This window comes from Mesocricetus auratus, unplaced genomic scaffold (assembly GCF_017639785.1).
Source record: "Mesocricetus auratus isolate SY011 unplaced genomic scaffold, BCM_Maur_2.0 Super-Scaffold_100010, whole genome shotgun sequence".
NCBI classification, from domain to species: Eukaryota; Metazoa; Chordata; class Mammalia; order Rodentia; family Cricetidae; genus Mesocricetus; species Mesocricetus auratus.
This window is the reverse complement of record NW_024429194.1, coordinates 33,658,337-33,721,319: the sequence shown is the minus strand read 5'-3', so window position 1 is coordinate 33,721,319 and position 62,983 is coordinate 33,658,337. Positions and strand designations below refer to the sequence as shown.

The window sequence follows — 62,983 nt, the reverse complement described above, 5'->3', positions numbered from 1 at the left end:
GCAGGATAAACTTAGTTGATGGGGGGTTTATCTATAGCCTCATGCTAAGTTGAGCATTTATCATCTGCCTGTCATTTGAACGCGCACCCCTAAACACTGGAGCGCAGCTCTGCATCTTTGGCTATTTATATGTGTTGGGTCTCCTGTTCTATGGAGCTCTCCCTCCATCTTTTTCTTCCCGGTGGCAATGGACTTGGTCTGTAACACTTCGCTACTTTTGAAACAATGTTTTTAAAAAGAAATAACTTCCATGACTAGAAAGCTTTTCTACATCTGATCACCCCAAATCCCTGAAGCCTAGCTGCCTCCCAGCCTTGTTCTGTCACATGCTCACTGACCCCTACCTGTCCCCACCTCCATACTCCTAGCAGGACCTTTAGAGCGGCTGTTCCCTCTGCTGAAAATGCCTTTCCCTCCGGTGTCCCCTGATTATCTTCTTAGATCTTAGTTAGAGTGTCCCTCTTTAGAGAAACCACTTCATTTTCTGAGTGGCTCAGTGATCCCAAGAACCTTCCTAGGTCCTTCCATCCTCCCAGGTGCTGTCAAGGCTGTAGTTTCCTTTCCTTCCTTCCCTTCCCTTTCCTTTCCTTTCCTTCCCTTCCCTTTCCTTTCCTTTCCTTCCCTTTCCTTTCCTTCCCTTCCTTTCCTTGACATACAGTAACTAGTGAGATCCATTAGACTAAGCCACGTGATTAATCAGAACCATTGACTCCCACTATCTAGTTGGTTGTCCAGCACATAATAGGTGGTCCTGCTGCCAGGGTGAGAGGTCCAGCAGTCTGAAATACAACCAGGACAGAAGCTGCCTCTGAAGACCTGGACTCTGGAGCTGACTAGGCTGCCACCCCCACCCCCACTCAAAACCACAGGAGTTGGACTGTGGGATGAAACTCACAGATAACATACGTTCCTGGAATGACTGAGGCCCTGAGTTCGAGAATCAGATCCACTGTCATAAAAACAAAGACAAAACAACCAGGGGAAAACCATGCAGGAGACAGCCTGGGGCAAGGCGACTACAGAGATTCTCGGGGCTAACTCCTCCTGTTGGTCTGCTGGGGTTGAAGATTCCTCCAGGCAGGTTATTTCTCTCTCTGATTGGATGTGACTTGTGAGAAAGGCTAGAGATGGGAAGAGGTGAGGCAGGTGGGCTCTAAGGTGGAGATAAGGGCTCAGATGGAATCTCCTCGGGAGCTGGGCCTGTGAGGCAGGTACGAGGCAAAGGTTGGACACACTCTTGGTATATACTACACAGGCCATGGAATTTGAAGGAGCTGACTGGGATATCCAGAGGAGAGGAAAGGATTCTCTCCCTTCTCTTTCTTTTTCCCTCACTCTGTTCTTCTGGGTTCCAGAGACCCAGGGCTTGTAGGAATCCTCAAGTCCCTTCCTGAAAAGGAGAATTGGAGCCCACTGCTAGAGACTAGAGAAAGAGGGAAGGAGAGAGGAAAGAATGGAGGTTATTGGGAGGGGAAGGTTCACAGGCCTAAATTCCTGGGCTCCTGCAGCTTCAGTCATCGTGAGGAAAGAAAGGGGGAAACACAACAAAATGATTTAGAGACCGAATTCTGTCCATGGGGGAGACATGAAGACACAAAAAGGCAGAGGAGACAGAATCCAGTGGAGACAGAGGGCTCTGCTTTTGCCTGCAGCGGTGATGTTATCTGTCTCCAGCTGCCTCTCTCTCCCTCCACAGTCCCCACCTCTGCCCCTCCTTCCTCCTCAACCCCACAGCCAGACACCCAAGTCTCCCCTTCAGGGTCTTTGCACCAGAGCCTGGAAGTGGAATTTGCAGGTTCACAGGTGAAGTGATGGAGGAAGAGGCTCGACCCCAGACTGTCATCTCTAAGCCCAAGCTGCCCATTGCTAGCTACTGCTGGTTTGGTCTCATGCAATGTTTTTTATACAGGCATATATGCAGAGGCTGTGTGTCTGTGTGTGTGTGTGTGTGTGTGTGTGTGTGTGTGTGTGTGTGTGTGTGATTGTCAGTGAGGCTGGCATGAATCTCGGCCCTAGCCAGCCCATCAACTCTCTCTATCTGTACCTGCCAATAAAAATTACCTAGCAGTGTGGAAGGGAGGGAGGTACAGGTGTGGTTTCTGTGGGATTGCCCATTTGCCTGTGTCCATCTGGTGTATGTGTGAGTGTGCATGTGTGCACACACATCTTTAGCTGTTTGTGTGTCTCAGTCCCCATCACTGCTTGTTGGAGAAATCTACTAAGGTAAGAGTGGTGGCTTGAACCCTCCAAAACCTCCAATCTCAGGTCTCTGAAGGTTTGAGGGGACACAAAGAAAAAAGTCATTCATCTGACTCTATCCAGATTCCAGTCAAAGGACAAAGGGGGGGCAGGGTGATCCCCAGAGCCCTAGTTCCCAGATGACAAATACAAACACCTTGGGACCAAAGCTCTGGAATAGGAGCTCCAGAAGGTCTGTCTTGTCACAGTCTCTGCTCTGATGCTTCTGCATGTAATACTTGCCAGCTGACTCTGGAGTGGGCTGGGTGGGCTGGGGAGGATGGATGCAGGCTTGGAGAGTCCAGGATGGCTAAAGATTCTGCATGATCTGGCTGGAACATATTGCAGGAGGGGTGGGGCCAACTGTGTGTGTTTGGAGGAAAGGTGGGGGGTGGGGGCAGAAAGGCCGCCTGCGGGGGAGCAGGCTTCTTGGCAAAAGCCCCAGTTTCCTGAGCTGATCCCTGCTCCTTGCCACTGCTCCCAATTCTGTTGTTTCAATAACATCATTTTCATCCACCCCACAGAGAGGCAGTGTCTTAGGAGGGGGAGGCAAGGAGCAGGGCTAGGGCAGGGTGGGGGATAGCTGAGAAAGCCTGGGGTCTGGAATCAGCAAAGACTAGATTTGGGGCGCTCCCTACTCAGGGCGATCCCAGAGCCCAGGTCCCCTGATGACAAAGACAAATACATTAAAATTCTTGCCTCGGAGAAGAATGCAGGACAGGGAGAGCATTTCATAATCTGCAATAACAGTAGCAGGGTGGGGAGAAGGGGGCCAGTCATTGGTCACCTGCAGCCTCCAGGGACCCCCAAAACCTCCTAGCTGCCAGCTTGGCACCAACTAGCTTCAGTATTCACCCAGCTGGTATATCTTTGAGTGTGTTACGTTCAGGCGTGATACTGCTTAATACAAACGGTGGTATACAAAACTGCTGGAGCAGCGAGTGCCCTAGAAAGGGAGGAACAGCAGTTGGTCCATTATCTGGCCGAGCGCGGCCTCCTTCCCCTACTTCTTTCCTTCCCAGGCCTCGGGCTGGCTCCCTTGCTGGGGTAGAGTGCAAATCTCAGTACCCAGGACAAGGACTACGCAAGTGCACCTTTGACACCAGGGCCCTGCCTTGGGGCTCCCCGAAAATTCAAGGCCTTCTTTTTTTGTATCTAGGCTCGGGTCTCTTTTTCCTCTTTCTTCTCTTCTCTCATCTGTCATTCACCTTCCTTCTTCAGATGTGCGTCCCCTCCTGAGGCAGGCATCTGCGATCTTCTTGACCTAGTCTCATCTCCGCCCATTTGCCCCACTCTCTGGAAGACGCGGGACCTTGCCTCCTCTTTGCTCGCCAATGGTGTTTGTCTAACTTGGCAATGTTCTCAGTTTCCACTTCTAAATTCCTCCCCACCCCAAACGACAAGGAACTTTCCCCTCTGGTGTGAAATTTCTGCCACGTGGGCTTAAAGTCCCCTGTTTAAGGTTGATAGGCCCTCTAGATAGTGGTGGCAGAGAAACTGGCTCCTGCTTCGGAATGTCCGCACCACCTGTCCCTCGGCACTCCTGGGGCACGTCGGGGGGCCTCTGCCCCAGGCCAGAGGAGCAGAGGCTGCCGCCCCGCTGCCAGCCGCTAGGCTTGATGAATGGAGCTGTCCCTCCTCCCCACGAGGCCTTTGATCTCCCCCGCGTGGGGAGGGGGTCAGGGGCATCAAAGACATTTTTGTGGCATTAGAGAATCAGATAAACCATCTCACCTGCAGCTGGCTCTCCCACCCCTTCTGCCCTGGCCAAGCTGGGGGAGAAACTCGAGGCAGGGACCCGCGGACAAGCGAGACCCCGCTGTAGCAAGCGCTGACCCCTCTTCTCTTGGAAGTCGGCAAGCTCGGCCCTCCACTTCACTTGAGGAGCCAATGCTGGAGCGCAGGCCCTGGAGAGGCTCCACATGCAGGGTTCTCTCCCCCACACACTGTCCGCCCCCTAATACCGACTGGACACCCTGGCTGGGGAGCTAGAACCCAGGCCTCGGGCTGGCTTCCTTGCTGGGATAGAGGCTGAAGAAGGGGCAAAGGACGCGGAGTTGGCCATCCAAAAAAAAAAAAAAAAAAAAGTAACGCCTCCAAAGTGCGTTGGACATTCCTCTACCGAGCATCCCGCGCCCCCGGACCGACTTCCTCCCTGACCCCCATCTGTATCTCCCAGCGTACTGCTCCCTCCCCCCAAACTCTCTCATTCCTGGGAAGTTTTCTCTCTTTACAGTCAACAAACCTGTCAAACTTCTCCCAGCCAGTCCCCCTTCCCCAGTTCCTCTTCTTCCTCCCCCTCCCCCGCCCTTACCCTTCTCTACTAGTCTTCCCGCCACTCTGTGCCGCGGGCCCGGGGATGGCAGGGGGTAAACCCCGCAGAGGAGTGGAGAGGGGCAGGCGGGCGGGTCCCGCACCCAGGAGCGCGCGCGGGCCCCGCCCCAGTACCCGGCTCCCGCCCTCCGCTGCGCTCTGCGCCCGCCGCCCCGGGGCGCACCGCTCCCTCCCAGGAGTCCCGCCGCCTGCCTGTCGCAACTGCCACCCCCGTGGCCCCCTGTCCCCCTCCCCGCCCACGCTCCGGCCCCGCTCCCCTCCCACCCCCGCCCCCGGCTCTGATTTCTTCTCTCCAGCGAGCTCCGCAGGAGACACAGGCGCTGGCTGCTCGGTCCGCTCTCCGCCTCCGCCGCGCCCTCCTCGCCCGGGATGGGCCCCCCCGCCGCCACCGCCGCCACCGCCGCCGGCGGAGTACTAGTCTCTCCGCCGCCGCCTGGGTCGCCGCGCTTGTCCTGAAGTCCGGCGGCCGCGCACCCCGGCTCACCCCGCAGCCTCACTCCCCGGCCAGAGCCAGACTGCGGTAGAGCGCTCACGATGCTGCCGCCGGTGCCCTCCCGCCTCGGGCTGCTGCTGCTGCTGCTCCTGTGCCCCGCGCACGTCGGTGGACTGTGGTGGTGAGTGCCGAGTGGGACTGTCCCCCACGCAACTCCCAACGCCAAAGGGTGGGGACCCCGACTCAGCCTTGGGACTCAGCACCGCGATTCTGCTGCCTTCAGGCTCTTCCCGCTCCGGGATCCCAGCCCCTGGGCTGTTGCACTGGGACCCCTCGCAGACAGCCCCTCTCTGTCCCTGCCCAAGCCCTTCTGAAGTGCCACTTTGACGCTCCCTACCCCTGGATAGTCCATTGTGTTTCTTCCCCCTGTGTTCTCCCCCACCTCGCCAGAGAAATGTGTCCAATTCATATCACGAGGAACTGGCAGGTAGGTAGGGAAAAGCTGCTGGACGTCATGAGATCCACAGTGAGAGATTGGGTAAGAACGGGAGAAAGAGCGAGGAGGGCTCTGGAGCTGGATTTGGGGAAAAGACTGGAACAAGGTGGGAAGCTGCCTCTTTCCCGCCCCTCTTACCTACGGCCTCGCCATTGGGGGCGATTTCAGCGTGGGCGGTGAAGAGGAAAAGGGAATGTAAATGGGGAAACTGAGTCAGGACTCTGCCTTTCTTCACCGCTTTCTCTCCCTAGCAAGTAAGAAAGACAGGAAGGAGATCCTGAGGGCCGGCCCTTCCAGACGTGGGAAGTAACGATTTTTTAAAAAGTGTAGCGGAGATGTGGGAACCGGAGAGCGTCCTAGTGAAGCGAGTAAGAGCCAGGCCAGTCAAGGGATGGGAGAAATTCTCAGACTCTGGGGTTGGATTAGCCAGAACAGACACCTAGACTTCGAAGGTTTCCAGAGCTTTGAGCCTTGAGGGATAGGATAGGGGAGGAGAAGCGGGGGCCCGGCCGGGATCAGCTCAGATCCAAATCCTCACGACTTTTTTTCCTCTTAGTTTTTAGAGCCACAAACACCCGCCCGGAATAGCTCAGTGTTCAGAGAGGAGGGATTTGGGCAAGAGTGCTGATAGATTAGCCAACCCTAAGAAAGCAAGGACTTTTATATTTGCATAGCGCCGCATGATTGGCTGAACTCCTACCCTCTCAGCCCTCTCCCACCCGCCTTCGCTTTGGACCTAGGGGTGGGGCAGGCCCATCCCTCTCTCCGGCTGAGATTGAGTAGTATGCCCACACAGGAAGCTGCTGGCCGCTATCCTTCCGCGATGCGGGAGGGACATCCTCGCCGGTGTCAGTGAGAGGGCAAATACAAGACCCAGGTTCGGGTTCAATAGGGTTCAGGAACACGCATCTTTAGTTTGCAGTGCGGTACTCAGCAGTTTTGACAGAAGGGTCTTAAGCAAATCACTTTCTCACCCTACCCTACAAACTATTTTTAAAGAGCAGTCTCCCTACCTGGCAGGCTTGCCGGCAGGACTGGGTGGGAAGATCTATGGAATGACTTCACATTAGGAATCCTCTTCCCAATCCAGCTTATCACCTATCCACTCCCCGGCGAGGCAGGGGGTGATGAAAAGCAGGGTTCATTTAAATTCAGAATATAGCATCAAAAGTAATACTTGGCAAAGAGCTCCCTCCCTCCGCCCTCTTACACACCTTTCCTAATTTTACTCTTTCTCAAGATGTAGGACAGGGTTGACCCTACCATCTCTTTCTTCCTTCCCCATTGTTCTAACAATCAAAATACCACTTCCTCCACGAAGCTGTCATTCTGTCTGACCAGTCCTTCCCCCCCCCGCTGCTATCCATGCTCTGAGCATTGGGCAGCTATGCTGCAGCTACTGCATTTTGCTGACAATTGTCTTTTCTGGGGTCTTTTTGCCCTGTTCCTTTGTCTCCAGAGGTCTAGAAGTCCAGGACACTGTAGGTGCTGGACACAGGTTTATGGAGTGTTGCTTCCTGGGCTTAAATCTGTGAAGATTCCTTTGCTCAGGAAGGACGGCTGGGTGGATGCCAAGCCAACGAGAGAGGGGCCTGGGCCCTCTGGAGACTGACCCTGAAGCTGGGAAGCAGGGAGGGGGGAGGAGGGGAGGAGGGCAGGTGTGTGGGAGAACACAGGGGCCTTCATGGCCACAGCTGCAGTGAAGAGTGAGAGCCAGGGTGATAAGGTGATCAGCGAATGCTTCTCTCAGATGTGTCTCAGACAGGACCTGTTCCTCCCACCTGTCTTGGTCCCTTCTCTGTCTATTTCTGACACTTAATTTCTTTGGTCTGAGCCCAGGTTGACTTCCATGGTCTTTGACTCCTGCTCATGCTCCTGTCCTGTCCTATCCTTCCCAGGTCAGGCTTGGGCCTGCGGGTAGATCTTGCTGGGTTCTTCGGGACTGGTGTCTAGGACCAGATTTGCTGCCCCTTCCTTCTCAGAGGACGATGGCCAGGCCAGAAACTCCATGGGTGGCCAGAAAAGCAGTGTGACCTACAGCAGCCATTTTCACAATCTAGCCATGGTCAGGATAGGGGCTGGGAAGATTACAGGGTCTCTGAGTGACTTGACTGTCTAAGTCACTAAAAGAGGATCCTGGAGGAGAGTGGACACAGGCCTTGGACTAGTCAGCTCAGGGGCCAGGCCTTCTGGTTCCTGAGACTTTTTTCTCCACCTTTCTTTCCCCTCCACCTCCTCCCAAGGCAATGTGAGATTTCTATTTTTAATTTTTTTGTTTAGTTTTGAGACAGGGTCTTGCTATGTAGCAGTGCATGCCTTCTAAGCGCCGCCGCCGGCAGCCTCTGTGTATCTCTCCAGTGTAACCATATCTTTGTGAATCATGGAATCCCAGATTCCAGGACACTGGCCAGGCCCTCTTGAGGTCATCTTGTCCATCCCCTGCCTCCAGGCCATCCAACCTATGCTCTGTCCTCCCTCCAAGAACTCAGTCCTGAGAGTAAGGGCAGGAGAGAAGTTCCTGGGTCACCTGGTCCCCCTCCTCCCTGCTCCCTGCTCCCCTCTCTACACTGTCTGATCCATCTTTATTTGTACCTTCAATCAGTGGATACAGAAAATAGCACACTCTCACAGAAGAGCCAAATCGATCTCCCTTCTCTCTTCCTCTCTCCTCTCACTGTTCTGTATGTTCTGTGAAAGAAACTAATTCTCCCCTGTGCCACCAGGAGGAAGCCGCCCAATCTACCCCCAGCCATCTCGCTTTGCTTCCCTCTTTATGGAAAAGGAACCCAGAGCTAAAGGTCAAGGACAGTCTCACTGCTGACCCCACAGGGAAGCAGGGAAAGGACCAGACCTCTTCTTGGCACTCAGCTTTCCTAGCTGCCCTCTGCCATACTTTTTATGTGTCCATGCTGGTCCTGGTCATTAGGCCATCCTGTCTTTATCTGGGGCCCCTGACCCTTGTTGGTCAATGCTGATGCTGGCTGGCTCTCATCACTTTCCATAGTAGGGATGGCTTGGGGGTGGGGTAGCCACCCAGTCCCCTTTCCAGGCCTCAGCCTTGGCAGCTTCCCTTCTGGGGAGACAATGAGGCTGTGAGCAGGAAAGGGCAGGGGCAAAGGGAGGCTGGCTTGATCCCGGCCAGAGCATGCCCTGGGCCCACCAGAGTCCTGGCACTGTGACATTTCCGGGGGTGGGGGTGGAGGGGTAGGCTCCCTCCTGCCCCATTCGAATCCCAAGCCAGGAGTTGGTGACTGGAGGTCAGTGGGAGGCCCCATCACCAGGGCCCTACAAGGGGGATTCCAGATTTTGTGCTTTGATGGGGAAGTGCAGCTGTGGAGAGAACCCGGCAGGGCAGCAGCCAGCCCTTGCCAGCCAGCAGGAGGCCTCAGGGAACCAGATGCTAGCGCCCTGCAGACTGATGAGAGCGCCCCCTAGCCTGGTATTTCTTCCCTGACCAGCTGGGAGTGTGTGAAGGGAAATGTGGCCAGGAGGAGGCTTCTTTGGCTGGTTCTACCAGCCCGAGCCCTCTGTGTAATCTAGAATTTGATCTAGAAAGGACTGAGAGGTAGCCTCGTCTATTATGGTCAGTGGTGACAGTAGAACGTCCCGTCCCGGGACAGGAGAGGACTTGCCCAGTGCTAAGCCTGTAGTTGAGAGTGGGATTGTGAGTTCTGTCTCTTTTTCAGTGCCCTCTCCTCTGTGTACAGTGGGGTGGGAATCAGGGTGAGGGACAAGGCCTTCACAGGCCCCAGTGCTCCCCATGCCACCCTCAGATGGGTGCTCCCCATTCTACATGCAAGAGCAGGGTGACAACTGTCCACCAGGCATCCAGTGGAGGGGATTGCCTCTGGAGCTTTGGCAAACAGGATGCCCTTTTGCACAGTAAAGTCTGTCTGGGAAGGGAAAGCCCCTGCCTCTCCAGAGAGAGAGAGAGAGAGAGAGAGAGAGAGAGAGAGAGAGAGAGAGAGAGGGGTGTGAGGAAGGACACGGGAACCAAATTGTGTCTGTGTGGGGAAGGGTGAGTGGGGGCCACAGGTGGGCAGTGGAGAGGCAGGGGTTAATGGAGCTGGGGCATCACTGACTTTGATGTGGTGGTTGGGATGGGGGTAGGGGCTGGGGGAGGGGAACAGTAATTACCGAGTTAGGAGTTAGACAGAGCAGGACAGGACAGGCTGGCGGGCACAGGCCCGGCAGCCTCAGCAGCCGTCAGGCAACATTTTTCTGCCCCCTTTCCACCCCCCACCTCCCCCACCTCCACACACCCCCACCCACAGCCCCAGGGCTCAGAGCTCCCTCTGCTGGCTCCTAGGAGGTGGGGTCAGATGAAGGATCGTGGGGGTAAGGAGTTGGAGGAGGGGTAGAGAGACTGAGAACGCATGCTTGCTGTGAGACTTTCTTAGCAGGTTAGGCACTCACTCACGTGGTCTGTGTGGTCCAGTTGGCCTCAGTGACCCAGCTGGGCGAGGAGATGGGTCCTACAGGGTGCTCTTGTCCCTGGTCAGCTGAATGGAGAAGGAGACCTTGATCGACACTGGACAGGAAAGACAGAATGTTACAGAAAGAACATTCTTGGGACTCCACAAATACCACCTACATCCATCCCTACCAGTAAGCCTGCATTGAGCAGGCTTGAGAACACAAGCACTTGTCAGGATCCACACTCTGTACAGGACATTACACATGGGGGGAGGGATTATGATTTCCATTTTCCAGTCGAGGAACTGGTGTTTAACTTTTGTCATCCATCCAACAAATATTAAGTGTGTTTCGCATGCCAGGGACTCACTCCACATCACACAACCAAATGACAGAGCCTAGATCCAGCCCAAGCCTGGGTCCCCAAAGTCCTGTGTGGGCACCAGGCCCACCTGTGAGATTCCTGTCCTTAAAGAGACTTCTACCTAACTGAGGAGACGAGACAGTGGCCTTGCTGGCAGAACACACTCAAATGAGTGACAACCAGAAGGACACAGCTGGGGCCCGTGCTCCTGAGGGAGAATGGAAGGAGACTGGAGGGAGGTTGGTTAAGAGCATCCTGATGGCATACAACTGCAGAGGAAGTGGCCTTGTGTCCAGAAATGTGGCTGGGATGGAGCCAGAGCCATGACAACTGGGGGGGGGGCCTGTGGACTGTGTGAGAGGCCTCCTGGGGTCTTCCTATGATGCAAGCAGCTCCTTCCCTCCATCCAGTCCTGCTTTAGGTATTGTCATTTTTTTTTTTATTTTAACAGTACTGGAGGTTGAGCCCACAGCCTCCATGCTAGGAAAGGATTCTACAGCTGAACATTTGTTTGGTGGGGTGACTTTTAATTTAGAATTAGGGTCTTACTAAGTTTCCCAGAAAGTACTTGGGCTTACAGTCCTCCTACCTCAGCTTCCTGAGGAGCTGCCAGGCTGACTTCTAACTCACACAGACCTACCACCTGCCTCTGCTGCCCAAGCATTGGGATTAAAGTGTATGCCACCATGCCTGGCTCTGTTTTGATTTTTAAATCGCCTAACCTGTCCTGAAATGAGGAGTCCCTCCAGTAAGTGGCCAGTGACCAACAACTCTCTGTTCACCTTGCTCACCTGTGTGACCCTGACATGGCTGAGGTGAATGAGCTAGTCTCCAACATTTTCTTCTAGTCTCTGAACCCAGAGGTAGAAGAGTATGCTGAACCAGAATGTTGGGTCTCTGGGGCACAGGCCTATAGATATTGCTAGTGGTAACTGTCTGGCCTCTGATGCTATTTCAATGGGGCACTGATCCATCAACTGCAGTCCTGGAGAGAGAATTCTCATTGCAGGCCGGGACAGTTAGAGTGGCCTGGTAGGCTTGTCCCTTCTTGTCTGTATCCTGAGTTCCTTTAGGGCTAGCCATGCTCTCCGTGCCCAGAAGTGGCAATAAGATTATACCCCAGAGCCTACGTAGTATATCTATTTCTTACCACCATTCGTTCATTTCAGAACTTAAAATATGCAAATTACTCTGAAAGTGTATCTTCTCTGGGCTGACCCCAGGTTAACACTGACCCAGACTCCCCCAAAGCACAGCTCATTATGCAAAGAAACAAAAGGGCAGGAAGCAAAGTAAATGAGAGGGAATGAGAGAGGACGGCTGGGAGTTGTTTTAGATGTGGAATCAAATATTACCACCGAGACTGGGGCACTTTTTGCATCAACTCATCATTTTTCCTGAAGCCCATAGAGGAAACTGACCGGTCTGGAATGGCTCAGCCCACCCAGAACTGACAAAAACCAGGGTCAGAGGTAGGGCTGGGAAGTTTGTTCAATCCCCTCTGTCGTGTGTCTTTTCTGGAGTTTCATTTCCTATGCCTTTAGGATGGGAGCGAGGACAGGAGGGCAGGGAACAAGCTGGTCCCTTGGGATTCTAGTGTTATCACTGCCCATCCCTCCTCCTGACCAGCTGGTAAACAAGACTAGTTCCCAGGAAGCCAGCCAACCCCACAACCCTGTAAAGGGCCGGCCCCACCTCCTGGGGGCCCTACCCTTCATATCCCCACGATTCTTTCCCTATCTCTACCCCTGGGAAGCCAGACAAGGCCAAGAGGGTTTTGCAGTTCTCTTTTGCACGCCCCAAACTCTTTCCAGCTTTGCTAAGGCAGGAGGAGGGAGAGGGGAGGGATGGGGCAGATCGACCTTGGGAAGATAAGTCCATTCAACCTTGGGAAAATAGGGAGTGTGCAGAGGGCAGGGGTGGGGCGTGGCTGGGGAACTTAGCAGCCCGGGGCATGGAGCTGGGGAAGGCCAGTTTTCAGAGCCTTACACAGTCAGGAGGGGTTAGATGTGCAGGTGGTAGAGGGGAACTGGACAGCTGCAGGGAGGCCTGCTTTGGTCCTCCCATCTCAGGGGGGAAAGAAATGTTTGAGGATATGACACTAGGAGTCATGAAATGATACCACATCAATGGGACCTGGCCTCAAGGGACGGGGGGGTGGGGGAGTGGCTTATGGCTGCTTGCTCATTCAGGAACATATGTTAAGTTTCCCTTGTCATTATATACCTATATCTATTCGTCTATAATGTGGGATTCATGACATGCCAATTTCAGAATAAACATTGCAGGGATATAAATCAGGTACCCAGAAAGCTTCCAGGGAAGATAAAGAAAAAGGAAGAAAGAAAAAAGAGTGTCCCAACAGTGAGGGAGCTCATAACCTTATCTACCTACCCTGAGCAACCATGCTGGAAGCCACTCCTCTCCAAACCCTTTCTTAATGAGGTGAGTGAGTGGACAGATTTATTAGCGAAGATACACACAGAGAGATAAGACTGAGTTATTTTTGTAGTGCAATTTTCAGTCTAGACTTTAGTAAAGAAGGGCCACAGACACGCGATGGACAAAGTAGCAGTGGGACAAGACCAGTCTCAGTTGGGGTAGGATAGACAGGTAGGTGGATGAGCAGAGAGAGGCTGATCAGTTCTCCAAGGTCACTGGCCATTGACAGCCAGTTTGGGCTGTCCTAACCCTGGCTCACTGCTCATTACTCCCATTGGTTCCTTCTCTGGGGCTGAGAGAGAGGGTTAGGTTAGGGTTGGTGATGGCCAGCCCCAAGCTCGATGCAAGAGAACCTTTTGGCATGTTTCTGCCAAGAAGAGAGAAGAGATTCTTGATGCCTGAACTAAGAGAGAGAGAGAGAGAGAGAGAGAGAGAGAGACAGAGACAGAGACAGAGACAGAGACAGAGACAGAGACAGAGACAGAGAGACAGAGAGAGACAGAGAGAAATATCCCTAAAAGACTTTTCCCATCTTTCTACAAACATCTCTCTGAGCACTCATCTTCAATGTTGAGAGTTTTACCTTAAGACCTAAATTCCTCTTGCTGCTATTTAAGACCATTACATCTCAGGACATGCCTGGGCAGCCTGTACTTGTGGAGTAAATGGGGACAGTGGGGCGGATATGCACGGAAGCAAAGCTGAAAAGTAGGCCACCCTGACCTTTCACACTCTTTTGCCAACATTTCCCTGTACATTTCATACCCCACTGACTCCGATGTGCAAGCCCCGCCCCCATCTCGCTCTCTCTGCCCTCTGCAGAAGGCTTTTGAATGGTCTCAAATTAACCTCCTTAGCTCTGCCCACATATCCCTTCAAGCCTGAGCTCTCAGCTATGTTCATGTAGGAGCCATCTGATTCAAGGGGTTCCCCCCAGGTGTGAATTCCTGGCTGACAACCTATGGAAAGCAAGTGGCAGCTCTCTCCTCGGGTGGAATGAAGGTGGGCAGGGTAAAGAGGCTACTGACAATGTGCAGAACTTTCCATCAGGTCTTTACCCCCCAAACCAAACATCATCCCCCGCCACACACACACACCCCCAGTTGGTTATATCACTCTAGCACGCAGGGCTTGGCTTGGTGCCACCTCTCTCTGGGAAAGCCAACTACCCTGGAGCAAGAGGAGGGCAGCATCACCTATTCACCAACGATGCTGAGCAGCTACGTTCCCAGCTCCTTCTTCCATCTGTCTGGCTTGGGGAAACAGGGGTGGAGGGTGGGGGGTGGGGGATGGGGTGAGGGGAGCAAGATAGGAGGGTCGCTTCAGCCATCTAAGCTAAATTTTCTCACTTTACAGAAAAGGTTGAACTAATGGGCTGTGGCTTTTTTCAGAGGCTCTGTTCATAGACATTCTAATACCTCATGGTTGTTTTGTCTTTCAGGTGGTCCCTGCTTTATACTGGGGCTGTCCAGGTTGCCGGCCTGCTAAGGCTACATCCTTGATACTGTCTATTTTTCTTTCTTTTTTTCTGAGACAGTGTTTCTCTGTGTGACTGCTCTGGTTGTCCTGGAACTTGCTCTGTAGACCCTGCTGGCCTCTAACTCACAGGGATCCGCCTGCCTCTGCCTCTCAAGTGCTGGGATTAAAGGCGTGCACCTCCTTCCCTCCCCCACTTGTCTACTTTTCTGCTAATTTCTTCCTTGTTTCCTTTTTGATCTTGGCCACCAGTGGTGACAGCTGCCCTCACCTTGATCGAAGTTCCTTTAAGGGTTTGTTAATGAAGATGCCCACAGAAGGATAAAACTGAACTTTTGTTGTGATGCAATTGTCAGCCTAGACTTTAGTAGAGAGGGGAATGGAAAGGGAACCAGAGGGACGATACAAATCCCAGCTGAGGGCAGGACAGAGAGACTCTGTAGGCCCTGGCTATAGGCTGAGCCGTGTCAGTTCCCTCTTCATCCCCACCCCATCCCAGGCCTTCTGTGTTTTGGGAGGTACACTCCTGACCTGCTGTTCTGTTCCCCAGGGCTGTGGGTAGCCCTCTGGTCATGGATCCCACCAGCATCTGCAGGAAGGCCAGGCGGCTGGCGGGACGGCAGGCTGAGCTGTGCCAGGCAGAGCCGGAAGTGGTGGCAGAGCTCGCCCGGGGCGCAAGGCTGGGGGTCCGAGAATGTCAGTTCCAGTTCCGTTTCCGACGCTGGAACTGCTCCAGTCACAGCAAGGCCTTTGGGCGCGTCTTGCAGCAGGGTTAGTGTGGGAGAGGCCTGAAGGGAGGTGCTTTCTCCTGGGGGGGGGGGAGAGAAGCAGGTTTGGGGGGGCTGCTTGTATCCTATCTCCTGATTTAACCCTAGGCACTCTGCCCACCTTGGCCCAGGACAGGCTGCGGGAAGGGGAGTCCCTATTCCCATCCATGACACTGGGCACTCACTGGCCTGGGCTCTGTCCTTCCTCCGCAGATATTCGAGAGACAGCCTTCGTGTTTGCTATTACCGCAGCCGGCGCCAGCCACGCTGTCACGCAGGCCTGTTCCATGGGAGAACTCCTGCAGTGTGGTTGCCAGGCACCTCGCGGGCGAGCACCGCCAAGGCCCCCTGGCCTCCTGGGCACTCCTGGACCTCCAGGGCCGACAGGTTCCCCAGAGGCCAGCGCAGCCTGGGAGTGGGGAGGCTGTGGAGACGATGTGGACTTCGGGGATGAGAAATCAAGACTCTTCATGGATGCCCAGCACAAGCGAGGACGGGGAGACATCCGCGCACTGGTGCAACTCCACAACAATGAGGCAGGCAGGCTGGTGCGTATGGGCGTGGAAGTGTGGGTGTGCACGGAGTGCCAGTGGGTGTGGCGGAGTGTGGGTGGCAGCATATTTGTGGTAGCATGGGCACAGGTAAAGGTGTGAATGTGTAGGAGGGTATCGATGGGACAAGACTGGGGCAACTTGGGAAGATTGGGACTCGGGCCGGGACATAGCAGGTGGGATGTCAGTCTAGAGGGCTGGGGCTCAGAGGGAGGGCGTGGAGCTCAGAGGAACGGTGAGCACAGTGAGGAGAGAGCACTTGTGGAATAGTACTGAGGGCCAGCACTATCTGAGGGTGGGGTGGGCATCCTTCAGATACACGACATCAGCAGGGTACTGAGGCAGAGGGGAGGGATGGAGTGAAGAATAGAATCCATGGGAAAATCTGGGGTCTGGTGGTAGAGGTAGCAGAGAAAGTGGGAGTTAGAACAGACTAGAAGAATTGTCTTGGAAAGGACTGAAGGATCACGAGTCCGGTGATGGCGGTAGAGGCCAGGACAGCCTAGACCCAACTTCAAACAAGCAAGCAAGGGGCAAGAGTTCGATCCTGCTCTCCTTGGTGGAGCCTCCTACATCCTATGTCTCAGTTCCAGACCAGTTGAGGAACACCCCCACACACACACATACACACACACGTTCTGTGTCCTTTAAGGTTCAGCTCAAGGCTGAGGGGGCCCAGGAGAGGAATGTCCGGACAGGCCCACATACCTGTTGTGAGGATTGGGGAGGGGTGACAGAGACAGACGCCCAGGCGGCTGGCTGTGTCTGTTCAGCTCTGCCTGGGGCCGCGAGGGGCAGGAATGAGGAGGCCAGGTCGGCAGGAGGGCTGCGACAGCTGCCGCTTCTCCCCACTCCAGGGAGAATGGCGAATCTCACCACTGCGTCCATTCCATTCTCTCCCACTCCCTGGCTACCGGACCCTGGAATCTCCGCTCTATCTGCTCTTCCCACTTCCCACGCTCCTACTACTTCATCTTTGTCATTCTCTCTGAGCGGTCATTTTCCTGATTTTCTCCTTCTAACGTTGTGCCTCCCTGCCTGCTTCCTTCCTTCCTTCCTTCCTTCCTTCCTTCCTTCCTTCCTTCCTTCCTTCCTTCCTTCCTTCCTCGCCCCCACCCCATTCCTTCCCTCTGTTTCCTTTACCCTCTCTGCCCCGCCCATCACCCCGCCCTTCTGTTCCCGCAGGCAGTGCGGAGTCACACGCGCACTGAATGTAAATGCCACGGGCTTTCGGGTTCCTGTGCGCTGCGCACCTGCTGGCAGAAGCTGCCTCCATTCCGCGAGGTGGGCGCACGGCTGCTGGAACGCTTCCACGGCGCCTCGCGTGTCATGGGCACCAACGACGGCAAAGCCCTGCTGCCTGCAGTCCGCACGCTCAAGCCTCCCGGCCGAGCCGACCTCCTCTACGCGGCCGACTCGCCCGACTTCTGCGCCCCCAACCGGCGCACCGGCTCGCCGGGCACGCGCGGCCGTGCCTGCAACAGCAGTGCCCCGGACCTCAGCGGCTGCGACCTGTTGTGTTGCGGTCGCGGACACCGCCAGGAGAGCGTACAGCTCGAGGAGAACTGCCTGTGCCGCTTCCACTGGTGCTGCGTAGTGCAGTGCCACCGCTGCCGCGTGCGCAAGGAGCTCAGCCTGTGCCTCTGACCTGCCGCCTGCCTCGGAACTGCACGCCTCCGCCTCTTGGCAATCTGCAGGACCACTAGATTCCAGCAGGGGGCACTTTCTGTGCCCAGCTGCTCCCTAGGAAAAATGCATATCTAGGTCTTGGGAAACAATGGGGGCTGGGAGCTTGAGTTTTACACTTGACCCCGAATGCCTGAGGACCCTGTTCCTCCAGCATTCCCCAGAAGGGCCTTCTGCTAGTTTCTGCAGGAGACTATGCAGGCTCTCCCTCCCCCATTGGCCTCCCAGATGGAAATAAAAAAACAAAAAACAAACAAACAAACAAAAAAGCCAGACTCTGGACTCTGGAGATTGTACTCCTTAGAATTACTGGGGTGGATGGGCGAGTTTAGCATCAACAAAGACAATAAACCCATAGAACAGGACCCATAGGGAGATAGTCCTAGAGGGCCAGGGTATGGGAGGGAGGTGATCCTGACAGAACTAGCATTTTGGCCTGAATCTGTAATCCCACCCATCACCAAGGCAGGGGAGGCTGAGGGAGAGCCTTGGAAACCCTGTACCTCTCCTTCAGCACCCTTTTGTTCATTTTTATTCACATCAGGCACCAGAATCTTGAGAACAAATGATTCCATTTTAAAGGGACATAAAGGGTCCAGAAACTTCTCATGGTGTGCTCAGTTGTCAGAGATTTGTGTTAATTTTTAGGTCATTTTATCTGTTTCTGTGACTCCTGAGGAAATCAAGGGTAGACTTTTAGGATCATGATATTAAAGCTCTTTATAAACTGTAAAAAACAAACTACTTTTGAGGAACACCTGCTTTTGTTACCATCAAAACTAGCCATCCCATCAGCTCTAAAAAGACCGTTCCAGGCTGGGAGATCACTCAGTCAGGAAAAGTGCTTGCTTTACAGGCACAAGGGCTGACCCTGAGTTCCATCACATTAAAAAAGCCCAATATGGCCTGGCGATGGTGGTGCATGCCTTTAGTCTTAGCTCTCCAGAGGCAGAGGCAGGGGGATCTCTAGGTTCTAGACCAGCCAGGCCTACAGAGTGAGTTTGAGGACAACCACAGCTACCCAGAGAAACCCTGTCTCAAAAAAAAAAAATCAGGGGCTGGAGAGATGGCTCAGAGGTTAAGAGCACCGTTTGCTCCTCCAGAGGACCTGAGTTCAATTCCCAGTAACCACATGGTGGCTCATAACCATCTGTAATAGGATCTGGTACCTTCCAGAACATGCAGAACAGTGTATGCATGATAAATAAATAAATATTTTTAAAAAACAAAACAAAATGCTCAACATGGCAGTGCACTTTTAATCCCAGCACTGGGAAGAGGAAGAGAGGAAGATCACCAGGGCCAGGTAGCTAGCCAGCCTGCCCTACTTGGTGATTTATCAAGTGACAGTCTGGCTCACAAAAAGAGGGGGGCTTCCAGATGACTCAGTAGATAAGTGTGTATGCTCTCCTAATGACCTGAATTTGATTCCCAGAACAACACAATAGGAAAACAGTCCCCCTTCTATGCATATGTAAATGTAATAATTTCAAAAAACAACACCCAAGTTTGTCTTCTGGTGCAGACACACACACACACACACACACACACACACACACACACACGTCTTATTTGGCACCATCCACATGATTTTTTTAAAAGCTGCTACCCCCTCAGAAAGCTGATTGTGAGGGGTTAAAGGACACACGAACAGTTCTGGGCTCTCTAGAGTTGAGGGTTATACCCTCATCTTCAACCCAAGAGAACAGGGTGCACTACTCAACTGTGGAATATTCCCCAGCGAGCATGCTGCAACTGGGTGACTCCTCCCCCTCCAGCTAAGTAGGAAAAGGCATAAATTTCTGGTTCAGACGATTGGGTTTGAAGCTGGTGTAGCGCAGGCCAATGTGGCCTGTTTCTCTCTTTACCCGTGTGATCTCACTCTATTTCAGTTATCCATTGATAAGCAACAACAGCCTCAAAGTAACTATTCAGTATTCTGTTTGGACAGCTATGTGTCAGAACTCAGCTCATGGATTTGGTTCTGAGGGCAGACTGTATGCGGAGTGCCTGGGATCCTTCTGGGGGAAGGTGTACTGGCTACAGAGTTCTTGAGGCTTTGTTTACACTCCAGAGGACTCAGTGGTTCTCCAGTGATGTCTTCTCTATGTGGCTGGCTTGGGCTTTCGTCCAGCAGATTGGCCTGAAGGTAGAGAAGACTTCAAGAAAAGAGAGCTTGCCAAGCCTCCAGGCAGGTTTTGTCTTCTGAGAGTCTAGCCATGGAAGTTACATAGTATCACTTTTGCTCTCTCTTAGCGTAACAGATTACAGAGGGGAAATAGACTGCCTAGCAGTAGGAGGAAAAACAAAGAATTTGCAGCCATCTTGACCCATCCCATGCCCTCAAAGAAATGTTGGGAAGATTTCTTTTTCTAGAGATATGAAAAACACTTAGCATGGCATTTGGCAAATTATGTCAAATTTATGTTTCATAAGGGGCAGTTATTGTGAGAGGAAGCATAATGAGCTGTTACCTTGCAGGTATTAGGCTGACTGCAAATGACGAATTTAGTCTGAATTCAGCCACAGCTGAGTTGAATGCAAGGCCTTAAGAGATACCATTGCAGCCCGGCGTTGGTGGCGCACGCCTTTAATCCCAGCACTTGGGAGGCAGAGGCAGGCAGATCTCTGTGAGTTCAAGGCCAGCCTGGTCTACAAGAGCTAGTTCCAGGACAGCCTCCAAAGCCACAGAGAAACCCTGTCTCGAAAAACCAAAAAAAAAAAAAAGAGAGAGAGATACCATTGCAGGTCTCTCTGTCTCTCCTCCACCCCCCTCCCCGTGTCCCTCTTACTCCTCAGTCCCTGTCCCCTGTCTGTTGTTTCAGCTCACCATGTCTGTCTAACATCCTTATTCCCTTCCCCTTGTCCATTTTCTCTGTATGACAGCTTTGGGCCTACATGCTTAGGAGTGATGGCTTTTCTTTTAAAGGGGTGGGGAGATCCTGGGGCTGGAGAGCTTGCTCAGTGTTTAAGAGCACTTGTTGCTCTTCCAGAGGACCCAGGTTCAGTTCCCAGCATCCACATGGTAGCTCACTACTATCCTTAACTCCAGCTCCAAAGGACGGGTTACCATCCTTGGCTCTGTAGGCACCAGACATCACATGGTAGCCAAACATACGGCAAAGCATGAATACACATAAAAGTAAATCTATGTTTTAAAAGCCTCTCCAATTGTAGTCCCTAGGAAGACACTGACTAGTTCAGCCTGAACCAGCACCACTCCCCAGGGAAACACACTACTATTGACAGATTGGCAGACTCCGAAGACCGCAGGGAAAGGGGGAACAAAGTTCTTCAAATGAAGTGGAAGAAGGGAACTTTGGGACAGACACTAATGGTGGCTGTGGAAGAAGGAAAGGATATCTGTGGTTTCCTTCCTGTCTTTCACCAAAAGCCTGGGCTTCAGGGCAATATCACAGAGAACTTGGATTCAGAACCTCCTGACCGAAGGAGACTTGAACTTTTTGAGGAGGAAAGTAGAAATGGCCTTAAGGGACACACAGAGGAAAGGAAAGCTCAGAGGGATAGAGTTTATAGTCACAGCTCTGCCTTCCCCAGAGTTTTGGGAGGGTGCTGCTCCTGGGCCTCTCCTATCCTCCTCCCCTTCCTTCTCCGGTCTTTCTCCCGCTTTCCTCTCCTTTCCCCTCCCCTCTCCTCCAGTGCAGACTCAGAGCCTTCTACAGGCTCTGGAAGTCACCCAGGGCTAACAATGACTGCTCAACCCAGCTTTTTTTTTTTTGTTTTTTTGTTTGTTTTTTCCCAATCTCTTGTACTTATCGAATACACCACCAGAGGGCCTCAGAGTCCAACTTCTGTATTGATCATGGGCTGCAGGAGAAGGGCGTCTGGGGAATTCAAGCGCAGGAAGCCCCAGTGGTAGGACTGAAAGGAAGCCGAGAGACCCACGGACAGCTTGCAGAGAGGAGACCCACGGACAGCTGGCGTCAAGCCGCTAGGGTTTCAGGCTGTCTGGGACCTCTAGGTTGACCAGATCTAGGACCGGGACTCCAGTCTACGTCTCTATGACTGGTTCTGGTAGGGTGTTCGTTCTGAGATGAGATGGGTCATGCGGGTGTTAACTATTTTCCTCTATGATGCCAGAAAAGCAGGCTGAGGCAAATGATATGAACCAACACCACTCCAAGTAAGTTGAAAAAAGGTAAGACGTAGTTTAAGAACAAAAAGGCCCGATCGAGCCAGCTAAGCAGCTACCCTCTCTGTGCCTCGGTAACCCCATCACAAAACTGGACTGTCTGAGAGCTTCTTGACACACGGTAGGAGTGTGCAGTCTTTTGGGAGGAGGGGTGTTTTGAGACAGGGTTTCTCTGTGTAGCCTTGGCTGTCCTGAAACTAGATCTGTAGACCAGGCTGGCCTCGAACTCAGAGATCTGTCTGCCTCTGCCTCCCAAGTGCTGGGATTAAAGGTGTGAGGGTCACCATGCCCAGTTCTACTGCAGTCTAAGTCGCTGGTCACATAGCAGCGATCCACCTTCTAAGACCAAGCCCCACAAGGGTCTGGGGACTCTCTACCTTAAGGGATGCTGAACAGGAGACATGGTTAGCATAGTCCTCTGCAAGCACAGAAACCGCTGTGCTCATGCACTTCTGCCTGAGGATGGGGTGAGAGACAGAGCTCAGAAGTGCCCCCCCTCCCTGACATCCTCTCCCCTAGCTCACCCAGCTGCTCTGCCCCAGGCACTGGCAAGGTCCCCTGCTGGCTGAGGGGTGGGGGACATGTGGAACTTGGGCAAAGGGGAAGAGCACAGAGGCACCCAGATGTGTGTGTGACCGCATCAGGAAAAGGCAGACATAGGCAGATGGGTTAGAAGGTTGAGTGGAAAGTCTAGAATGAGGCTGAGGCCAAGGGCTCCCAGCTCGTGTCTCTTTCCCTTTGAGAGCTACACACCAGGGATCTGGAGATGTGGAAGCACTGAGACACTCCTCCTTACCTTGCTGAGAGGCAGGGACAGCAGGATGGATGGTCCCTTATCCTTCTAGAGATCTTCCCTCTCTCTTCCCCAAGACCAACGTCTCCAGCTGAGCATCAAGACTGAGCAGGACTAGACCCGGCTAGGCTGGTGCTATGAGGGTCCCACCTGTTCTCACCCTGTGCCTTCCCCAGCCCTCCCTCCCTCAGACCTCCCCCGGAGCTGAGCTGCCACAGCTGGAACCATTCTCAGGCTGCCTTTCATCCTCCTAGCTCCCCACCCCCACCCCCAGTGGCCCCTGTAATTGTGGTCTCTGGCGGCGGGCGGCTGCTGGGGCCTGGGCTGGGCTGAAGGCCAGGTCACAGGGCAGGTCTGGGGTGGAGACTGGGGCCTGCTGGTGCCGGTACAGGTTTGGCCACAGCATGGGTCATCCAGGTTAGGGTCCCAGATGCACACTTTCTTTGGGCTTCATCTAGACATAGACCAAAGTCTGTCTCCTACACACCTGGTCATTGCTAGGGCTCATGATCCCAGGCCAGACCCAGGATGGGGTATAGGCTTCAGGCATCAGTATTTGCCTTCTAAAGGGGGGGGGGATCCTTCTTTCTCCCCTTGCACTTGTGTGTTTCATGGGTCTTGTAGCAGAGACCCTTCCTCTCCCTCCTCAGACAGAGGCCAAAAGGAGAAACAGCCAGCTGCCCTGCCAGACCAACAGCATTTCCAAAAGTAATCTCCCCTAAACATTTGAGAGACGGTTATGAATGCAGATCCCCAGGCCTCGTGCCCTGGAAAGACTGATTCAGTACCTTGGGGCCTAGAATCAATATTCCCACAATAGCCTACTTCAAGTATGGGAAACATTAAGGTAAGCCCTGGATGGAGGTATGCATCTTGAATATGGCCTCATTTTCTAGGTGGGATGGGGTCTCTTCCAAGTCTATTCTGGGCCTCAGTTTCCCCAGCAGCCAATTGGAACTTGCTTCTCCAGCCTACAGATGGCCCCCCTGGGATTGTATCTCCCTCTTGTGCTGAATCAGGCCCAAAGGCAGTGCCAGGGTGATGGGTTTGTTCCTGTAGCACCACGGTGGGAGAGATTTGGGAGGATGGGGGTGGCTAGGGTCAAACAAGGCTCTGGTGACACAGGCTGCTTCCTGCCCCCGGCTGTTTTCCTGCTATCCAGCCAGACTGCTCCTTCATTGTCCCACCCCAACCCCCAGCAGCCCCAAGCTCTTAATTCCTGACAGCTGCGATGGCTGCCGGCAGAGATGGGGGTGAGTGTGTCATCAGCCGCTGCTGTTCAGGCCACCCCCACCACCTGACAGTCTGGGGGCAAGAAAGGCACCTCCCCTCCAATTCTCCAAGGATGGTCAGTTCCTGGAATGGGCCCCCTTTGTCTCTGAGCCCAGAGGCAATGACAGTTCTCTTCTTAAGCCAGGAGGGGCCTCTCTTCGGAGAGGGGGCCATGGATTGTGAGGGATGTGGGTGTGCAGAGCAGGAGACTTGTGCCCATTTCACAGAGGACCATGGTGAAGACCCAGGTTTGAATCAGAACAAGAAGCCAGAGCCAATGGTTCCCAGGTCCTTACCAAGTCACAGACACATGCCCATACCGAGCAGAGGATCAGTGTTCAACCAGAGGTGTTAGAGAAGGACAGGACCCCAGAGGACTATTCAGACAGGCCCTGTGGGACCAGTGCCAGGACCAGGGCACGTCTCAACGCATCCCTGAGCAACAGCAAGCTGCTCTCCGGGTAGAGGAGTCAGAAGAACTGAATCCACTTTGGCTCTTTGACTAATTTGCTGTTTGACCTTACATAAGTTGTGACCCTCTCTGGGCCTCCGTATTTTCTTGTGAAATTAAAAAAAGGGGGGGAGTGAATACAGTGTCCCCACTTCTGAATTAGAAGGTTCTCTAATCCCTGCCCCCAGACAGAACCATCCCAAGTCACCGAGGTCCCAACAAGCATTTATTAGAGTCCTGATCCTTTTGCCTTCGGTAACTCAGTGACTACATGAAGTGAGCCCCATTATTCATTTCATAAGGGGGCAGAGGGCGACTCCAGGAGTGCCTTTGGAAGGTAACAGGGCAAAGCAGGGGAAAAGCCAGAGGTGGTCAAACCCCTTCCAGGGACCTCCACACACACCTGACTCTAGGCAAGCTGGCGGGGAGTCCCTCTAGAAGCAGAGACGGCAAAGCGGAGGGACTGGCCTCTCCCCTCCAGTCCCGCAGGTGTGTACTGGGGTGGGGTGTTTCAGCTTCAGTGAGACACATACACCTCGGGTTAACACACACAACAGCACCCCACATCTCCGGGTGCAGGGTGCCAAGAGCTAAGACGCCACTACCTCTCCTTCCTTCACTTACTGCACGCACCCCCCCCCAACACACACCTCATGTCAGTCCTCAGCGTACTCAGTGGTCCCAGGCACGCGAGCATGCCACCCCTGTCGTGATGTCACTTGGGGTAGAACCCTTAGACACTACATGGTGGGGCGGGGTGGGGGGGGCAGAGCTACCCGAGCCAGGACAGTCACTCACTCTCCAGGCGGTGGGGCTGGGCCAGACAGTACCGCCCCCACCGCGCCCGCCTTGCACACCCTCGGAAGCGCAGGCTCGCAGCGCGGCGCTTGGGGGGGGGCTCCCCAGCACCTCAGCCTCGAGTCCCCAGTCCGCTGCACCTCCGGGGGCCCCCCTTACCCTCTAGAGGCACCAGGGGTTGTCGCAAAGGGGCCTCGGGAAATTCCCTGGACCTCAGTGCCAGGAGGTGCCCGGTTCGCCCGCTCCCCATCCACCCCCCCCGAGGGCGGTGCCCGGGGGCGCTGCCCCATGGAGCGGGAAGGCGGGCGCCGTCTGCTGCGGGAGCCGTGACCTGAGTAGGAGCTGTGTGTCGCAGCCGCCCCACCCCTGCCGATCATGCGCCGGCGACCCTGGTTCGCCAGTCCCACCGGGCTGTGAGCCCCCCACTCCCGGCCTGTCAAGGCCCGCGCGCCATGGGCAGCGCCCACCCTCGCCCCTGGCTGCGGCTCCCACCCCGGCCCCAGCCGCGGCCTGAGCTCTGGGCGCTTCTGTTCTTCCTACTGCTGCTGGCTGCCGCTGTGCCCAGGTGAGCCCTCACCTCACGCTCCGCCCTCTTGGAGAGCTAGGACCCCCCGGGGGCTTTTCCCGGTGCTCTGGCTGGGGAAGGGACCATGGAGTGAGCCGGAAGACAGGGTCACGGAAAAGTGCTGGTGTCCAATCAAAGATAGTAAGCTATCTCCAAGGAAGAGGTTGGACTGGTGACAGAATATGGGCAGCCCAGGGAGATACGGCAGTGCCCAGGTGGGTGATGGTAGCGAGATCGGGAGGTAGGTATTTGGGAATAAGTGCCAGCTAGGAGTTCTTTCCCCCGGGGGCAATGCACCCCCACCCTAAGAATAAGTTCAAACTGCCCTTTTCCACCTTGAGGATCACCCCAGACAGGAGCAGGAAAGAGGGGTTGAAGGGAGTTTCCTCAGCTCAGGTGAGGGTCAAGTGAGAGACTGACACTGAAAGGCTGTGTGTGTGTGTGTGTGTGTGTGTGTGTGTGTGTGTGTGTGTGTTCCAGAAAGCTGAGAAGCTGAGTTGGGCAACCAGCAATTTGTGTGACTATGAGAGCTTATGGGTCAATGTACATTAGGATAAGCATATGTGTGAATCTCTCTCTCTCTCTCTCTCTCTCTCTCTCTCTCTCTCTCTCGCTCACTCGCTCTGTGTGTGTGTGTGTGTGTGTGTGTGTGTGTGTGTGACTGATGAAGTGTGTAGGTAAGTGCTCTGGGTTCCTGTTTTCACCATTATGGGTGCAGAAGCATGTTGGAAGAAATGCCAGTTGCTGAAGCGTGGCTTTGGGATAGGCTCTTGGGGTGCCTTTTGAGGCATCCGTGCCTGGGGACGAATTTCTAGAATACTGAGTGCATGCTTTTACCTTCGTGGGTGTGCAGCCGGGAGGACTGTGTTGGAGTGGATGAGGAGAGGCATGTATTCCTGGCCCAACCTTAAGAACCAGGAGTTGGGGTAGAGTGATTATGGCCTGTGGGACAGAATGTGTGTTATTAAACAGGCCCTCACAGTCTCCCACAAAATGCTTATCCACCCCACCCCTTATGCCTGCAGGTCAGCACCCAACGACATCCTGGGCCTCCGCCTACCCCCAGAGCCTGTGCTGAACGCCAACACAGTGTGCCTGACATTGCCCGGCCTGAGCCGGCGGCAGATGGAGGTGTGTGTGCGTCACCCTGACGTGGCCGCCTCTGCTATTCAGGGCATCCAGATCGCCATCCATGAGTGCCAGCATCAGTTCCGGGACCAGCGCTGGAACTGTTCCAGCCTGGAGACTCGAAACAAAGTCCCCTACGAGAGTCCCATCTTCAGTAGAGGTAGTTGCTTCTCATTCGAAGCTCTTGTCCTTCCCACTCAGGACCTATCCCCTAGAATCTGTTACCTATCTCTAATGAGCTCTCAAGGTGGCATTTCCTCAGACCCTTGTATCAGCAAACCATGTTGCTTGCTGATCTCAGAGAAGTATCCAGAGTTGGGGGCAGAAACATGGGCCAGACATGTTGTCTCTGACTGAGGCTGGCAGGCGCCATGCCTGACCACTAGACTGTTGGTTTATCCCTCTCTGTTATATACCTCATGCTCAGAAAATATCCCTAGCACCTTCTTCAATTTGCCCTTTACTGAGTTAGAGCCGGTGCGTCTTGAAGGATAGGGAAAGAGGGACAGCTTCCTGTCACACAATGCAAGTAAGGAAGCCTGGCCAGGTGAATGGCCTGAACTCCTGCAGAAGCTCTGCCTGCTGTGACAGGGTCTACTTTGGCCAGGTCTGTGTGTCCTTCTCACTGCCCTCCCCCCCCCCCCCCAAATCAGAGCACTGGGTGTGTGCCGGCTGGTGCACAGTGGTCCCTGCCCAGCAAGCCTAGCAGCCTGGACAACTGGTTTCCCCCCAGTGCTCCTCCGGGCCACAGCACTACCTATTCCCAACTTCTGGTTAACCCAGGCCCACCAAGACACTCCCTAGAATAGTTAAGCTGTGGGTGGCAGGTAGTTTTGTCACTTGATTCAACTCCCACTGACCTCCTAGCTGAGGCCTTGAATCAGGTCTCTGGGGCAAGATCACAGCTTGGGTTTGTCACACTGGATAAAGTTCTCTCAGCTGCTTTTCAGGCCAATGAAGGGACCTGGTAGTCCTGGCTCCTTAGGGTTTGAGAGATTCTAGGTGGTTGTGGAGGAGGAGGGGCATAGCCTTAGTGCCTCCCGCTTTTGCGGGGACTCAGGCTTCAATGTGCCCCAAACGCAGAAAGAACATAATCAGGGTTTTTTGTTTTTGTTTTTTTGTTTTTCGTTCGGTAGGTCCTGTGCTTGCACCCCTTGGGCCCCAAGTTAGGGGCCACCTCAGCCTCCCCCCTGTTCAGCCCCAGGCTGCTGTCCCGCCCCTGCGCGCTCCCTCCTGCCACCCCCGCGTGCCTCGGGCGCTGTTTCTACCCGGCCGAGCCCAGCCCGACGCGTGTGGCGGCATGCAGCCGCGAACTAATCCCCGCGGGCCGCAGCAGACTGCTCCAGCGCTGCTGAGAGCAACCCCGCCTCCCCCCCACCCCCCCTCACACACCTTACCCCGCGCTCTGGTCCCTGTAGCCCCGCACAGTCAGATCATCCCTTCCTGCCAGCTGGGGGATGCCGCAAGTGATCCCCTGCCCGCTGGCCTGCTCCACTCCCTCTGTACGACGTGAGCTACCCCACCACCCACTCCTCACTGCCCACGATCGCTGACACCTAGTGGCAGACAGGTCTCAGCATCTTCCAGGCTCCAGCTGGGCCAGGCCAGTGCTCACTGCCATGGAGCCACCCTCTGCCACCCTGGGGTTACTAAGTCACCTACGCTCCCCACAGCTGCATCTCTTCCTGGGCTCCTGCTTCAACTTCTGCACCCTGGTGGCTCCGACAGGCTTTGAGGCGTGCCAGGGCTAACTCTTCAGTTGTCTCAATGGCCTCAGGGTCCCCACTAGTCCTGTTAATCTCTCTAGCTTGAATCCAAGCGTCCTGGTGGGGTCCCAATCAGCCCGCTGCCACCTGGTGAAGGACCTAGGGTCTTTGAAGGTTAGGGGCGAGCTTAGAGCTGGCGTGGGGCCAGGTGCTCCGGGTTCACCTGCAGTTTAATAAGCGGGAGGTGAGCTGGGGGGGGACGGTGGGGAGAGAGGTTAGGGGTGGAGGGGGAGACTTGCCAGGGCTAGCCAGGGTGGGGCGGCACCTAGTGCTGAGAGGGGGCGGGACTGCGGCTCTAGGACTCCGCCAGCCAGCGGGGCTGGGTTCCTTCCCTAGGCCTAGGAGCCCCGCCCTACCTCAGTGGCTTCTCCTCCGCCCCCATCCCTTGCAACGCCTCATTTCTACCTCTCCCTCCTTAGTGGGGACAGCTCTGGCTTTTTTTTTTTTTTTTAGAGACAGTTGCCATTCCCCCCCCCCCCCCTCCCACCTCACCACTGCCACCAAGCCTGGCCTTATATCTATCTAGGGCCACTCTCCTTAGGGCTCATTTCCTAGTCCATTTCTAGGTCTCCCTCTCCAGGACTCACTAAATTTGAGTTCCCTCCAGCCCCAGGCTACCTGGTTCCTTCCCCTATCTCATTGTGATCCTTATGGAGCCTGCTGCACGCGCGCGCGCGCGCGCGCACACACACACACACACACACACACACACACACACACACACACAGAGTGTTTGAACAAGAGCTGACCCTTCTCCCTTCTGATCCAGGCTGCTAAGGAGGTTCTTTTAAAATATATTCGGCCATGCTTATTCAAGGACCGCTGAGGGTGAGTGGGGGTTCCTTGGGTTTTTCTATGGCAGTGCTATTTCTATTGCAGTGCTATTACTACCACACTCTCCTTCTGAAACCTTCCCAAGGAGAGGCTGAACTGGACAGCTGGGTCAGAGGAAGGAAAGAGGGTAACAGGTATGAAGGGGCTCGGGGATATAACCGGGAATATAATCAGGCTTTGCCTAGCCAAAGAGAGGTGCTGCAGACCAGAGGGGAAATGGGGACAGGCACAGGAACCTCCAAGGCGTTTGACAGAGTGGGGGGGGAAGCTGCGAGAGGCCCCTGAAATCATTCTAGCTTCCTTGCCCAGCCCCAAGGGCAACAATGACCTAAGTGACAAAGGGACTGCCACCCTCAGCATCTCGTTCTATGATCCCAGACTGGTCGATGACTTCTGGGTGCCAGACATCAGACATCGCATCTGTTAGGGGATGAACAGAGAACCCTCCCGTCAGTCCCTCAGTGGATGAGGATCAGGAGGTGATTTGAGGGGGCGGAGCTTAAGTCCTGGTGTGTCAAGAGTGAGGGGAGGGGACTGTGGTAGATTCCCAAAGGAGCTGCCACTGTTAGGTGCTGCCTGCCCTAAGGCCCAGACACATCTGTCATGTATGGAAAGAAGGGGCCTGACATCCTACAGCAAGCCAGGATCCCAGCCCAGGACAAATCAGTTTAAGTAGCCAGAGCCTGCACCACAATGTCCTGCTCTTTCTTTCCTTCTCCATTGTTTGGTGTGACTTTAAGAGCAGGCATCCAGGGTTTGGGGAATGTAGTGGCACTTAGGGAAACAAAGGCACAATCATATTTCAGGATCATTTAAAGCCCTAGTATTCTGATGGCATCCCAATAAACTAGTGAACATGTCTTAAGCACTTAGTATGTATTGGGGGTTGTAGTAAAACATGGTATCCATGTTTTAGGGTCCTTAAATGGTCCCCACTTGGTAGGTTCTATTATTATCTTTACAAGTGAAGTTAAGAGAGGTTGGGTAATGTGTTGTTAGTCATACAGTTTATAAATGAGCAGGAGAGCTAGGACTGCACACAGTCCACCTGACTTTAGAGGTCCTGCCCTATATTGAATCCCAAACTACAAGGCCAATGCTCACCATACCCTGAGGTGAGCTGGAGCAATGAGAGTGTACTCTCATTCAAGTCCTCCAAGAAGTGAAGTACACACACCTATGTTTGTGTAAACATACCCACTCTACCCACATGCACAGGACTCCTCCCCCCCTCTCTTTTACTCTCTCCCTTCTTCCCTCCTTCCCTCCCTAGACTTAGGAATATGCATAGATGATTTGCTAGGAGTGAATGGGGACCAGGCCTCTATTCTTTCTTCCTCTCTCTTTGACTTGAATGGGCAGAGCTTAGGCTTCCCTGGCCCCTCCTTGTTCCCATTGGCCCCTAAATCATCTTCCCTTCATACTCCCCTGTCCTCCAAGCCTACTCCTCCCCTGCCCCCTTCCTGGCCTTGGCTGCAGCCTATAGTAGCAGCAGCTGACTCCACTTAGATGCTGGCAGTCTCTGTCGCAGATCAAAGGCAGGGCGGCTAATTGTGCATCTTAACAAGCCCCCCCCCAGCTCCGGGCAGCCCAGCTGGCCATGGCCCCACCCTTTCCCCCTCCAGCTGGCCAGATGGCACAGAGCCTGCATCTGCCCAGACAGTTGGGGCCAAGACCGAAACTGGGGCCCTGAATGGGAGCTGGGGCAGACCCAGTGGGCAGGACTTCTCTGAGTATGGATGCTTAGAGCAAAGAGTGGCCACTTATGCCCTGGTCATCTCCACACGTGGCTGGGACAGCTGTCAGAAATATGTAGTGTTTCTGTAGTTTCATGTAGGCATCTTGAATTGCATGGGGTATAGAGATCTCTAAGATTGTGAGTTATGTTTTTCCAGATTCTCCCATGGCTGTCTTCACCACGCCAAAACCTTGAAGATGTAGTTGCCCCTGAATACCCCTCTGGACTTGATGTCAAGTCTGTACAAAGTCATAGGAACTGGAAATTGGGATATCTGGGTTTCTTTCTCAGCAGGAAGACTCCCTGTTGGTTGGAGCCCGTGCCCCTCAGCAGAAAATTGCTGGTCCTGGGAGGTAAAAAGAGCTAAGTGGGGGCTTGTGCAGCTCCATAAGCTCTGTGGCCTTGGGATTTCCCAGTTTGCATTGTGTGTGTGTGTGTGTGTGTGTGTGTGTGTGTGTGTGTGTGTGGTGGTATGTGTTTTGGAGGGGGTTGGTGTCGAGGTTTAGGCTGCCTCTGGAAGTCTGAGTATTGCCATGTGTCCTAAAGCAGACAGGCTGATGACTCTTCCAGCAACAAGAGACATGCTTAGAGCTCCAAAGATAAAAGGCAGGGGATAAATGCAGGGTGCATGTCCCGGAGTTTTGGGTCTACCCTTTCCCCTTAGGCTCCACCAACTCACAGCAGTTTCTGCTCCCCTGAAGCCTTTGCCAAGTTCCAGGATCCCCTTTGAAGGCTGCAGATCAAATCTTCATCCCCTCCTGTCTGGTCCTTGCTATGCTCCTTATAAAAAGAGAAAAATATTGCCAGGATGTCATGAGCAAGAGAGAGAAGATGAAGAGGGAGCATCTGCTTTGTAGGCTTCCACTAATCCAAGTGATTTGCTCTAGACGTGGGTCATGAGCTGCTAGGCTCTGTCTTTGATCAGGGTGAAACAATAACAACAAAAACCCAAAAAACAATGATGTAAAAATGTAGCAGAATTGAACACGATTAGACAGCAAGAAGAACTTCTCAACAACAGCAGTGTTTATGTAGTACTTGCTATGTGTATGACACCATTCAAAGTACTTTAAATTTAATAACTTGTTTGATTCTTGGCACAGCAACCAGCTAGATAATAACACATGTTTGCAGAGAAGGAAACTGAGGCACAAAGAGGTTAAGTCTCTTGGCCAAGGTCATATAATTATTAGCAACTAGACAGTAGAAGAGCCAAGATTTGAACCCTAGCAATATGACTGCAGACATCAACTCTTAGCCACTAAAAACAAAACAAACAAACAAAAAAAACCATGGAATCTTTATTATCATTTGTCTGGGCAAGAAGAGGATCCAGCTTTGTGATGCAGGGGGTGAGGCTTAGGAGAGGAGTGGACTAGGGGTTCTATCTAGTCCCAGATGGCTCTCCAGAGCCTGGAAGGCCTCTCTGAGGACAGGTTCTCCCAGCCCTGGATTCTGGGGTAGCAGGATCCCGTCTGTTTCTTGTAAACCTCTGGTATCCTCCAAGGCCATCATCCTCCTGCATATGTTGGGTTTCTTCCGCAGGGGTCTATGGCACAGATGGATTCTTCACTTTGGTAAGGCAGTTCTGGCTTCTCTCATTGCCTGCCCCCTCCAGGGTCCATAGATGAGACACAGGCTTGTACTAAAAGCTGCTTCTAGCTAGCACTTTCCCAATGGAGAATAAGCAGAAAGTGTCCTGTAGGTCTGAGAGCTGGACCTTCCTCTCTGAGTAGGCCTCTCCTGGTACAGGTCCAGGGCCCTCTCAGGAGATGGCTCAGGCTGGGGTACCCAAAAGGAAAACAGTACAGACAGGCACCAGGCCAGGTTAGCACATCCCAGGGCCCTGTGAGGGTCTCAATCAGAGAGACCTCCTAAGCTTTGCCTCCTAAGCCTCTAATGAGAAGCAGAATCTGTCTTCCCACTCAGTTTGCAGCCCTGCCTGCTACACGCCAGATGCCACTGGGTTCACCTGCACCTCCCTTCAGAAGTTACCAGCAGACCCAATCCTGGACTTAGGCAGGGTGACCAGGATATGAGAGGGTACTCTCTTTTTCTCAGTCATGTCCTGTGGATCCAGATAAAAAACCATCAGGGAGGGAGGGTTCCAGGCTGGGGTAGGGCAGATGATCTTAGCCTGCTGCCCCCTGGCATCTCCTAGGGTCTGGAATTCCATCACTTGTAATTTACTCTTTGGGTTAACCGGCACCCTCTTTCTCCAGGCTATTTTAAAATTGCAGATATCACCGTGAAAGGTAATAGATTAAGTGCCTGATCTGAAAAAGAATGTGTTTGCCAGGCATTTTCTGCCCTAGAGGAAAGATCCAGACATACAAATCCCAAGCTTGCTAAGGAGGTATTAATGAAAAAGAGGAGGGAGTGTAATTCCTGTCCCCTTCCAAATGCCAGTGAGCCATCTACACCCAGCCATTTCTACCATGTTTTCTTTGTATCTTGTGAGGGTTCTCTTTTTCCTTAATGATTTATTTTTATCTTATGTGTATTAGTATTTTGCTTGCATGTATGTGTGAGGAACAGGCAGTCGCGAACTGCATGTGAGTGCTGGGAATCGAACCCAGGTCCTTTAGAAGTGCAGCTAGAGCTCTTAACCGCTAAGCCATCTCTCCAATCCCTTGCAACAGGTTTTCGAGAGAGTGCTTTTGCCTACGCCATAGCAGCTGCCGGGGTGGTGCATGCAGTGTCCAACGCGTGCGCCCTGGGTAAACTACAGGCTTGCGGTTGCGACGCCTCCAGGCGTGGGGACGAAGAAGCCTTCCGTCGGAAGTTGCACCGCCTGCAGCTGGATGCGCTGCAGCGCGGTAAGGGCTTGAGCCATGGGGTCCCAGAACACCCTGCTTTGCCCCCTGCCAGCCCAGGCCTGCAGGACTCCTGGGAGTGGGGTGGCTGCAGCCCGGATGTGGGCTTCGGAGAACGCTTCTCCAAGGACTTTCTGGACTCCCGGGAGCCTCACAGAGACATCCACGCGCGCATGAGACTCCACAACAACCGTGTCGGCAGGCAGGTGAGATTCACAGTCACGCTCCCACTGCAAAGGGAGCTCCGCATTCACTCCCGCTTCTAGGAATCACTCTATTTTCCCCCAGTTCAGTAACTCACAGCCCTCTCTTAATTCAGCCAGCAAGAATTCAGCCGTGGGGACCTAGTACTATGCGCTGGAGCATTGCAGTGGGCCTGGGAAGCAGAGGGTTGAAAGAGCCCCATGTGGAATAACTTGCTCCTCCCATTTTTCTCTGATGACCAACAGAGAAAGGAGTAGGCTGGCATTCAGGACCTGGGCTGCCACAGGCTCCTCCTCTGGAGAGCCAGATAGGTGAACAAGACCACCCATCATGTAGCCCAACTCTAAATGTTTTATGGCTCGGAGAGCTTTAAGTTCCGTCTCCCAGCAGCGGATTCCTGCCGACTGAGGGCCCCTGTTATAGGTCCCTACCTTCTTTCTCCTTTTTCTGGAATGCCCATACTACCTTAAAGTTCCTTCGTATGAAAGTAACACCACCAATAATAATACACAGACATAAACACAGAAGGGAGGAAAAGAATAATAGATTGAATTTATCAAGCCTTGCTATGTGTTAGGCATTTGTCCTGAGCTATCAGCCTACCTACTACTTACCTATAATGTCAATACTCTCAATAACAACATGCTCGGATTTGGAAACCAAGGCACAGGATGACTAAGAAACTTGCCTGAGGTGGGAGAGTGGTAGAGACTCGGGCTCCATCCCCAGTCAATGGAAAACTTTCCTTCCTCTTCCTGACCCTTCCGGTCTGCTCAGCCCAGTCCCCAGCTTCCCCTCACTGTACCCTCTTGTCCCCTTGGCCTCTTAGCCCACTCCAGTTCACCTTCCCTCTGTGCAGCTGAGTCAGCAACTTCCATCTTGGCTTAGGGTGAGGGAGAACTGAGGCATGCTTATGCTCAGGTCCCATCCAGCTCCCGCCCAGCCCTGCCCTGTGCATGGGGCTCCTTTCCCAAGCTCCTGATACCACCCCAGCCCAGCCCAGCAGGGCCTCCTCCTTGTCCTTGTTAAAGTGGTTAATTAATGGCTGCAGCCTGTGGGAAGCAGATGTTCTGGAGATGTTGGCCTAGGGAAGCTTTGGGGGGTGTGGAGTGTGTGTGCGTGGGGGGGGGTCACGTGGCACTGACACCACCGGCTACACATGTAGGCTCCCTGCCTTATGGCCTTCTTGCGAAGTTTTGAAGATCCCAGATCCTTGTTTTCCTTAAGAGTATTTGAAGTGGGGGTGGTGGAAAATATGGACAATATGGGGGTGCCTATGAGGGTAACACTAAGGGATTCTTTGGGAGGAGACCCTAGAACAAGTTGACCACTGAGTGAGTGGCAAGTAGGTGTCCCATAGAGACCTGGGAAACCATCTGCTCCCATAGGGCTGACAAGTTAGTTGTCTGGGTTTGTTCTACATCCGGGGAATGCTTTGGCACCTGTTGTCACTCAGTATGAACAGAGTAAGTAAGCTCGAGGTGGAATAGTGGGAAGGGGAATGTCCCCTTAGCTCCTGTCCGCTCCCCACACCTGGTTCCCTGCAAAGAGCTGCGGGGCACAGCTGTGGGAGGGGGCCTTTCTCACTCACCACCTGGAGGGAGGCCAAAGGCTTTGGGGTGTAGGTGAGCAGGCGCCTCCTTGCTCCAGGGAAAGGAGAGGGAATTTCCCTAAAGATTTAGGATCCCCCAGGGCTCAGGAAGCAAGAACCCCCAGGCCCAAGGGCCCCCTTGCAGTTACTGGAAAGGCTGGCAAGGAAGGAAGGAGCTCGAAGGAGGGAATTCCCCCGGGGTCTAGCCGGATGCGAGGTAGGTGGGAAGGTTGCAGAAGAGCCTGAAGTTCTGAGCCCCAGATTCAGACCTCAGTAATGCTTCTGTACAATGGGAAGCGGTTTCCAGCCTCTGGCTGGAAGAGGGCTGGGACTCTGGATGCCTCATCCCTCTCGGTGCCTCCCTCTGCAGGCGGTGATGGAGAACATGCGGCGAAAATGCAAGTGCCATGGCACCTCAGGCAGCTGCCAGCTCAAGACCTGCTGGCAGGTGACTCCTGAGTTTCGTGCAGTGGGGGCGCTGCTGCGCAATCGCTTCCACCGCGCCACTCTCATCCGGCCGCACAACCGCAACGGCGGCCAGCTGGAGCCCGGCCCCGCCTCTGGGGCTCCCTCGCCAGCTCCCGGCACTTCAGGGCTGCGCCGAAGAGCCAGCCATTCCGACTTGGTCTACTTTGAGAAATCTCCCGACTTCTGTGAGCGCGAGCCGCGCCTGGACTCGGCGGGCACTGTGGGCCGCCTGTGTAATAAGAGCAGCTCCGGCCCTGACGGCTGCGGCAGCATGTGCTGTGGCCGTGGTCACAACATCCTGCGCCAGACGCGCAGTGAGCGCTGCCACTGCCGTTTCCACTGGTGCTGCTTCGTGGTCTGCGAAGAATGCCGAATCACCGAGTGGGTCAGCGTCTGCAAGTGAGCGGGCCCAGGCTCCTCTGGGTCTCAGCAAAGGTTCTCCATCTGGTGGTGCCTGGCTTCTGCCGCTAGCATCTGGGCCAGGCAGCAGCATCCTTGGCTCCTGAGAGAGGCGGTTGGCTCTTCCTGCTCTCAAGATCTGCAATCACCAGACAGTCTAAACCTGACTGACACCCACTCTGTGGGTTCCCCTCTTCCAGTTCCTAGCTCAGACAGCCGGGGGTGATGGATGTTGGAGACTGCCCCACACCCTAAGACATGTCACCAAAGCAGCCCAGCCTGGCAGGCCTATTTCCTGTCACCCCCCCCCCCACCTAAGTGGCAGGCAGTGCACTGAAGCTGATGGGCACGGGGAAGTAAACTAAAATGAAGAAATAGGCATATCAGGCTGAAGTGATTCTGTAAGACCCCAGATACCCTCCTGAGTAGGCTTCTGCCCCTATTGTTCATTTAAAGGATATTTATTTTGCACACTCTTTTGTGGCACTCTCTGGGGAAAGAGAAGCCTTCTGGAGTTTACAGGCTTACTAAGGGAGGTGGACTATAAACCAGTAAACACACAAACAAGATTATTTCAGGCAGTGTTATGGGCTATGGGGGCAACTAAGCAAGGTGCTGAGTATACGCTGATTTGTGGGGAATGGGGCACTTTCTGCTAAAACTATCTGCCAGGGAGACTTCTGAATTGTGCTTTAGAAGATGAGAACGAGAACGGCAAGGTGAGGGAGAGCCTATGGAGCCTGGGAAGGGCTTTCCAGACAGGCTATGGGAACCCAAAGGTCTGAGGGCAAAGAGACCTCCACCTGTTGGAGGAGGAGCAGAGCAGTCTCCGTGTTTGGAAGAGTAGAAATCAGAAGCTGATAGCAGAGATCTGAGGTTGGAGGCAGCTGGGATAAGAACTGGGTTTTATTTCAGAAGAATCTGCAGAGAAGAAGCAAGCAGTCTTAAGCAGTTGTACTCTGATTCCCACAGGCACAGGGATCTGGCTGGAATGGAGACAGGATGATAGCCAGAAAGCAGGCTACGGGGACTACAGCTAATACCTAGCCGAAGCCTGGATTGAATGACAGCAGTAGGGATATCTAGAAGGAATGGGGTCCAGGGACCCAGAGCCCTGGATGCCAGAACTCTAACCACACACTTTGTACCTGAGCCCTTTGCCACAAGCCAGGACGAGTGGCTGTGCCCAGCAGCAGCCGACAGCAGAGACAGGAGGCACTCTGAGAAGAGTAATCCTGGCAAGACCCAGCTCAACCTAGCCTAGCGCCCCAGGGAGCAGGTGGGGCCAGGAGGTGCGGCTGGGAATAGGGAGGTGGGGGAGGGTGGCAGACTCACCGTCTGGGGCTGGGCTCTGGAGTCCAGGCAAGAAAGCTGGGGGTGGGTAAGCAGCCTTCCTGAGCCCCCCATTTCCCCAGAGCCAAAGCTCAAGGTGTCATATAGCAGGTTAGAACCTGTCCCCGATCTTACACTTCTACCTGGACACTGTTGAGCTGGAATTTGGGTTCATGCTTGCATTCACTTTGGCTCAAGTCTGATGACTTTCTAGAACAGACCCTAAAGATCTCAGGCAGAGCAATTTATCTACCATATCCAGACACATTGTTCAGTTAGTGGCCTTGCTGGATGCCTCCATTTATCATCTAATGGCATCCACATTGACAAACAAAGCAGAGACAAAGTCTTGTTCCAAAGGCCAGTTTTCACAGACCTCTCCTCCATATTTCCTTGCCCTTATCCCTTGAGGGCATGACTCTGGAACACGCACCTCTGTTTGCCCTCTAGATGGAAGATTGAGTCTACTTGATAGCTCTCAGCTCCCAGTCATTTAACTGCCGGATTTCAGCAGCCCCTGGGCATGCCTCGGGCATCAGGACCTTTCAAGTGCCCAGTTCTGCTGCCTTTGTGGAGAGCAGGGTTTTCTCGACCCATCCCCACCTCCCAAACTGCCCCACAGGCAGGTGGGTGAGTGTCTCTGGGGAGGAGGGGTAGTAGGCAAGAGCAGACAGACACACCTGCTTCATTCCTTTCCTGTTGTTCATCCCGGAGAGAACTGTAGGGGCTGGGCTGCCCTCCTTCCCTCTCAGCCTGTGGAGGAAGAGAGGTGTGCTGGGGAAATTGGGGACAGAGGGACAGTCCCAAGCCCAGCAGAATCCTTGTCCTTGCCCTCTGCCTTTCAGAATTTAGGGAAGGGAGGCTGGAAGTGAGCATTATGGGATGGAGTTTGGAGATAAGGCAGAAACAGCCCACTGCAGAACATGTTCCCTGGAGTGAGACCAGGGCAGAAGGAGGAGGCAGGGACCTGGACATTGAGTTCCAGTGGGCAGTCGGTGGTCTGATATATGCTAGTGTGACCTGTAAAGTCGGGGAAGGAACAAAGTCATATTCCCCTAAGTTACCACCAAACCTCACTGTCTGGACCAGAAGCTGAGTCCTGGGACCAAGCGGGATCCCCTAGCAGCAGAGTGCCTTATGATGGGAAGATGGATCCTGGGCTTATGTACACTGGCTGAAGGGTGCAGTGGGAATGGTATGCTGATTGGAAATAAGTGGAAATGAGCTGAAATGAATGCACTCATTTATTTAGGGAGGGGATGGGCTGGAGAACTTGGAAATTAGCAGAGGTGAAATTTGGAATGTGAACGGAAAGTGACCAGGAATCATTCCAAGGAAGAAAATACATCCTTTGCCTCGATACACCTTTGACCTGAGAAACACCAGGTTGTTTCTTCGAGGGCAGGACTGAGTGGGGTGTACTGTCCTCAAAAGGGGGGAGGGAGGGAACGAACAGCAAATGGGGCCGGTGGACTGATGGCCACAGCGCTGGGGTTAAGGTCAGGGAGAAACTGCGTGCTGGAGTGTGAGGAGAACCCAAGCATCTGGTGTTTCAGTCGCCCAAGGGGACCTAAAAGGGCAGGGTGTGAAAAGATCACTTGCCAGCGGCAGAGTACCTGGGTGAGAAGCAAGGTCAAGGTGGTCTGTCATTCAGGAGCCCCCTCCCTATCCACTCTCTGAATTAATGCGCCCCCAGCTAGCCTCTGGCAGGGGGCCTTCCACTTTGGAGAGTGGCCAGGCCCCAGTCTAGCCCCCCCCCTTCTCTTCCCACCCCCTTCACATGTGGTTGCCGGCAGCTGCCTGCGGTCGCCCCATCCCTTGCGCTCAAGGCACGGGGACTTTCCAACAGGGGAAAAAATGACTTAATGAGAGTGGGAGCCGGGGGCGGGAGGGACAGGTCCCTGTAATCACAGCTCCACTGTGGGGCCTGCGTACCTCCCGTCCTTCCCCAGCTTCCTGCTGCCAGCGCCCGCCTTGGGTTCTGCTGGGGGAGGGGGACAGGTTGGCGACAGGGAGATCCTTTTTCAGGTGCCAGGCTCTCTGGGACTCTTGGGCTTTCTTTTCTTTCTGAGCATCTGAGGACGGAATCTGGGTCACCCTAGGATCCCTCTTTGGATCCAGTCCAGAGTCCTTTGCTGGTGAATTAAAAGAGTAAGGGGTATGGAAGAGAACCTTTTGCTGTTTCGAGACTGCGTATTCGCAACGCCCCCGGTTGCTGTGGCAACCAGGGCCGTCGAGGTGTGTCCGCGGGCCTGGGAGGTAACCCCGCCCCCCACTTCTCGCCGCCCGCGGGGCCAGGCCCCGCTGCTGTGGTGCGCGGGGGTGGGGGTGTGCCGTTACCATGGTAAGGGTGAGCTAGGAGGGCACATTCTTCCCCAGGGTGGGAGCGCCCTGGGGACACGAGAAGGGGGGTGACGGGGGCGGCAGAAAGGGGAGCAGGGGATGGTCAGAACAAGGGAGGAGTCTCGGACAAGATGAACCAGGGTTTCTGAGGTTGGGGCGGGGAAGCTTGGAATCTGTCCTCTCCTCTATTCCAGCTCTTCTGAAGGATCCCTTTCCTCCTCCTGCGCTCTTCTTGGGGTTCAAGGCCCCGTTTCCAGTGAAGGGACTTCCAATAACCCCTTTTGGCTATTCCATGTCGAGCCTGTGGAGCTAAGAGGCCTGCCCTACTCCACTTCCGGTAGCGTTGAAGCCCATACTGCTAGCCACTGCCCTGAAATTAAGCCCCTCGCCCAACCCTGTGCCTCCCGTCCGGCCTCTGCCTGGCCCAGTCTACTGCCAATTACAGCTTTGCCCAGCAGGTTTACCTCGGAGACCCGGGAGAGGTTGGGGATGGGGACAGCAGACAAATCAAGAAGGTGGGGTCTTGGGGTGTCCTTGACCCCCAGGGTCCTCATCTGGAGCTTCAGTCTGCAGAAAGAGAGAGAGAGAGAGAGAGAGAGAGAGAGAGAGAGAGAGAGAGAGAGAGAGAGAGAGAGAGAGAGAGAGAGAGAGAGAGAGAGAAAGAGAGTGAGTGAGTGAGTTTGTGTTTTGCAACGTCTGAGGTCCAGGGCTGGCTGTGTGTACTCAAAAAGTTCAAGGCCTTAAGGCCTATTCTTTTTTCCACCGCAGGCTGCCGCGTGGGTCTCTCCTGGCCCCACGCCCTGACCGATGAACCCAGCTTGGTCTTGCTGAGCCACGGGGCAGCCTCCAGCAAGTAACTGATATTTTGTGGAAGTCACAAAACGGCGCCCCCTCTGGGCAAGAGGGTTCCCCTTTTCGGTCCGGCGAAGAAAAGCAATCGGGGAATCTGCAGAGGATCGGCATTGGAGCTTTCTGCCACCACCCTGTCCCCTGCCCTTCCTCCCTGCTCTTCCCTGCGGGTTAGTCTGCAGGGGCTCAAGTAAAGCTTCGCGCCTCCTGCAGTGCTGCTACTCACATCTGGCAGGCAGCTGGGAGCCGCCCACCACAAACTACTGGGTACATGGCGCCCTCTGTTGGTGCTGAGTGGCGACGCACCAGGGCCTGTGTGGTGCGCCTCTGAGGTCCAGGATTTCCGTTTCTGATCCGTGGGTCTCGGCTTCCACTCATTCCGTGTCCTTAGCCTGCGGAAAACCCCCACCCTCTGACTCGCGGAGCTCCAAAATCGTACTCTGAGGGTCCATGGTTTTCTGCCCCCGTCACGATCGATCGTGCTGATCATCTGTTTTGCATGCACGTGTACCTAAAACCCAGTCTAGTGACCTAGCTTCTCCGGACCTCACAAGGTCACAAGCAATGACTTCAGATTCTGAAGTCATTCCGTGCCCCACGACCACTCAGTGTTTAACGTAAAAGTCCTAAATTAGGAATATGGTTATATAAATAATCACACATTTGCTCAATGGAATTCCTTGCTGTGTCCTTTAAAATGAGGTGGCTAAAGGATATTTAGTATTTTCTCTATACTGGGGAAGGATACATTAACAAAAAATAGCACGGGGGCAGGGTCCCTCTTTAATGTAAGAAAATCCTACAGGCATCCAAGAGCTGAACTGACGAGGGAGTCAATGCAATGGAGAAACTAATACATTTATTAACTGGATAAAACTTACACACAAGCTGGCAAGACGAGAAGCGCGGTGGGCTTCCAAGAAAGAGTGCTTTTGCTTTTCCTTTCTTTTTATATCCTCACCTGTCCCTGGTACCCTGTCCCATAGGGGCATGGATAGTATTATGGGCTCACCCCTACAATGAACTATTTTGGATGAGGATATATAGGTGGTTTAAAACTTGTTCACTGCTTTATGCGTTTTCCGTTTGTGTTAAATGAGCCTATTTTACTTGATCATAGTAATGATTCCATATACTGAAGGTTTTAGTCCAAAACTTAGAATCACATTATATTTTTGAAAAGGTGTAAAAACACTCTAGAGGCAGAGGCAGGTAGATAACTATGAGTTCGAGGCTGACTGGTCTAAATAGCTACGTAGCCTAGGTCAAGCAATGCTACATAGTGAGACCTTGTTTAAAAAAAAGGGGGGGTGCTGGAGAGATGGCTCAGAGGTCAAGAGCACTGACTGCTCTTCCAGAGGTCCTGAGTTCAATTCCCAGCAACCACATGGTGATTCACAGCCATCTATAATGAGATCTGGTATCCTCTTCTGGCTTGCAGACAGACATGGAGGCAGGATGTTGTATTCATAATAAATAAATACATAAATCTTTTTAAAAAGGGGGATTAAAATTAAAAAATAAACTATCTGTATGTGCAGTGGCCCATGGAGACAGAAAAGGGCATCTATCCCAGAAGCTGGAATTGGAGGTAGTTGTGAACTGCCCAGCAGGAGTGTTGGGACCCAGACCCAGGTCCTCAGGAAGAGCAGTATTTGCTCCTAACCTCTGAACTCTCTCTCCAGCCCCCACATTGTATTATTAAAATATACCAAATTTTGGAAAGAGTCCCTCTAAAACTAGAAATTGGGAGACCTGACCTTCAAATAAGAACTGGTGTGATTTCCTGGGCTGCAGTGGTACCACACACCTTTAGTCCAAGCGTTCCGGAGGTAGAGATAGGCGAAAGTTCAAGGCCAGCCTTGTCTACAGAGCAAGTTCCAGGACAGCCAGGGTTGTTACATAGAGAAACCTTATCTTGAAAAACAAACAAAAAGCTATTATGGTTATGTTATTGGGATTTTAAAAAAAATCCAGAAGTATGAGGAACTGAAAAGATGGCTCAGCAGTTTAAAGAACACTGGCTGCCCTTACAGAGAGAGGATCCGGGTTTGGTTCCCAGAACAGTGGTTCACATTCATCTGTAACTCCTGTCCCAGGGAATCTGACACTGTATTTTAGCCTCTGTAGGCCCCAGACATACACATAGTGAACATGCAATCAAAATGCTAACACACATAAATAAATTTAATTGTGTGTGTGTGTGTGTGTGTGTGTGTGTTAGACAGGGTTTCTCTGTGTATCCCTGGCTGTCTTGGAACTCACTCTGTAGACCAGGCTGGCCCTGAACTCGAATATCCACTGGCCTCTGCCTCCCTACTGCTGGGATTAAAGGTGTGCTCCATTCTGCTCAGCAAAAATTTATTTATTTATTTATTATGCATATGGTATTCTGCCTGCATGTCTGCAGGCCAGAAGAAGAGGGCACCAGATCTCATTACAGATGGTCATGAGCCACCATGTGGTTGCTGGGAATTGAACTCAGGACCTCTGGAAGAGCAGTCAGTGCTCTTAACCTCTGAGCCATCTCTCCAGCCCGCCCAGAAAAAAAAAATTTAAAAAGAAAAAGATTGATCCTAATAGTTTGTAATGGGAACAGGTGTCCAGTGTCATAGAAACTGAAACAAACAAGTTGTTAGAAAGGGAGGGACATTATTGGAGGTGTGGCCTTGGTAGAGGAAGTGTAGCACTGGGGGTTGGCTTTGAGGTCTCAGAAGCTCAGTCTAGAGTCTCTCCTTTCTTGATGCATGGGGATCTGGATAGAGAGCTCTCAGTTCCTCTACAGCTCCGTATCTGCTTCTGGCCTTGATAATAAAGGACTGAACCTCTGAACTGTAAGCCAGCCCCAATTAAATGTTTTCCTTAAGAGTTGCCATGTCTCTTCACAGCAATAGAAACCTAACTAAGGCAGTCCTTGAGTCTGTATGCATCCAGTGTTATCTGTGGGTGGGATGATGGAATTGTTATTTTCCATTCCAAGAAATGTATGAAGGTGCTGCCACAGTGAACAACACAGAAAACTGGCCAAAAGCCCAATGCTTTCTTCTTGTTCTTCACCTTCCTTGGTCTCTGCACCCATGAGCATCGACTGCCCTCTCTTGTGACCCAGAAGTGACATTTTTGGACATCCTTCTGCTTGGTTTTCCTCTCCCTCTTCTCTGCCTCCGTGACTGCTCCTTTTGCCTGCCTGTACTTGCCGGATACTGGGGATCGAATGCAGAGATTCACAGATGCTAGGTGAGCGGTCTCCTACCGAAATACATGGAAACCATCTAAAAGGCACAGAAACGTTAGAACAGTTGTGGAGAACGCTCTCCTTTGCTGAACCCTGCAGGTAAGTTACCCTAGTGCTTTAGACACGTACATGTTCTGCAAATAGACATCCTCCTTCTAACCCAATGAGGTGCTTCCAATCAGGAAATTAGCATTGCTGCACCAATGCTGCTCAACTCCCAGCTCCTATTAGTCATTTGGGCCAATGCTATCCTTTGTGACAAAGGATCTGATTCAAAAGTATTCATCATGCTGAATTTTGTCTTCCTAGTGTCCTTCCATCTGACACAATTACAAAGCTTTACTTTCATGACCGGGACAATTTAGAAGATGACAGAAAGGTTGTAGACCTTTCCCCCATATCACTGCCTCAATGTCTCCATGGACAGTGTTAGGAAATGCATTTTATTATACAAACAAATGTCTGTGTATCTGTCAGCCTATCTTCTATCTACCAACACAATCTATCCATCGTCACTGACGGACATGCCAGTGTAGAAAACCATGGCTTCGCCTTTAATCCACTCACAAAACACAGTTTGTCTTCATTTTCTCCCTTCCCCTTTGTATTCTATCTCTTTTCTGGCCACCCCACTCCATCCACTCCCCTTGCAGACATTGTCTTCCTCCATGACGGGCTTCACGAACCCTGCCCCTCCACGGTCCCCTCTGCCCTCCAACATGGACACTGCACAAGGAACCCTGCCCCTCCACGGTCCCCTCTGCCCTCCAACATGGACACTGCACAAGGAACCCTGCCCCTCCACGGTCCCCTCTGCCCTCCAACATGGACACTGCACACTGCTTGGTCCCACCTCTCTCATGACTTTTGAATGAAATGACTCAAAAAGAAAGGGGACAAAGGCTGAAAACAATGCCACTCCCTTTGGAGCTTTAGGGAAATTCCTTTATCCTTTTCCTTTGCTAAGTGACATCCACTTTTCCAGATCTTTGTATCGAAAAATCCCTGGACTCATAGAGGCCTTCATTTTGTTGACATTTCACATCAAGTCCACCTCTTCTCCCTCCTTCCCTCCCTTCCTCCCTCCCTCCCTCCCTCCGTCTCTCTCTCTCTCTCTCTCTCTCTCTCTCTCTCTCTCTCTCTCTCTCTCTCTCTCTCTCTCTCGTGTATGTGTGTAGTCTCTGTGTTTCTAATTTGAAGAATGGAATTGAGTACATAGTAGACACTCAATAAATATGGTTGAATAAGCAAATGAATAGATGAGCATCTATAGAAGTGACAGCTAATCTTTGTCTTTGGCCCAGCTGTCCTTCCTAAGATCTGTTTTGAAATTCTACCTTTCAGCCAGATGTTTTGCAGTGGGTGTACAGTACTCCAAAGCAAATTTTATTAATGCAGATTCATTGTTTAGGTGTGTATTTATTCATCAAAGAACAATCTTTTTTTTCCACTGCTGTAGCACTAATTCTAATTGGCATTAATAATAAAACCTGAGACAGATATTGGGGTTCAAGCTGAAGATCAGAGAAGCAAAGTAGCCAGCCACTAGAGAGTTCCCACCTCTACCAATGCGCAGACCAAAAGGGCGATCCTGTCTTCAGACCGCATCTCTAGACTGCATCTGTCTCCACCAACCCTCGCACTGCCCTCTCCGCCCACCTTATAGTCCTCTCCAGTGCTGGGATTCAAGGCATGAGATCCCTAGTTCTGAAATCACCTTTGTGTGAGCTGTTTCTCTTTTAGACTGGATCAATTTTGTGCAGTTCAGGGTGGCCATCTGCCTCTGTCTCCCAAGTGCTGGGATTAAAGGTATGCACCCCTATTTCCTGGCTTCTATGGCTAACTAGTGTGGCTGCTGGTATTAAAGGTATGTGCCACCACTGCCTGGCCTCTATGGCTAACGAGTGTGGCTAGCTTTGCTTTATTTGTTAGGTCATAAAATATCAACACACACTGCTATTTTTGATGCCTCTCAGTCCCTGGTATACAACAGACATTTGATATTTGCTGAATAAATGAAAGCCAGTTCTCTGTAAACGGCTTCTTTCTCTTTGTAACATCTCCTACCTATCCAGTCTCAAAATTGCTGTCAACTTGGATTCTCCTACTTTTTTCCTTCCCATATTTATATCCATGGTTATCCTACTGCCAAGGTCAATGCTCTCCATACCTCTCACACATGGTTATCCTACTCCCAAGGTCAATGCTCTCCATACCTCTCACACATGGTTATCCTACTCCCAGGGTCAATGCTCTCCATACCTCTCACACATGGTTATCCTACTCCCAAGGTCAATGCTCTCCATACCTCTCACACATGACGCCTCTCTTTTCTCCCTCTTCAATCCATCCCCATTAGAACTTTCTATTTTCCTCTCCCATAAAATGCATGTCATTTCCTCTCACTGACGCTTTCAATAGATCTTTGTACTAATTAAGGCTCTTCATTTCAGACAACAGAAATGGACTCTGATCACTTACAAGGAAGAAGAATTTCCTGAATGATATTGAGCAACTCTAAGAATTGACGGGGAGCCTTGAATCAGGCTTGTGGGCTAGAGCTGTAATTTAGTTGGTGAAGTGCTTGCTGGGCACACCTGGAGTCCTGGGCTCCTTAACACCACCTAAAACTGTGCACCATGGTATGAGTCTGTAATACCAGGCAGGGCTTGTGAGGTTCAAGGTGATCCTGGCCTAGCCTGGGATAGATGAGACTCTGTCTTAAAAACAAAGACAAACAAGAAAAATCAATCTTGAGAAGTAGGTAGGAGCTGAAAAATATCAGACATCTGAAACTTCAACCACGTCCTGTCTCAGGAAGAAACTGGGTAGGGGGGTCACAGCCACTGTGCTCGTTCTGACACAGGACAGGATGCTTCTGAGATGAATTATAAAGTTTGATGACTCCGTGAGTCACTTTGTAAAGATTCAGGGTCCTGAGTACGAGCATTGGTTTGACTGTGACCTTCCTGCCAAGGATCAGAGGATCAAGGATTGGATTTTCCCTAAGGGTCGCACTAAGAATTCTCTAGCACGGGATTCGGGTTCAGATGCTGAGCAGTTAAAGGCCCCACTGCGCGTCCGCGCACAGGCTCTTGAGTGTGCCGCCGGGCTCCTCCACTGTCTTCCACACTCACTCTCCTTCGCACACCATGTGCCACTGAAGCACAACTGTGTGTCATTCCCTGGGCTGTCCCTTCCCATCTCAGGTCCTTCAGCAGCTCTCTTCCAAGCTGGGCCCTCAGAATCACACTGCACACTGATGTGTTGTCTCCTCTGTTTGGATCTGGGCTCATTCTAGGCTTTGTGGTCTGTCGGTGAGGTGGTAGGGTTGAATTCATTTTATTTCTGACTACTCCCATGACCTGGGACAAAAGAACTTTTCTGAACCTCTCTAAATGGGCACCTGCTAAAAGAAATAAAATTACCTATCTCCCAGAACTTTTAATAATAATTTTTATTATCTCTGTCTCTCTGTCTCTGTATGTGTGTGTGTCTGAGTGTGTGTCTGTGTGTGTGTCTGAGTGTGTGTGTGTCATAGAACAACTTTGTGGAGTTGATCCTTTCTTTTCTAGGCATCGAACTCAGGTCATCAGTCTTGTTGCACTGGCAGCAAACACTTTTACCCACTGAGTCATTTCACCAGTCCCTCTAGGAGCACTGTTTCATCACTGTCACATGGGTGTAATGACATCCGTGTAATGGGACATCATTTCAAAGCTTTTTTTTGGGGGTGGGGGGTCAGGCAACTCTGTCTCCTCCTGATGGAACTTCCAGATTCTTGAGCCAAGTCATTTATGCTGCACGGTACCAGGAATCTTCTGGAAGTCCATATTTAGGGTGTTGGATTGGGCTGGGAGACTGTGGCAAACATCAGACTTAGGCAGGAACAGCAGCCCCCATGCCCACCGCAGACAGCTCACCAGCAGGAGAATGAGGACTTGTTGGGGGCAGCGCAGGGAGTCCACTTGACATAGCAGATGGAAGAACCTTGCTTGGGATCTCACGAGGCTGGGCTTTCTCACTTCCCGTGGAGAGGAGGACTCTGGGGCAGGAGAAGGGAAGCATGGAACCCGGGCAGTCTCAGAGAGGCAGAGGGTGGATTACAAGCCTAGGACCTGGCAGCAGTCCTGCCCACCTGAAAGGGGACTCCCCTGGGCTACTTCCTACTGAAGGCAGGACACACAGGGAGACCTTGGAAGTTACAGGAGAGAGCGCACTAAAGGATTCCAGTTAAATCCTACAAAAGCAGGCAGAACAAATTAGTTAGAAGGCAAGACAGCGGTGACCCTCGAAGGGGGAGGTGTGACTAGAAGGGAGCATGACGAGGCTCTGGGAACTGGTATTGCTATACATATTGTGTGAAAATATAGACACCCATAAGATTTGTCATCTACTTTTCTGTACATAATTTCAGTGACACTGATACATAACAGTTTGGGGAAAAGAGGACAGACAGTCATGTCCCTATGCAAGCCCATTGAAGTGACTCCATATCTGGGAAGTAAGAGCTGAGGGGGTTGGAGGTGATGACCAGCTGGTGTCTGGCCAGATTTGTTTTCTTTCTTCCTCCATTCATTCACTTGTGGTTTTAGCACTTCCCACACCAACTATAACACATAAGGGGAGAAAGAAAGAATTAATAGCTGACGTTGCTGTTTACTAAGAGTTTACTATGCAATAAACATGGAGAGTTCATCTAACCCAACAACTCTGTGATAAATTATTATTATTCCACATATAGGCAGAAAGAACGAATCTCAGAAAGGTTGAGCCAAAAGCATCTGGATTTTCGTGTGTGCCTGAGGCTGTCACCTGCATTCCCTAGAAATCTACGAGGTGGAGAGACCCGTTGACAATTGCTGTACCACAGAAATGAGGTCTTAGAAGAGGTGGGACAAAGTTTAAATTTCCAGCAGCAGTCTGCGGGACCTTGGCAGGTTCCTTCGCTCTTCTGTAACAAGAGTAGACTATGCATGTATTTTCTGCATTTCTCTAGGGGCTATTGTGGGGGATAAATACACGGATAGAGACCACTGTGCTGCACCCAAAGAGCAACGGTGGCCACCACACGGGGTACCTCGTTCCTTGCCTCCTGATGAAAATCTTTAGGGCCAGTTGTGCTTTAAAATGGACCAATGGCTTTAGGAACCTTGTTCGTGTTCACACAAAACGGCCCAGGGAGGGGCTGCGACCCTAGGTTCCAGCACAGGCAGCAGGGGAAGGGCGGTGACCTGGATTGACCCCGACAGGCCGGGAGAGTCCACTCGCTCTCGCGAGATCTAGCGAGAGCCTCGGCTCCCAATGCGGAAGTGAGAGGCGGGCCCTGCGGAGCACGCTCATCTAGAAAGCTGGCGGGAGCCTGGCGTAAATCGGGAGAAGCGTGGGTCTCTTGCTGGAGTGGAGGTGGGCCTGCGGAGACCCGGGCGTGGGGTTGGGTTCCTGCAACTCCCGTGGGCCTCCCACCCGCGCCTTTTGCCCTGTGAAGGGCCTGGGCGGAGGTGGGGAGGGCCGTCTGCACCCTCCGCCACCCAGGCCGCAAGGAGCCTTAGCTGTTTATGTAGCTCAAATCATATACATTATTACTAGCGTTCCCGAGGTAGGTATGGCTGGGAGGGACAGCCTCTGATCCATCCACACTGCACTGGATTATAAACCTGACTTGAATATGACAGAGGTCCTTTAGACCAAGGACGCCGGCATCAGAAGTATTGGGGAATATAAAAGAGTAGTTACTACATAAAAATAATTTGAACTTCTTGATGTCGTAGATCTTAGAGAAAAGAAGCTTGAAAAAGGTTTTCTCCCAAATTGACAACCGTCCTGAAAAAAACTCCAAGCTGGCAGTTCCGTAACCCCTCACTTCTTTAGTGTTTCGGTTATCATGGGAGATTGTGGTTCAAAACTTAGGAAATTAGAGAAATAACTCGTCATTTAAGTTTTTTTTAAATTCTTTGATAACTTTGTACAGGTACTGGCTGGTCCTTTATGTTAACTTGACACAAGCTAGAATCATTTCGGGTCGAGAAAATGTCCCCACGGGATTGGCCTATGGTGCATTTTCTTGACTGCAGATTGATGTGGGAGGGAGGGCCCAGTTCACTTGGTGGCTCTAAGTGCTGTAAGAAAGCAGGCCGAGCAAGCCACAATAACAGATCTAAGCAGCGCTTCTCCGTGGCCTCTGCTTCAGTTCCTACCCCCAGGTTCCTGCCTTGACTTTCCCCGATGGTGACTACACCAGTGGTTCTCAAGCTTCCTAACTAATGCTGTGACCCTTTAATACAATTCCTCGTGTTGCGGCGACTCCCAACTATAGAATACTTCCATTGCTATCCCATAACTAATTTTGCTGTCTTTATGAATCATTCATGTAGATATCTGATATGCGGAACATCTGATAAGCAACCTCTGTTGAAAGGGTTGTTTGACCCAAGGGGGTCATGACCCACAGGTTGAGTGAGAACCACTGGGATACAAGCTATAAAATGAAATAAATCCTGTCTTTCCCAGGATGCTTCTGTCTTTTATTTTTTTTTAAGATTTATTTATTATGTAAACGGTATTCTGCCTGCATGCCAGAAGAGGAAACCAGATCTCATTATAGATGATTGTGAGCCACCATGTGGTTGCTGGGAATTGAACTCAGGACTTCTGGAAGAGCTGCCATTGCTCTTAACCTCTGAGCTACCACCTCTCCAACCTGTCTTTTTTTTTTTTAATCACAGCAATAAAAATACTAAGATTCATATATATATATATAATGTATTTTTATCACAGACACCCCATTCCCCTGCCTTATTCCCTTTCTGAAACTTTCACAAATATCTCTCCCACTTCCATATATTAAAAAAAAAACCTAATAAGTTTAATTAGGGTCACTTTTATATACATGGTATGGGTTATGTACTACTTTATGGTCAATTTACCAGGGGCTACTATTAATCCCAAAGATGTGAGGATAACTCCCCCCCCAAATCATCATGGGTAAATTAATTACAGCAAGCTTTTTTATTTGTGTACATGGGCTGCCTCTGTGGTGGGGCTCAAGAGGTTAGCATTGGATGTGGGGAAGATAGGGTTTTTGGTTTTGGTTTTTAATTTTTTGTTTTTATTTTACATGCATTGGTGCTTTTCTTGCATGTTTGTCTGCACAAGGGTGTCGGATACCCTGGAACTGGAGTTACAGTCAGTTGTGAGCTGCCACGTGGGTGCTGGGAATTGAGCCTGGTCCTCTGAAGAGCAGCCAGTCCTCTTCTTTTTTTCTTTTTTTCTTTTTTTTTTTCACGTTTTGGAACTTGTTTATTCTATCTCAAGGGTAGTGCTTTCTTGGAAAATGTTAACAAAATACTAAGCCAAAGCTCCCAGCAACCCTAGCAACACACAGTGCTTACCTTCTCAAGGCCTTCATACCTTCTCAGATATTTTGTTTTGTTTTTTCTTGTTTTTTAAACAAATTTTATTTAAATTAGAAAGGATCTTATTTTACGTATCAATCCCAGTTCCCTCTCCCTCCCATCCTCCCATGCCTCTCACAGACTCCCATCCCATCTCCCACCCACTCCCCAGGGAGGGTGAGGCCTTCCATGAGGGATCATCAAAATCTGTTGAGTCATTTGGGGCCAGGACTAGGCCCTCCCTGTGTATCTAGGCTAAGAGAGTATCCCTCCATGGGAAATGGGCTCCCTAAGTCCATTTGTGCACTAGGGATAAAGATACAGAAAATGTGATACATTTACACAATGGAGTACTACTCATCGGAAAAAAACAATGGAATCTTGAAATTTGCAGGCAAATGGATGGAACTAGAAGAAACCATACTGAGTGAGGTAACCCAGTTACAGAAAGACAAACATGGTATGTGCTCACTCATATATGGATATTAGACATAGAGAAAAGGATTACCAGCCTATAATCCACACCTCCAGAGAAGCTAGGAAACACGGAGGACTATAAGAGAGACGTACGTGGTCCCCCAGTGCAGTGGAAAAGACAAGAGCCCCTGAACAAATTGGGAGCTTGGGGGAGGGGGAGGGAGGTAGGAGAGAGAAGAGGGGTGAGGAAAACATGAGGGATCAGGAAGAATGAGTGGGGAAAGGAACAGAGGAGAACAAGAAAAGAGACACTTCGATAGAGGAAGCCACTATAGGCTTAAAGAGAAATCTGGCACTAGGGAATTGTACAGAGATCCACAAGGATGACCCCAACTAGGATCCTAAGCAATAGTGGAGAGGCTACCTTAAATGCCCTTCCCCTATAATGAGATTGATGACTACCTTAAATGCCATCCTAGAGCTTCATCCAGTAGCTGATGGAAGCAGAAGCAGAGATTCACACCCAAGCACTGAACCAAACTCCTGGAATCCAGTTTCAGAGAGGGAGGAGTGATGAACAAAGGGGTCAAGACCACACTGGGAAACCCACAGAAACAGTTGACCTGAGCAAGTGGGAGTTCATGGACCCCATTCTGACAGCTGGGGAACCAACATAGAACCAAACCAGGCCCCCTGAACATGAGTTTCAGCTAGGAGCACTGGGCAGTCTATGGGGCCTCTGGCAGTAGAACCAGGATGTATCCCTAGTGCCAATGTTCTTAACTACCAAGCCATCTCTCCAGCCCCGAAGATAAGGTTTTTATAGCTCAGGGGTAGGGGGTTTCGGAATGGGGGATTTGGCAAACAAATAGGCAGGGTTCCAGAAGCAGGACATAACAAGGTAGACATAACAACCTTCTGAAACAAAGGCACGGTTGCAAGGTGAACAACTTTTTGAAACAAAGGCACGGTTGCCATTTCCTGGAACAGGCAGTACAGAACCATTTGTAGTTAAGGTTACAGGTGGGACATAGCCCGATCCTGGAGAAACAGGCTTAATCATAAACAGGAATGAACCTAGTGTGTCTTTACTGTAAGATGGCTTTCAAGCCTAAGATGGAGGCAGGCTGGTTCATCACTAAATACTACAACCCCCTCTCCTCCAGCAGCCATCTACTGCCCTCAACTCCTCGGGAGTGGGGCCTCGTGTGCTCCTCTGTGTGTGCTGGGATGTTGATGGGCCCCATTTTGTGCATGCAGTCTGTGAGTTCATGAGTAAAACAGCCATGTCACGTCTAGAAGACAGCATTCTTCCAGCCTCTCTTCTGTTGTGTGCCGGAAGCCCTTGGGAGTGGAGGTGGGGGTGTATGCAGAGGTCTCCTTTAGGACTGAACACTCAACGGCCTGTTATTGTCAACACTTTAACCAGTTATGAATCTCAGCATTTGCTGCACACTGTAGAAGGAAGCTTTGTGACCAAGGCTGTGAGCAATACTAACGTGTGGTGTGCTCCATGCCAGACACAAGCTGGAGTCATCGGGAGGAGCCTCAATTGAGAAACCGCTTCCATAAGATCAGGCTGCAGGCAAGGCATTTACTTAGTATTGATGGGAGAGGGCCCAGTCCGTTGTGGGTGGGGATACCTCCTCGCTGGTGGTCCTGGGTCTATAGGAAAGCAGGCTGAGCAAGCCATGGGGAACAAGCCAGGAAGCAGCGCCCCTCCCTGGCCTCTGCACCAGCTCCTGCCTCCAGGTTCCTGTCTTGTCCTGACTTCCTTCAGTGATGAACAATGATATGGAAGTATCAGTCAGATTAACCCTTTCCTTCCCCTGATTTGGTCATGGTGTTTCATCAAAGTAATGATAGCCCTAAGACATATGGATATAAACAAATGCTTAGAAGGTAGTTTGATAACATGTCAATTTCAGGAAACAACAGCAGTACATTCTCTCCTTGAGTCTATGACTCCCTAGGAACAGGCTTGACTAGGTTTATCATACCAAGCATAAATTTTCCCCTTGTGGAAGGAGTCTCAAATCCAATTGAACAGTATGTTGGGGGGGAAGTCCTGTGCATTTGTCAATAAAACTGCTGGACAATAGGAATCTAGATAGGTGGGACTAGGAGTCCAGGAGAACTCTGGGAAGGAAAAAACATGGAGAGTCGAGATGTAACGCCATGGGGTAGGAAGCCCGGAAACTTCTCCGGTAAGAGACATACTTAGATTAACAATTATGGGGTAATTACTTAAGTCAGAGCTAGCCAGTAAGAAACAAGCAAGACCAACAGCTTCATAATTAATATAGCCTCCTGTGTGTTTATTTGGGACTGATGCAGCTCTAGAACCAGGCTGACAGGAAGGCTTCTCTCAAGAAAAAAGCTTCCCTTTACAACAGTAGTTAATTATTCCATACTATTAATGCCATTGTTTCATCAGAGGGAAATCTGTAGTTTTAAATAACTTTTATTAGTTTTTTATACAAGTTGTTAGTATCTTGTTGATGTTACTAATCTGTTGGTTCTTTTACTCTACTGAGATAGAAATTATAGTAAGAAATGTGTGGTGGCGCATACTTATAATTACAGTGCTTGGAGGCAGAGGCAGGAGCTTTAAGGCTAGCCATCGTGAATTTGAGGCCAGCTTGGGCTACATGAAACCTGTCTTAGAAGAGGAGGAGGAGGAGAAAAGAAATACATGAATAAATTGTGAGCCGGTGAGTAAACATTATTCCATCGCTGGCAATCCCTAGCCTTTAAGCACTCAAGGTCTAGGGGCTGAACTCCAAAAAGCTCCAGGCCTTGAGAACTAGGGGCCTATGCTTCAGAATTCGAATCCAGAAATTTATGGCTCTGGGCACAGCTTAATGTTCTGGCTTTTAAGCCCTGACATTTGGCAGCCGTTGTAAACTGTTGACTTCAGCAGCAATGAGAGTCAGTGATGAGCAGCAGGGAGCAGTCAAAGGCAGTGGCTGCCGTTCCTGAACAGGCCGCAGGTGATACCACCCTTAAACTGTACAGCAACAGTGTTCCATCTCTGGAGCTAGGGGGTTTGAGACCCTACCCTTAAAACTTGGCTGCTCCCTAAATACTAGGGCCTGCGATTTCTTGTCCATAAGCTCTGTCTTCAACTCTTTAGCTACCTTCTCACAGTATTGCTGCTGCTGCTGCTACTAACACCTCTCTGTTGATACTTCTGTCATCCTCTCAAGGTATGAGCTCAGCTTATTCTGTCAGTTATAGAATTCAAAGGTAGGCAAGGAAAGGACACTGGAGAGAAGACATGTAGTGGGCCCAATGTTACAGCATGGCACAAGGGGCAGCACAGGGAGATGTCTACCTCGTGACTCACAAAGGTAGTCCAAGGGCCTGTTTATGTAGCTAGAAATAGTCTGGTAGTTACTTTCCTCCTCATTGTGACTAAATACCTAATAGAAACAGAGGAGGGTGATTTAGTTTGGTTCATGATTTCTAAAGAATATGTCTGTCACAACCAGGAAGGCGTGGCAGAGTGGCTTGTGACATAGGCCTGTCCATGTGACTACTGACCAGAAAGCAGGTAGTGATACTGGAAGTCGGTTGGTCTATAACTCCCAAAGATACATCTATCTGTGGCCCACTTCCACTGGCCAGCCCTGGCTCCTGAAGAGTCTACAACCTTATACCACAGTGCCAGCAGCTGGGACCAGATGCTCAAACACGTGAGTCTTCGGGGGACATTTCCGGTTCAAACCATGAGGGAGTATGGCAAGTCTATCTGCTCCAACCCTAGCGGCCCTTCATCCAAATCCAGGACCACATTTGTATCAGTGACAGCAGCCCTCATACAAATAGAGGACTGCATGTATTTGCACCAGCCATTATCCTGAGGTTACATCACCAGGGCAAATGCTCTCTTCTGGCCTGAGTGGAAATTAGAATTAGAGTCATTTAGAGTTTAACAAGGCTTATGATCATAAAACGTCTGGTGCAAGCTGTGTTGAAGCAGTCTTCTAGAGCTGGAGTTGTCCGTCAGCAGCAAGCAGCATTGGTGGCCATGCAGCTTCCTATGGAGTGTTCAAAGTTACTGGTGCAGGCATGAAGCAGTCTGCCCGGCAGCTTGGAAAATAGTCCTTTGTCCAAGACAACTGGAACATCAGGAAGGGTGTAAAAGCTGTCACCTAGAGACACATATTGTCCCAACCTCCATCTTAGCTTTTTAAAAGGAAAGAGAGAAATAGTAATAGCTTATTGTCAACATTTGTAACAGCAATTTATCATCTCACAGGGCTCTAACTGCTTAGCTGCTACCCCAGTATCCCAGTGAGAGGTGGTGCTCTCTAACCCATCTCATTGTGACTGATTTTAAAAAAATAAAATTTATAGCTGGGCGGTGATGGCGTATGCCTTTAATACCAACACTAAGGAGGCAGGCGGATCTATGTGAGTTTGAGGCCAGCCTGGTCTACAGAGCAAGTTCCAGGACAGGTTCCAAAAGCTACAAAGAGAAAACATCTCTAAAAACCAAAATGAAATTCATGTAGGTATGTATGTATATATAGGAAAAAATAGCATATTTAGGGATTGGTACTATGTGAAGTTTCAGGACCACTGGGGGTTGTGGAATATCCCCCCGAGATTAAGGGCCTATTGCACTACTGTAATAATACATTCTAGTCAATCGTGCGTGAGAGGAAAAATTGAATGAGCTTTCTATTTTCTCCATAGAAAATAATGTGAAATTGTAGTTGTTAAAGAATCATTAAAAGTGGGGTCTAGAAAGATGTCTCAGAGGTTAGGAACATTTTCTGCTCTTCTAAAGGACCTGAGTTTTGTTGCCAAGGTCCACACCAGGCAGCTCACATCTGACTATAACTTCTAGCTCCAGGGAACCCTGGGTTCTCTTCTGGCTTCCATGGGTATCTGCATACATGTGGCATACACTCACACAGGCATAGACACACACACACACACACACACACACAAACATTACAGAACAGTTCATTAAATAATATGCAGCTAAACTGGATGCGTGCACGCCTTTAATCCCAGCACTTGGGAGGCAGAGGCAGGCTGATCTCTGAGTTTGACACCAGCCTGGTTTACAGAGTGAGTTCCAGGACAGGCTCTGAAGTTATACAGAGAAACCCTGTCTCAACACCCCCAACAAAAAATGTGCAGCTTAGCTAGTACAGTGGGATGCATTTGTCTCGGGTGTTTGAAAGTAGGATCACTGGAGCCCGGGGGGTTGGAGGCTAGCCTGAGTGACGCAGCCAGATCCTGTTTTTTGTTTTGTTTCATTTTTCGAGACAGGGTTTCTCTGTTGTAGCCTTGGCTGTCCTGGAACTCGCTCTGTAGACCAGGCTGGCCTCAAACTTAGAGATCCTCCTGCCTCTGCATCTGCCTCCCAAGAACTGGAATTATTGGCATTTGCCACCACTGCCAAGCTATATTCCTTTTCTTCAGGAGTTCATTGAAATTCTGAGTTGTGACCTCAGAAAATCTAGATCTCTCCTTGTATGGTCATCCCCTGTTGACATCTCTCACTAGGACAGGTCAGGTGTTTCTTAATCTCTTCATTCTTGAGCTGGTGGACACGCCGAGAAGTTACACTGCTTACTCATGGTTTTGCCTGTGGCTGAGAAAAACAAAATGCCCTCAGTTCTTGGTTCAGACATTTCATCACCCCAGTGCTTGCCATACAACCACTGGGTTCTAGGTTGTATGGTTCGAGAGAGAGGTGTGGTAAGGCTACAATTCAACAAGATGTGTTTCCGACAGGCACAGCTCCTCTTTGTCCTCCTGCCTCTGGCCTCTGGCGGGAGCTGAGAATGACAGCCATGAATCCTCCCTCCTGTCGGGGCGAGCAGTTCTCGAACAGACTGAATGGACCGGTGAGCCGGCTGTGCGTGAATATGCATAGGAACATGTCTTTGTTACTTTTAAAGCCAAGTGTATTTTGGGGCTGTTTCCCTGGAGACACAGGGCGGAATGAGAGGCCTTGCTGAGACGAGCGTAGTTTTGCGGGTGACACTTACCCCTCCCCCGCCCCCGTCAGTTTCACGCTCCACCTGGACTGATTTTTCCAAGGTCACTAACTTTTCTTTGTTGCAGAGTCCAACTTTTTAAGCCCCAGCTTTCTCTTTACCAGCTTTCTCCTGCTGTCACTGTTCTTTTCAAATGTAAATCTGATCCACCTTCACTCGAAAGCCTTCAGCGACTCCTCGCGGCTTTTACATTGAGACGCAAACAATGGGGTGCAGACTCCCGGTGTCTTCCGGGTCCACACACCGAGCTTTCTGTTCTCTGAGGAACGGATGAACCGGGCTCTTTCCTGACACAGGGCTTTTGTACGCATTCTTCAAGCACTATTTTGTTTATACTCACCACCATTTGCCAGACCTTGTTTTGGTGTTGGAGTTACAACCACAAATAGAACAGCCAAGGATGGGTTAGACTCGGGTGAGGGCATTTGCGACCAAGCCTGATAATTGTTGATAGGTCCCCGGAGGGAATTGAAGGAAACTGCCTCTCAATCCCTCTCTATCCCACTCATCAATGTGGGCTTTCTTTCACGAGTAGCTTAGTGGACATCCTGGGACTCTGTTCTCACCTTCAACCTTGTGGACCCTGGGGACCCATCATTAAGCTTGGTAACAAGGACTTTTACCTGTTAAACCATCCTGAGGACCCATATCCTTAGATTTTTGGGGGTTTTGTTGTTGTTTGTTTTTGAGACAGGGTTACTCTGTGTAGCCCTGGCTACCCTGGAACATGCTTTGTAAACCAGGCTGACCTCAAACTCTCAGAGACCTGCCTGCCTCTCTTCTGCCTCCTGAGTACTGGGGTTAAAGATGTGCACCAGCACCGCCAGCTTTTTTTTTTTTTTTGTGGGGTGGGGTAGGAAGTTTGGAAGTTTAAATAACAACTGTATTGACATATAATTCCCATGCTATAAAACTTACATATTTAAAGTATACAGTTCAATTTAGAACATTCAATTTTGCAGCCATCACCACAATTTGAGAATGTTGCTACCCTCTGGAAACTTGGTACTTGTCAATAGTGTCCTATTGCTGTGAAGAGACACCATGGCCGTGGCAACTCTTATAATAGAGAGCATTTAGTTGGGGCTGGCTTACAGTTCCGAGGGTTAGTCCATTGTCCTCACTGGTTAAGATCAGTGTATTGCTACTGCAGAGAACCCCACATTGGTTCCCAGCACTCACCTGGCAACTCATAAGTGTTCATGATTCCAGTTCCAGGGGATCCAACACCCTTTCTGGTCTCCACAGACACATACCTGGTCTAAAGATGTACATGTGGGTAGACACTTATACACATAAAATAAAAACAGGGTTTCTCTATAGCTTTGGAGCCTGTCCTGGAACTCACTATATAGACTAGGCTGACCTTGAACTCACAGAGATTGCCTACCTCTGGCTCCCAAGTGCTGGGATTTAAGGCATACTCTACCACTGCCTGGCAAAAACAAACTGTAAAAAGAAAAGAAACCTGACTTGGGTCATGTACATTTAGTGTGACCAGTGTTCAATTGTCCAGAAGAATTTGAGGAACTGGTCCCATTTCTTCCTTTAAATGTTGGCAGAGATGACTAGTGAGGTCATCTGAGAATGAGTTTTCTCTATGGGAAGGTTTTAGCTACAATTTCAGTTTCTTTAACAGTGTTGAGCTATTCTGGTTTCTGTTGCTGAGAGAGTGTTGTGATTTTTAGAATGTGCTGGGGCAATGCAGCTTTTATTTCCAGTATCAGTAATCTGGTCTCCTGTCCATTTCTCCTGACTAATTTAGTGGGCTGGATAGGTTTTTTTGTCAACTTGACACAGCCAGGGTCATCTGGGAAGGGAGGATCTCAACTGAGAACACATCTTCATGCTGTTGGCCTGGCATTTTCTTGATTAATGATTGATACGGGAAGTCCCAGCCCCTTGGGAAGGTGCTACCCCTGGGCAGGCGGGTCTGGGAGGGGGAGGTATAAGAAAGCAATCTGAGCAAGTCATGGGGAGGAAGTCAGTAAGCTGCACTCCTTCCTGGCCTCTGCTTCGGATCCTGCCTCCAGGAACTTCCTTTCACGATGCACTGTAATCCAGACTTGTAAACCAAATAAACCGTTTCCTCCCTCAGTTGCTTCTGGTCGTGGTACTTTATCACAGCAATAGAAAGCTGTGATAAAGTAGGATAAACCAGGATATTTTGCTGGAAGTTTGTCGGTTTATTGATATTGATCAAAAGAAAAAAATTTTCAATTCATTGATTTTTTAACTATTATTTTAAATTTCTTTCTGTTAAATTTAGAATTGGTTGAATCTGTTTTATGTCTGTTACATCTACATTGAGGTTTTATCTTTAATATTTTTATTTATTATCTTTATATTATTATTACTATTCTTTATTTTCAAAACAGGGTCTCACTATGTAGTTCTGGCTGTTCTGGAGCTCACTATGTAGACCATACTGGCCTTGAGTTCATAAAGATCCACCTACCTCAGCCTCCTGAGTGCTGGGATTAAAATGTCAACTGGCACTTTTCTATTTTTAAAGTTTATTGATTTTTCCCTTTATTCCGCTTTTCCTTTTGTTTTTTTTCAAATTTTGCTTGTTCTTTATCTTATGCTGGAAGCTAGCATTGATTTGACACCTTTTAAATTTTCTAGTATACATGTAGGCGCTGAGATGTAACTGGCTTGCTAGTATCCTTGCCTTGCAGTCAAGAAGTTCTGGTATCAATTCCCAACACCATAAAAAGCCAGCTATGGTGACACAAACCTGTATCAGCACTCAGGAAGTAGGGGCAAGAAGATAAGAAGTTCAATGTTATCTTTGGCTTCAGAGTGAGTTAAAAGGATAGCCTTAAAAACAAAACAAGAAATCTCAAAACTGGTTCTAAGTACTATGCATCTTGCAATGAATAACATATTTTAAGAAGTCATGTTTTCTTTATTTCTTTGTTGGCTTGCTTATTTTGAGAGAGTCTCACTTTATAGCTTTGACTGGCCTTGAACTTAACAGTCTTCCTGCTTCAGAAGCCTCATGAGTGATGTGATTATACTGTATGCCAAATGCCTGGTTCATGTTTCCATTTTTATCCAATTCAAAATGCTTTCTAATTTCCCTTTCAAGTTTTTATTTCACTCACAAGCTATTTATAAATACACTATTGCTAATTAACTTCCAAATATTGGGGAGTTTTCTAGAAACCTTTTTGTTAATGGTGTCTAATGTGATCCCAGTGTGAGTAGAGACTATGCATTGCATGGCTTGAATAATCTTAATAATAATTTAAATTGCACAGGGCGGTGGTGCACGCCTTTAATCCCAGCACTCGGGAGGCAGAGGCAGGCAGATCTCTGTGAGTTCGAGGCCAGGCTGGTCTGACAGCCTCCAAAACAATACAGAGAAACCCTGTCTTGTAAAAACAAAAAACAACAACAAAAAATAATTTAAATTGCTCTATGCTCAAACTATGGTCTACTATGGTAACAAGTCCATGTGCTCTTAGAAAGAATGTGTGTGCTGCAGTTTTTGAGTGTTCTATAAACGTCAATCAGGTCAAGTTAGTTGGTAGTATTCTCCCGTAGTTTCTTGACTTTCTGCCTGCTTGTTTAATCCGTGCTTGAGAAGCGGACGCTGAAGTGTCTGAATATAGATGTGCCTACTCTTGTTTGCAGTTCTATCACTTTTGTGATCATGTATTTTAGAACTTGATTAGATGCGTGAACAGTTGTGCCATTACGTCCATTTGATGTTTTTCATCCCTCTAAAATGATCTCCTTTGCTCTTGCTCACAAGCCCCCACCCCATCGAGTCTGTTTTGTCTGATGTTAATACAGCATACCTGTTTCCCTTTCATGTTAGCTTGGTATCCTTTTATTTTCAACCTCCTTCTTTTTGGCTTTTCTATGTCTTAAATTGTGTGTGTGTGTGTGTGTGTGTATGTGTACACTCTCACATCAGAAAACAGCTTTTAAGGGCTCTGTTCTCTCATTTTGCCATGTAGGTCCTGGGGATTGAACTCAGGCCATCAGGCTTCATGGCAAATGTCTTTAACCACTAAGTGATCCTACTGGCTTTCTTTATATTTAAAACACGTTTCTTTTAGATAACATAGAATTGAGTCTTAGATACAAACTGATAATCTCTATCAATTTAATGAGTTAATTACATTTAATGTGATTTTAAAATGTGGTTAGTTTGATCTTTACAGTGCAGTATCTCTATCTGTCTGGCCTCTGTTCCCCTTTTCTCTCTCCTTTTCCTCCTTCATTGGCTTACTAGTATAAAATTTCGGGAGGGAGGGGTGTTTGGTTTTTGCCTTTGACAAACATCTCCTTGTGTATCACTGCCTTGCTTTGCCTCAAACTCACCATACGTCCTCAGCCTCCTGAGTTCTGGGATTATTGATGCACCACCATGCCTTCTGTATTACTAACTCTTCTCCCTGATGTGAAAAATATTTGTCAAAAGCAACTTAAGGGAGAAAGGATTGGTTTCGGCTCACAGTTTGAGGGTCCAGTCCATCGTGTTGGTGTAGTCTTGGAGGCAGGAGTGTGAGGCAGCATGCTACATCACATTTGTAGTTGGGAAGCAGAGAGCAACGAACACAGCTGCTCAGCTTGCTATCTCTCTTTATTCTGCCTGGGACACTAGTCCATGGTTGATACAGCTCACATTTAGGGTAGGCTTTCCTTCCTCGAGTAATCTAATCTAGATAATTCTTCCTGGACATGCCCAGATCTGCCTCGGCTCACAGAAGTTAATAAAATATATAGAATTGTCATTTGAGAATCCAAAGCTTGGGGCTTTTAGAAAGACATGCTACCCTCTGACCACACCTGGCAGGCAGGAGTAATTTGCGACTGTGCTGTAGAAGACCTTTTGGTCAGATACCCCCCTTTTTTGGATTGTGTTTAGGGAGCACCTGCTGTCCCCAGGCACTGAGGACACCACTTTTACCAGAGAAGATTCTGGGAGAAGGAATCCCACAAATGTGGGAAGGAATCAACATCCGAAAGCATCATATTTTTGGCCCATTGGGAAGGGAGAAGGGAACAGGCTTTCGCAGCAGGCACTACACAACCGTGCACTTCCCACGCTCTGTAGCAAGCTTCCTATGGAGGAGACATGCCAGGCACACTGTGCAGAGGCACTGGCCCAAAGAGGAAGAGGAAGAGGCATCTATCCTTAAGTTGACTGTGGGAGAACAAGCGTGTGGGTGGGATGAGGTAGGCTTCTCTAGA

At 50.9% G+C, this 62,983-nt stretch overlaps 2 protein-coding genes and 3 long non-coding RNA genes across 7 annotated transcripts; 3 read left to right on the top strand and 2 right to left on the bottom strand.

Annotated features, from left to right (window-relative positions):
• The first annotated feature begins 4,876 nt into the window (after nt 1–4,876).
• Wnt6 (Wnt family member 6) lies at nt 4,877–17,809 on the top strand. Of its 2 annotated transcripts, none has more exons than XM_040753303.1 (4): nt 4,877–5,186; nt 14,750–14,970; nt 15,180–15,514; nt 16,707–17,809. In XM_040753303.1, the coding sequence occupies exons 1-4, from the start codon at nt 5,107–5,109 to the stop codon at nt 17,112–17,114; spliced, it is 1,044 nt and encodes a 347-aa protein (XP_040609237.1). In that variant the 5' UTR covers nt 4,877–5,106; the 3' UTR covers nt 17,115–17,809. The 2 variants fall into 2 exon arrangements, with proteins under 2 accessions (XP_040609237.1, XP_005070544.1); XM_005070487.4 differs by having other exon boundaries at nt 16,703–17,809.
• On the bottom strand, nt 9,782–15,294 carry LOC121142789. The gene is made up of 3 exons (XR_005879893.1): nt 15,152–15,294; nt 14,731–15,007; nt 9,782–10,032 (listed from the first exon to the last, which is right to left on the bottom strand). It is a non-coding gene; the product is annotated as an uncharacterized LOC121142789 (long non-coding RNA).
• A 6,915-nt stretch (nt 17,810–24,724) lies between the features above and the next one.
• On the top strand, nt 24,725–36,650 carry Wnt10a (Wnt family member 10A). The gene is made up of 4 exons (XM_005070486.4): nt 24,725–25,235; nt 26,261–26,523; nt 33,344–33,723; nt 35,683–36,650. The coding sequence occupies exons 1-4, from the start codon at nt 25,123–25,125 to the stop codon at nt 36,181–36,183; spliced, it is 1,257 nt and encodes a 418-aa protein (XP_005070543.1). The 5' UTR covers nt 24,725–25,122; the 3' UTR covers nt 36,184–36,650.
• LOC121142788 lies at nt 31,379–40,407 on the bottom strand. 2 transcript variants are annotated; one of them, XR_005879891.1, is made up of 4 exons: nt 40,319–40,407; nt 39,447–39,646; nt 38,192–38,264; nt 31,379–31,481 (listed from the first exon to the last, which is right to left on the bottom strand). It is a non-coding gene; the product is annotated as an uncharacterized LOC121142788 (long non-coding RNA). The 2 variants fall into 2 exon arrangements; XR_005879892.1 differs by lacking the exons at nt 31,379–31,481; nt 40,319–40,407 and adding an exon at nt 36,645–37,100 and having other exon boundaries at nt 39,447–39,611.
• Nucleotides 39,751–41,946, top strand: LOC121142787. The gene is made up of 3 exons (XR_005879890.1): nt 39,751–39,855; nt 40,049–40,191; nt 40,623–41,946. It is a non-coding gene; the product is annotated as an uncharacterized LOC121142787 (long non-coding RNA).
• The last annotated feature ends 21,037 nt before the right edge of the window (nt 41,947–62,983 follow it).

What these genes read in the sequence shown, in the direction of transcription:
- Wnt10a (XM_005070486.4), top strand. Translation starts at nt 25,123, where the DNA reads ATGGGCAGCGCCCACCCTCGCCCCTGGCTGCGGCTCCCACCCCGGCCC. An exon ending in CTGGCTGCCGCTGTGCCCAG is followed by an intron (nt 25,236 to 26,260) that starts GTGAGCCCTCAC and finishes TTATGCCTGCAG; the next exon opens with GTCAGCACCCAACGACATCC. An exon ending in GAGTCCCATCTTCAGTAGAG is followed by an intron (nt 26,524 to 33,343) that starts GTAGTTGCTTCT and finishes CCCTTGCAACAG; the next exon opens with GTTTTCGAGAGAGTGCTTTT.
- Wnt6 (XM_005070487.4), top strand. Translation starts at nt 5,107, where the DNA reads ATGCTGCCGCCGGTGCCCTCCCGCCTCGGGCTGCTGCTGCTGCTGCTC. An exon ending in CACGTCGGTGGACTGTGGTG is followed by an intron (nt 5,187 to 14,749) that starts GTGAGTGCCGAG and finishes TCTGTTCCCCAG; the next exon opens with GGCTGTGGGTAGCCCTCTGG. An exon ending in TGGGCGCGTCTTGCAGCAGG is followed by an intron (nt 14,971 to 15,179) that starts GTTAGTGTGGGA and finishes CTTCCTCCGCAG; the next exon opens with ATATTCGAGAGACAGCCTTC.